Below are 52,458 nucleotides of genomic sequence, written 5' to 3'. Positions count from 1 at the left end.
GTCGAGCACTATTGCAGCAGCTCAGGCCTTTGGTGTTTACATTTCACAACTTTTGAGATACAATCGAGCATGCTCTTTCTACCAAGATGGCAAAGAGCGTCATGCAACTCGTGCTCAGAAGTTGTTTGATCAAGGTTACAACATTCAAGTCATCAGTAAAGCTTTCCAAAAGTTCCAAAGAAGACATTTTGAGGACATTTCCAAATTTTACGCATCAGTGACAACAATGATGACCGATGCAATTCTTTATTTTAACTTGTGCCAAATATCCCGGTGTTGTTTCAGGTGTAGAGTTAACTTGCCTCTGCATGTGTTTCTCTCGGTTGCAACTGAGGCAGGACACGCTGACCGTTTTGCGAACATCTGGTTTCATCACCACAGGACATTTATTAATAAACATATGATCATGATATTGTCCGAATCGTACAATCGACTCTGCTTTTTACAGATGTATCTTATGAATATGGATAGGGTTTTGTAGCGTTTATTTACACATGACAAATTGATTTTAAAATTCTTAAGACACAATAGTGTTTATGATGCTAATACGAATTTACAAAAATGTTGGGATTGGTGGACTTTGTGTTTTACAGAACAGAGAGAAATTATATTTTCATCTCATGTACCTTATTATCGTAAAACACTAACCACATACAATAACTTCATACAATATATATTATGCATAGCTGGTTTCATTGTTTTTGGTGTTGAATCTTCAAAGTCTATGCAAATAAGGATCTGTACCGAAACGTAGCTTTTCACAGTATTAAAGAAGTTGTTATCCATAAAATTGTGTCTATCGTGTTATCCGTCAACTTCTAAGTAATGCCTATCAAACAACTTCTGCCAATATTGTTTTACCTTGATAAAGGCAAGACACTGTGCGTCAATGTTATTTATTATGTAAACAAATCATACCTATATGAGGTTCAAATGTCACCAAGCTTAGGCATATACTTTGTTTAGTGTGGGATAGATGTTGGGTGTAAACTTCAGGTTTCCATATTCGCAGGAACAGTACCAGCTCCAAACAAAATTGACGTTATTCTCATATATCAATGTTTATATAAAACTTTTTGACTGATATAACCTGCTTCAAGATATGACATCAACAGACTTCAGTCGTTATGTCAGTCAAAAAATAACAAGATATTAGGATGTAAAAAGTAGGAATGCAAGCTTTATTGATCATTAATAGAAAACAAGATTCGGATCTGAGTATACTGAAATTGAAGGAAGTGAAGAGTATGTCGGCCCTCTAAATTTCAAGATGAAGGTTGGTACTTCAACGTTCGTAGTCCTGGAGCAAAATGGAGAAGAGGAAGACACCTTCTCAAGTAAAAATAAATGCCACATGTCAAAATCCACGATTTGTCTATTTGAGGGCGAACTGATATAATTCAAATGTGTTAGAGAATAGTTATCATGTTATGTATCAAGACCACAGCACTGACCAACAGACTGTCCATGGGACGCATTTCTAATGTCCATCTTAATTCAATTTACCATTGTATAATATGTAGTTTCACTGAGAGATCAACTTCAATTTACACGTATAAGTAACCAGAATACAAAGATAAAAAAGGAACAAAATATCAATTAGTACAACACATATATATCTAATAGTAGAAAATGACACACATAAAAAATATAATCAGTTTCAAAATATAGATATATGCACTGATTTTGTGCTCCACAAGATCACAGAGGCAAAATTCTGACAATGAAGCACCATATATTGGAGATGAACATGGAAGCGCCAGGTCTGAATAAGATGTGTTAAAAGCAACGTTACAGTAGATAACAAATACAAAAGTTCAGTGTGGTCACTTCAGTGCTGGAGTATTTCTATAAAATGGGAATCTTTTGCTTTTCGATTTACTTCAACTGGACTCAAATATCAAACTTCTGATTATTGTGAGAACATAAGATGAATTCATATTCTAATGAAGAATGATTCTAGTTTTTGCAAAGTTAAAGATATGGTATACACATATTCAAGATGAAAGTAACAATATTGCAATATTAAAGATCTATGCCAATATTCAAATGAAAATAACAACATGACTTATGTCATGGGAATAATATTAAAATATATAGAAATATACACATGCACAAAAGTTAAGCGCCAATGTATTCACAGTCTCTTGATTCAGAAATACGAAATATGATGATGTATGACTGAATTAGGTTTCCATAGTTTCATGAACCCAAATGTGTCCAGATACCACAAGGAAAGCATGCTTTACGTGTTGCTGCCGTTCCCCTACCCTATAAATAGTGAAATTCAAGTTTCAGACACGTGTTTGCATTTGCTCCTGTGTGATATTCCCCTTCCCATAGAGGTTGAAAATCAGCCATGGTTTGATTGTCAAACATGGTCAAACCAATGATGTCTGGTAGGCCAAGAAAGACCTCCAACAGAGAGGATAGACGTCTTTTCAGGATAGTCAGACGAAATCCTTTTGCCACTTCAACAGATTTATGACTGCAGTGGATTGCCCATCAGAGACTCAGAGCGGCTGGTTATAACGCCAGAAGACCAGTAAAACGTCCTCAACTGACTGAGAGGCACATGCGGAATCGTCTGATATGGTGTCGTGGCCGTAGTCGATGGAACTTGGCCAACAGGAGAAGGATCTATTGGTCTGACGAGTGTCGAATGCTGCTACGAACTGTTGATGGTCAAATACGTGTTTGAAGGCAACGTAACACTCGTTTTGCACCAGGAACATACAGAAGACCTTAGCATGTGGCGGGGTCTGTTATGATATGGGGTTGTGTTTCCTTTGGCTGCAAACCTCCGCTGGTGACAATTCGTGGAAACCTGAATGGCAAGAAAAATGCCACGATGCCGTTCTTCGTCCAGTGGTAGTCCCTCATTTTTGACAACCATCCTCTTCAGACAAGACCTGCTGACATGGACGACAATGCTAGACCACACAGATCTCGTGTAGTTTTGGCATATATGCGTCAAGAAGCTATTGCCACTCTTCCTTGGCCAGCCTGTAGTCCGGATCTTAATCCGATTGAGCATCTCTGGGACATTCTCGGCCGGAAAATCAGACATCGTGATCCCCCAGTTAAAAAAAATATGTGACACCTGATATGGTCTGCTGATATCATGACAGTTACATGACAAAAAAGTTGTTCAATGTTTTCTAATCCTTCAATTTCTGGTCTTCGTTAAAATTCCATTCTGCTCATACTCTTTTGGAACACAAGGTAAACTTGCTTTGGGATAAGTTTTGCATCTCATGAGGTTTACATATACGGCTTATAACAATCGTAATAATAGTCATCATTAAGTGTCAAAAGTAACAGCTCACAAATATGGTGGGTGCGCTTAACTTTTGTGCATGTGTATATAATAGTGCCTGCTTTAAAATAGCATTCTGAAATATCCCTCGGTATAGAATTCATTTTTCATAACCACTGCTTAGATGAACTATGTCAATTGCATGTGTTGAAGCCATACAATAAGGATGAAAGCGATAAACGACATACCAGTTTGGCGGTGAATCACAAGTATTTTCCTATTGGATATACAAAATATATAACTTTCAAATAAAAGTGATAAACATGTTGTACAGTCAAGAATGTAAAGACAAATTTGACATGACATTCCATTTCATGTTTTTATATTGTACCATTATGCATTATCTTATTTGTATTAAAAAAAAGGTCTTAATGTGTCAGTATTGATGGAAGGGTTTATTGTATATATACGTGACCAGGAGAACTGATTTATTGCATATGCATTCTGTGTCTCCAGATAAGAAGAGGCTAACAGTACTGATTGACAGGTTTACAGTGGAAATACGTTGGTAGTAGTGCTGGTCTGCCATCACGTGTTGGCGTAAACATTCTGTGTCTCCAGATAGGCAGAAGACAGGTCATAGCACAGGGAGACGTCAGACTGGAACGTAAGGTCAGTCATTCATAAGCAAACATGTAGGTATATTGTCATGAGATTATTGTCAGGCCTATTATATTAAGTCAAAGACGTTCGTCATAGAAGTGCACCTTAATGTCTGTTACATACAAGGATATATTTTGCGTCTTTGGATTTGAAATGGCGTTTACATATACGAGTATCTTTCAAACAGATGTTCTGAGTTTGTTCACTACCGCTTTGAACAGAATACAGTTACATCAAGGCGTGTCGGCTTTATGTGGGAGGAAAGCCTGAAGTGATGGAGATCTTTTACGTTTACGACTTTGGTGAAACCCACAAGCACATATTTTGGGTATGCCAAGAGGGCACAAACTGACAAAACACGAACATTACTCTTAACCTATTAGTAATCTGGAACTATTCTGATTCCTACCTGTGAGAGATCGTTGTCACACAGATGACCCAACTTTCGGATGTTGTTGTAGATCTCCACCTCGTTGTCGTGTTTCATGCCCTGCACGATGTTACTCAGGATGCAGAACAACGTGGCTGATCGTCGTTCATTTTCACTGGTAGAAAAAGAGTTCTATAAAAATGTAGCGCTTCTAGATATGCCTAAAACATACTTTTGAGCAAATTTAGGGAATTAATATTTTAGCTATAGATTAACACTGCATGTAATTTGGCAAATAATTGTTAACAATATATATTTTAATTTATTTAACCTGAATATAACTGTTATTGGCTGAGAGTTATTTCCCTCTATGTTGCGGTCAACTTGCTCCAGGAGGTCAATCAGACTGGAATTATCATCTTTCCGGAAGGTCTTCAGGAGATACACATGTACCAGCTGGGAAGAGGCACTGCCCTGCAAACACAAGGTTGTCTTCATACATGGTCTGTCATTTATGGGAAACAGTGTGTTAAAGTAGCCCTGAGTATCTCATGTTCCTTTCGCTGACATGTAACATAGAACTATACAAAGCAGCCTACCTCCATCTGTCTGTCGACTTTCCTAAGGATGAGGCCAGAGTTGAGTGGGTCTCAGTAGAACAACCAACGATCACAGTACTCAGGTCCAGCCTGTCTCCTGGAAGTGGCATGAAGCTGTCCAGACGCTGAAATATCGACATTTGCATACACACACAAACATATATATCTATATATATATACAGGTTTTTAGACGACTATTTTATCATATTAAAAACCAGTGAAAGTCAACTTACAGCTGTTCATGAAATTTTAAATTCACTTAAGGTGTCACTCAATTTCACTATGGAAAAAAGCGAGTCCAGTTTAACCTTTCTCGATGGAAGAATCAATTTAATATCTGGGAGATTTGTACAAACTGATATCTTTTATAATGATAGTGAAACGCACCAATATTTGGATTTTGGATCATGTCACCTGTATCATACAAAACGTTATATCCCTTACTGTCTCACAAGACGTACTTGAACCATTGTTTCCGGGAATGATGTGAAAACTACCCGCCTTGCTGAACTTAAAGTTTCCTACTGCATCAAAATTATCCCGCAAAGTTAATTGAAGATAGCATACAGAAGGTGCTAAGTATTGAGCAACAAAACTGAGAGAAAAGTCTGAAGAAAACAATATGGGGAATAATTTAACTCTAGTATCTACCTTCAACCTTTATCATGAAAAAACATTATCAATGGTTCAACGATACATGCCTTTTTTAATTAAAGTATTAGAATGGATAGAATATTGAGCAAATACAAAATTATCAACAGCCAAAGACAACCAAAAAATCTTAGAAAGATTTTGACAAGTTATAAATTTGATTCTGTTGCCATCACTCCACAGGTTTCTGAGTGCGAGGACAAACGATGCCTAACTTGCAGCAATATAATTGAAGGCTGTTCAGTCCAAATTACAAAGGACACTAAATTTACTGTAAAACAAAATATGACTTGTGATACTAGAAATGTTATTTACTTGATTGTTTGTAGTGGATGCAAGAAAAGACAGAGCTTAAATTAAAAAGAAGAATGAATCTTCACCGTTCATAAATAAAGCAGCCACACAACCGCACGAACATTTAGATACATTTAGTTTTCCCACTATATAAGCTAAAATTTGATCATGAACTTACTTTGTTTCAAAAAGAGCAACGTTTCATTAAAAAATACGTGCCTAAGTTAAATGTGAAGGCATAAGTAATTTGTCCTTAGTCACCTTGGTATTGTGACGACATAGTTCTCCTGAATGTTATGACGTCACGTAATTATATGTTACTACTTCATGTCCGTTATCATCAAGTCCTGATGAGACTCGTACGAGGTAGGAGTTGAAAGCACTTGCCAATTGAAACTGTGTTCAATCTTACTCCACTTATTTAATTAATACTATATATATTAATACTGAGTCAAATTAAAAACTGCACATTTTTAAAAGTAATCCCATATATGATATACAATGGACAAATGTATCAGAGAAGGTAATTTTTAATCATTAATGTCCAAAGGAGGATTTTGATTAACGGTGGAAACCATAATTTGTTCCAAGCACCTACGGTATTTGGTAATAACATCAACAATTTAAATCATAAGTCCCAAGCACGAGAATCTGATGGCACACAAGTTCAGTAGCGTGTATGGCCACCATGTGCGTTGACAACCGCCACACAACGCCTCTGCATAGATCTTGTGATGCTTGTGAACACATTATTGGGAATACGACGCCATTGTTGCTGCAAAATGGTGCCAAGATCTTGAAAATTCTGTGGTTGGTTCTGGCTCTTGCCAAGAGCATCCCGGACGTGTTCGATGGGAATGAGGTCGGGAGACCTTGACGGCCAGTCCATGACGTCGACTCATCGGAAATTCCTTGTCAAAATTACTGTGTGGGGTCTGGCATTGTCGTGTTGGAAGATCAAACCAGGTCGATGTGCTGGCATAAAAGGCAGAAGTTTTGGTCCAAGTACCTGGTCACGGTAAGCAGCAGCGTTGAGGTTGCCACGGATGACAAGAAGCCTGGAACATGCATTGCCACAGAAAGAACCCCACACCATGACACTTCCGCCTCGAAATCTGTCAACTTCCTGTACACAACATTGGGAGTAGCGTTCATGACGGCGCCCCCACACCCTCGCCCTACCATCAGCAAACCGAAGAATAAATCTTGAATCATCGCTGAAGACGACTTTATTCCATCGTAAGTGTCGCTGTGCCCACAATTGACGTTGACGTCTGTGTAATTGAGTCAGAATCGGCCCGCAGTATGGCCGTCGTGCTTGAATGTGAGCAGTTCTCATACGGTTTCGAACAGTTTGCGCACTCAGTCTACCCCTAAACAGTTCATTTCTGGTTGATGAAGCTGTCAAAAATCGGTTACGAAGGTGACGTAAGACAATCTGACGATCCTCTGCATGTGACGTCACACGTGGTCGACCTGGCCGAGGGCGATCAACGGTGGTACCCGTTTGCTGTGGACGCGTATGTAAATCATAAACAGTACGTCGACTACAACCCATCGTCCTTGCGACTTCAGCTACGGACGTTCCCGTATATATATATTCAATTAATTCGAACAGTGGTTTCTAAAATGTTCTCAAAATATTTTATCCCACCTACCTGATGCGAGTCTGGCAGGACAATGACAGTGGAAGACTCCTGTTCCTCTGTGAGTTTCCAGAACAGAGAAGCCGTGGTGACGGAGGGGGCCTCAGTTAACAGGTAGCCATTCACAGACAGGTGGGACTGAAGAAGACAAATACAAGACTCTGTCCAGGTGAAGAACAACCATATGTTACAACCCTAACCCTAAATGCAGTCAGTACTTATTCGGATCATAGTTTATCAAGAGGTTAGTAAATTGGATAAGGCTATCGATGTTGGTACGGCTATGGAAAATATCAGGTACCTATGGTACCTGTGCATGGCTCAGAATTGTGTCCATATACTTACAGGCATCATCACAGCTAGGATGTCTGTCCGTCCGTTCACCCAAACACGGCCCTTGATGCGACCAGCTATCAAAAAGAAACATACGATTGGACGAAGGGTGTGGTTTTCTAACAATGGTTGTTGACTACAGAACGGTGTGAATATGTAATTCAATTGTGGGGATGAGTCAAAAGTTCAGGAGGGGCACAGTTGGCTCAATCGAACATTCGCTGTGCTTTCTAGGCTTGCTGGAGACCTCATCGTGGATCCAAATGACTGATTCACATTGAATAGGTTGCTTGGATAGTCAGCACCATACACATGTCATGGGTTTCACCGATCTCAGTCACATGAGCAACTGAGTTGTTGATATCCATTAATAAAGCGCATGACTCATGGAGGAGAATGCTAAAACCCCTTGATATATTATGCTCTGAGCCCAGGGAAAATGTTCTTACCAGATTTAAGTTCTTCGATGCTGACTTTAACTTTCTGTAAAGAAGACAAATGGCACATATGATGTCTACGATGTACTGCATGCATTGCTGTGGAGGATCAATGTTACAACACTGTGTATATTGTGCGATGGCAGATAATTGGAACGAGACAATCTCAGTAGGCAGAACAGAAGCATGCACTTAACTTGAACTTTATTTCATAAACCCATGCTTATGATATAATCGGAATCGTACAATGGACTTTTAGTAGAGACTTCTTAAGATTATGGAATTATTTTTGTAGCGCTTATGTAGAGTTACCACCATATATGCAAGGATCAATATGTATCCTGACAAGGTAACACATATCAACAGCAAGAACATGTCTGTTTAAGGGATGTAGTTGTTCTGCTATTAACACTAAGGCTGACATTTGACACAAGTGTTGTAGCATCTAATACCGTATTCATACGGGAAAGTGTGAGAAGCAAGCACCTGCATCATCTGAGACACTGTCGTCGTCCCCATCTTGAACACCTTCTTTGCTCGTCTTTGTGTCCTGAATTCGGGTGAGGTCAAGGTCGTGTCACCCATCATCAGTGCCTCGTGTAGAGTCGTGTACACGCATGCGTACTGTTCCTACAATGTAAAACCATCATGCTTTATTGCTTGATGGAAAATGATGAAATATGGAGATATGTATATGACCGGGCAACATAAATAATATCGCTTGTCACATACCTTGGTCTGTATCATATTTCTCCGCTGCTGTCGCATCAGATTCACAAACCCGAACACGTCCACCTTCCGGTCAGTCAGAGCCTGGTCCAGCAGGTAGTCCACAGCGATGTACGTCCCTGTCCGACCAATCCCAGCACTGGAAAAGAAGCGTATTGTGGGATAACACAGACTGGCGTGCAGCTTCTGTGGTCATTGCTTTAAAATGCTCTTCAATTCAGGAGTAAAAACAAATGTAAGATTTATATTCACGCACAGAAAACAACGATAAAAACATGATTCTATTGAGGCGTAAATGATTCTACATTAGGTACCGTACAACACTTAGTGCCTGTCACATTTAGATATTGTCGTCACATACCTGCAGTGCACCATCAAGGGTGTATTGTGAGGGTTTGGTGTCTTTCTTATTCTCCAAAGAAACTCCATCAGTGCTGTTTCCTCCGGAGTTCCATGATCTGGCCATCTTGTGTAGTGGAAATGGTGAAACAGCCTACTCTCGCCGTTCTGTAGAAATACATGCAATTTACATATCTTGACAACATACATATTTATAATGTAATGTTTGATTCCTTTTCACTTTATTATCCAGTTACAGATTAAATGTTTTGCAACGACTCCCGATGTATTTCGATGTGATTCGCTTTCTCTCTTTATTTGTACCTCTTTCAAAGTGGCCTTAAGTTCTCTGATGACCCAGTGAGCTCTGTGACTGATGTTGGTGACGGAGATGGTGAAGACATCCACAACGAGATCAGACGTGTCTGACCAATAGGGGACACACTTCACCTGTTATTGAAAAGTACATTTTTTTATTTGTGGTATGATGATAAAACCGACTGAACCCGTACCATATTCCTGAGAAATCTCTTCTAAAAGCAGAGTCGATTGTACAACTTTGTACATGTGTTTATGTACACTATCAAATAGTAATGATACCAGGTGTTCGCAAAAGGTGAGGGCATCTCTGTCACAAACACATGCAAATACAAGCCAATTGTTATCGGAAAAAACACGGGAACTTATGATACAAGTCAAAATAGGGAATTGCATCGGACATCATTCTTGTCACTGATGCATCAAACTTTGAAATGTCCCCCACATGTCAACCATAAAACTTTTCAAAGTGTTACTGAAATGTGTAACCTTAATGACAAAACTTGACACTCCTTGAAGTCTTGGTACAAAGAGCATGTCCGATTGTATCCTAAAAGTTGTGAAATGAAAATGACAAAAGGCTGGAGCTGCTGGAATATTGCAGTCGACTATTGGAAAGTTGAAGTCATCATTCGTATACATCCTTTTGGAGAGTATTTTTTTTCTCTCCCTCTGAATCTTTATGCATAGATTTAGATATGAAACTGATGAGGCAGTCTCACTAATCTGCTATATTCCCAGTTCAGGTGGGTAAATCAGTGATAGGCAATTGGCTTTTTGGTGTTTGTTGAACTAGATCATCAATGTTTTCTTACATGAAGCATTAGATAAACTTCTTTGCCAAATTTACATGTTTTGATTTTGCTAATCCGAGCAGAAAGAAAGAGATCCGGGAGGATGGGAGCACAATTGGAGCACATGAGCATGCACACTTCTTGCCTAAATGTCTTACCCCCAAATTTTACACAGCTGTTATCAATGAGGAAGTCCAGCATGTCTTACTCAATACTGTATAGCTTTTCAGTAAGTGCTTTTAGCACCTGATAAGCTAAACAATCATCGTGTGCTGATGTACCTAGATAAAACGTGGTCACACATCTGTATCTACATGTACCTAAAAGGAACATAGGGCATGGGTATACCTTTCCTATCTCTGTCAGGTTTGTCAGCATGACGATCCTTGTCAGGTTCTTCCCATAGATCATTCTCCAGAAGTGCCCCACTGTTTTCCTGTTCGGTGCTGGCGAACACAGATGTACTATTCTGATTTGTGAGGTTGATGTTATCATAATTCATAATTTTTAGTACACAAGAATATAGTTTGTTTGTTGTTTAACGCCGCACTCAGCAATATTACAGCTATATGACGGCGGTCTGTAAATAATCGGGTCTGAACCAGACAATCCAGTGATTGACAGAATGAGCATCGATCCACGCAATTGGGATCGATGACATGTATCAACCAAGTCAGCGAGCCTGACCACCTGATCCCGTTAGTCGCCTTTTACGACAAGCATAGTCGCCTTTTACGGAAAGTATGGGTTGCTGAAGACCTATTCTACTCCGGAATCGTCACGGGTCACGAGAATATAGTGAGTGAGTGAGTTTGGTTTAACACCGCTTTTAACAGTATTCCAGTTACATCATGGCGTGTCAGCTGAATGTGGGAGGAAAGCCCGAGGTCTCAGACGTTTACCACTTCGGTGAAACCCACGAGCATGGGTATGGTGCTGACAAACCTAGGATCATAATCGGGACGAACCAGGATTCGAACACTCTTTCACAGGTTTCTGGCGTGACGAAGGGACGCAACTCTGCACAGCGAATCGCGGCGCCTTAGACGACTGGGCCACTCGTGACCCCCGAGAATATAGATTCGTGTTCGGTCAACACTGTAATAATACTGTACAAACAATTCTGAAGGTTTTCATATATTATCTGACCTTGTGCTGCAATATAGGCTTGATCCATTGAGTACCCCTGAAATATGAAAGACATGTCCACTTATATATACAAGTCATAATATCTTGCAACTGCAGCGTGCATATTTCACAGAATATGCATGTTAAGACACTGGATCTGCTATAAGCCCTCGACACATTCTCTCGTGGCTGTAGACTTTTTAGGACGTTTCTTTTTCGTTTGTTTTAGAATATCCAACAAACAGTATGAGATGACACAGTGTGTCAGCTGTATCGTCGGGTGTCAACTTTATGTGGGAGAAAATCCATGACTAAAACTGGTCCATTACTAATGAGTGACTCGACAGGATCATAGGATTCTGCAAGCGGTAGGGGTGAAACACCGAACAACAAATTCCGACGTCTTAGAAGACTGGTCCACCCTTGCCCCTGAACCAACAGATCAGGTCAGGTGGTCAGTCTCGCTGAGTCAGTTGATGCTTGGCATGATATCCCAATTGCGGAAAAACAAACCTCATGTCAATTACTGGATACTCTGGTTTAGGCTCAATTATTTGCGGCAGTAATTAACAAACAAAACTTACTTGATATGAAGTGCATTAGAGTATTATACTTTTGGTATTGAATAAATACAACAGAAAGTAAGTGGTCAGCTACTATGGAAACTACATGATTAGTAGTGAGTGAGTGAGTGAGTTGGGTTTAACGCCGCTTTTAACAGTATTCCAGTTATATCACGACGTGTCAGCTTAATGTAGAAGGAAAGCCCGAAGTGATGCAGGTCTCAGACGTTTACCACTTCGGTGAAACCCACGAGCACGGGTATGGTGCTGACAAACCTAGAAACATAATCGGGGTGAACCGGGATTCGAACCCTCAATCATAGGTTTCTTGCGTGCCCAAGGGACGCAACTCTGCACAGCGAATCGCGGCGCCATGGACGACTGGGCCACCTGTGCCCCCACATGATTAGTAACACTTTAGGTATCTTACATTGATATAGCTAGCGTTGATGTAGTCGGATGATTGATCCCCTGGAAGCTTCTCCAGGACAACTCGGTTGTAGTCATCTGTGGTTGGGAATAAGCAGAGGTTATCCATTTAGAGAATATGCTGACTCTCCATGATCTCATGGACATGTGAGCTATTTGTTCATATACATGTAGGACTTCTTGTTATCATTGTAATAGTCTACAATCAGTGATAAGATACTTACATGGGTAATACTCTCGGAATCTGTTCTTGCCGTTGTTCTCCTCTCGTTGAGAATCTTCATACAGGTGTGTGAACCCGGATATTAACCGCTGGAAAGCATAGTTTTACTTCAACGTTCACTTCCTTATAAACAAATTTATCCTGACCAAAGCCAATCAACCTTAAGCTTTGCGCTCTCAATAAATGTGCAAATGATGATGTTCTCAACAAGACATATTTAATCAGTAGAACAGAAAAAGATGCTCATAAATATATATACTACTCTACTACTGCCTACTTAGAGCAGGGGACCATTGTCCACATTGAGTGGCCAGCCCGGTCACCAGACCTCAACACTATCAAACACATGTGGAACGAGCTGCAGATCGCCCTCCCACGACGCCCTGTACTTCCAGCAACTCTACAGGAACACGACAATGCTTTTACTGAAGAGTAGAGCAATTTTCCCCCTTTGAAAATCCAAGCAGTTATTGGTGCCAGGCTGCGATCCCATCACGTGGACCACATAGGTGCTACTGAGAGATGTTGTTTTTTTTTACAATGAATTAGTTTTCGTGATTTTTTTACGTTTCCTTTAAGGTCAGATACTCTAATTATATTTCTGACTGATTATATTGACATATTGTTTGTTTGCAGTGTGGTACATGTGGTACAGTACTGTCTTTGGGTATTTCAGTAGATGTACATAATTTGACGTATGACCTTTTAAAGTGGAGATCCTTAGCAAACTTTGAGTAGCATATATCTTTGTTAGGGCTATGATATGATGTGTATTTTGCTATGGATACCGAATCGATACGAAGGTTTCAACATACATCACCCGACATGATGTTGAGACAATTATTTGTAAATAGTGGAAACATAAAATGAGGCTCTACCCCGTATTCACGTTCGAATCCTCCTTCACCAGCCTGCAGTTCTCTGATCCTCTCCCCTAGCTTGTCCACAGCCACCTCTGTCACTATGACAGGAGCCTTGATGTTGTAGTAAGAGCTTCTGTCAGCCTCCTCCTCCTTCATCTCAATGTCCTTCCCCTCGTCTCTGTTTACTCCCTGGGATGCTGCAGAACAACATGCGTTCCCTTTAGGGCTAAACAAGCCTGTCTTTGTTTACAGGCTTTCTTGTTTTAATTATCTATGAGCACCTGTTACCTGTCTCAAGGAGAACCAGAGACTACGTTCAGAAGACTACTTCAGGATGCCCTCACCTATTCACGAACACCTGGTATCATCACTGTTTCATGGTGATATCATAAACACATGCTTATGATATTGAGGGAATCATACAATAGACTCAGATTGATATCAGAGATTTCTTATGATTCTGGAAAGGGTTTTGTCACTTCTATTTACCTTGCACCTGGTGTCTGTCCGGTTCCATAGCTGATATGTCTTCATAGATGGAGTGCTCCTTGTTAATATTGCTGGCGTTGTTTTTTCTCCTTAATGTAAACATAAGAAGTATCAGAATGTGTCCACACAGATTTGATGACAATATGCTTTATACTTCTGAACTAGATCATTCAGTAACTGGATTGCTGAATTATGTGTATAAACTATGTTATTATTTATTGATATAATATCTAAGAATAAGGTGAGTGGAACAGTTATACTTATGATACAATAAACATGATATTCTGACTTAAAGAGGAAAAAGGCCAAGCATATATGTATGTGTCCATTTTCATAAAAACGCACCTACCTGTGAAACATAACACCTATCACAGCAAGTACAACCATGACCACTGCTAACACGCCACCAACGATACCACCAATCATAGCTCCGTTTGAGTCGTCGGATTGAGGAGCTGAAACAGTCACTAAAATAATAATGACCCTGAGTGCGTGCGTTAGTTCAGTTGTATCATGGCAGTGACAGATTATTGTGGAAGGAAAAATATAACCTTAATGCTGATGTGACAATTTGTTGATTGAAATAAGATGAATATAGTGCATGAATGCATGATTATTGATTTAAGTTGATTAATTACTTATTAATTCAATTTTGAAATAGTACTTGTGTAATTTCAAACTTGTTGATTAACATTATTGGAATATTTATTAAAATGAACGTTTCAGTAACACCCTCAACATTTTCTGCAAATTGAAGATCCCGTATGAAAAGCACAAAGTATCACGATACATACTTCGTGTGCAATGTCCACCTTTTACGTCTTGACATCACATACCACTCTGAGTACAATCATCTCCTGTCCATCCTGAGTGGCACCCATCACTACACAAGCCTGTGTCCCGGGGACAGGTGCCCGACCCTCCCTCACACATCCGGGCACTGCAGTTGCCTTTACATCCGGCACCATACTCCACATCTTGGACACAGCCTATTGGTAAATTTAATCAGCATATATTAATAACAAGTCAAATTTACCACCTACACAGAAGAAGGCAAAAACAATAAGTTGAATTGTATAAACCAAAAGGAAAATACAAGTCATATCATTTTCGCCGTAAGATCATTGTTGACTGAACCATCTGGGGTAGATATTCAATTTAAAAACACGGACTGTTTTATTGTTGTTTGATCAAGGTTACAAAATTCAAAGCATCGGTAAAGTTTAAAAACGTTTTGTGGTAGACACGTGGAGGACATTTCAAAATTTGACTCATCAGTGTCCGATGCAATTGTCAATTTTGACTTGTACCATATGTTCCCGTGTGTTTTACGGTGAACAAATGACTTTCCTTTGATTGTCTGCTGAACACCTGGTATCATCACCTTTTGATGGTGATTCATAAACACATTTTCATGATCTAGTTGGAAACGTACACTCGATTGTTAGAAGAGATTTCCTCTGAATATGGACAGGGTTTTGTTGTTTTTATTTAGACTGTTTCGTCTGTGATATCATGTAAGTTGTATTTCTGAATATACATTTGGCACTTTTTTTATTTTATTTAAGAAGTTACCATCAGATACAAACATTACTTCCCTGAGAACAAGGAGACACAGTTTGAAAATGTGGGTTAGAAATGAAACACAAAGACACAAAATTTTTGGAACCCAGGCGAGCTGACAAAAAAGAGTTGAGCGAGCATGCACGTTAACTGTTTCATTCCTTCTCGGTCTTCAGTCTCAAAGGGTAGTTTGGACAATGAATATGCATGCATTTCGCAAAGCGTCCTGTGCATGACGATACAGTGAGCAGAAAGGGAATTCCCCAGGCTATAATAATGGGATTCCCGACATTCCGCAGTAATAAAAGTAGTCAACTTTGGTGGGCGTGGCTTAATTTTATACATTCATTGGGAAATGAATGCATTAACACGTGACCAATTCAGCTAATCAGAATGCATGAATTACAATGAACACAACGAAAAATTTATTACTTATGAATAACATGATTCAAGGGATAAGATGTAAAAATGAAAGCTTGGACTATCAATAAATGTGTCATGAGTTTACATTCCATCATATTATATCCACAAAGAATGTTTCCTTTCCACACAGCTCTCACCTGTCATGCAATCAGCATCTTTCCATCCGCGACTGCAGCCTCCTTTACACCGTCCAGTCACGTGATCACATACAGATTGGGGCGAGCCTCTACAATGTCTGGCTGAGCAGCTTCTTGTGCAGTTCTCTCCATACGTATCGACGCATTCTTCAAAGAAACATATGTTGTGTCTGCATTTCTAATATGTTTCTGCTGTTGTTTTTGTTCAAATTGTTGAAGTTATTTTACAGAATACAGCTGTTTAAAATGATGGTCTACATACACAACATACACCCGTGTATCCTTACTCTGTGTGCAGTCCGGTGTTTGGTAGCCTGCCAGACATCCACCTGAACATTCACCAGTTGCATGGTTACAGCTGGAGGTGTTGTCCTTACACATTCTGCCTGTGCATCGCTTGGAGCAGCGTCGTCCGTATTCTCCCGTGAGACATGCTGAAACAGGAGATACAGAGACTATGAATTTAATTTCATGAAACTAAATTGTGTAAAATACGTTCAAAAAAGTTACAATTCCACTAATGATGAAAATTACGATATAGGCATTCATCCAAATTCTTTGTGAATGTAACGTAATGTCCAAAAGAAAGTATACCAAGAGTTTGAAAGACTATGATAGAAAACCAGTAGCATGTATCCTATCAATATGTATATATTTCATTAAAGTTGGGTTTTAACATAATGTGTAAAACTGCACATGTTATCCAAATAAAATCTTTACGACTGACTGAGACACAAGGACACACGGGGGTTAAAATCACTGTCACGAAATACCGAATATGTCCACCGTGTGCAATAATGCACGCCTGAACACGACGACGCACCAATGACGTCAAACGTCGAATAACGTTGGAGGTAATCCGCTGCTGTTCCCCAAGGAGACATTGTTCCAATTCTTGACGGTTGACTGGAGCTATTAGTCGTCTTTGGATCTATTGGTCAAGGTGATTTCATAATTGTTCGATGGGATAACATCAGGAGAACGTGCCAGCCAGGGTGAAAAGTGAATGTTCGCGTTGTTCAGAAAGTTTTGTGTTAGCCTTGTGGTATGCGGGCTCGCATTGTCTTGATGAAGACAATACCATGTGACTGTTGCTGAAGGAATATCCAAACTTCATCCCCATATCTCTTGGCATTCAGGTTACACTGATGATAACGGCATCGTTTTGACATCACCTCAGATACATTCCCAGACTATGATGCTACCGCCTCCAAATGGTTGAACTTGCTGAACACAATCTAGCGCGTGCACCTGGTCGTCTGAAAACTCGCTGCCGACGATAATTTCTGTACAGCAATATCTACTCTCATTGTAGAACATGACACATCCCCAGTCTAGCCCTTGCCAAAATCGAACTTGCCATGACAACCTGTCACGTCGACGGTGTTGACATCACTCTGTGGAAGAGTCAACATGTTCTGATACCACGTTTTCTTCATCTCCTATACACTGTCCCAGTGTCATCAGTGTAGTTACCGCCGCTGTAATGAAGGGGTTTCGGCGATGAATGGTCCGAGTGTGATGGTCTTCAGTGGGCGTGGTCTGCCGCTTCTTCTCCTGTCTGATGTCTGTCCTGTCTGTTGTAAACGTTGCAACAATCTGGTAATGTTGACACAGATGCATCTTGCATCTGTATAGTTGTTAAACGTGGCATATTTTCTTGGTGGATTTGGTTGATGTGTTCAGAACGGGCCGTGTCACAAGTTTTAGACATTACTTTCGTACGTGCATTTCGTTCTACGTAGTCCAAAGTCGTTGTGGCTAAATGCACGATTTTCAATAAATTGTAAGTTTTTCCTTTTTTTGTCACTGAAAGCATTTGATTGTATTCGTCCGACATATTTATGTCTTAATTTATATTGAACTATTAATTATCAAAATAGTGGAAAACATCTGAGTTGGTATACCTTCTTTTTGGAGATTAGTTCAGTTCAATTGTATTTATTTCTATTCTACTTAACGGTGGTTATTCACGTTTTCGTCTCGTGTATTTTTGTTTTGTTTAACTCACTGGTGTTGCAACTGTTGCCCCTCCAGCCTGACATACAAATTCCACTGGGACAGATTCCACTGACGTAGTTGCACACATCACCGTCACAGTGGCAGTAGTTGTCACAGTCAGCGCCGAAAGTACCAGGACTGCACACTGTCAAATGGATGTTTGACTCTTACATCACACTACATTGAGTTTTACATGTATTTTATGGGTTTCTATAACCACGAAGGCGAATACATGACACTTACGTTTAGATAGTTACACATGATAAGGACAAAATAACCTTATTTTCCACACAGATGTTCTTACCTTAACATAAAGTTACTTACTATTTGACTTAGAACATGTGGCACTGATGTAGAGAAACAAATGACAGAACGATATATTTGCAAAGATGCTTTACAACACTTTTTATTTCTTGTTGAGTTAATCTATGTGTGGTCATGATGCTTGCTTGCCTTAAATCGCTGCTTTTCAGTACTGTAAAATCATTGCACCTAATGTACTGTTACACAATATGACACAGAAGTGTTCGCTTACCATCTACTTCTACCTCACAAAAGTCAAGTAGAGGCAGACTGCTACTTGTGTCGCCAGCATTGTGCACAGTTGTGTAAAGCAAGATGTAGCGGCCCGTGCCAGAGCAAGGTGCCCGTGTGACGTCAGCAATGCCACTTCCATTGCTTCCTCCTGTCACGTTGTAGCAGTTGTCACCACTGGGGGCATCAGTCGAGTTGGTCACGTACACCTGTATGCCATTTCTCCTTGGTCTATCTGGAATCAATATATTCACAGGAAGGATGTCGCGCATAGATAACCACATGAACGTATTCAATCAACACTGTCTGGAAGAAAAAAGTATGGGTTTTTTAACCAAATGGACGCACGTTATATAAACATTACACAGCCTGCAATAGACAACCAATACTGAGACTACACTAACAGTCAAGTCTGAAGTAGATGGTGACCTCGCGTATCAGCACTGTGTCATTGAGATCCACACGCCACCAGTTGGGGTTGCTGGCATTTGTCTCTATACAGACTGTATACCCGTGTGCAGCAGTGCTTCCGTCTGTAGCTTGGGATGACGGCCAGAAACCCTCTCCACTGGATGATGCAACTTTCTCCCTCGCAACATTATCTAGAAAATACATCAACGAGATACTTCATTCAAATTATTCGATTTGTTTGTATTCGAAATTTTCAGTCAGCAGTTTTTCGTAGAATCTGATATTAACAAGATTTACACAAAACAAACATATTTCAAATTCTTTACATACAACACCAGGCTTATTATACTGTTTGTCATTTTTATATTTGAAAACATTGTGTACTGTCATTGTAATTGCTGTGCAGTAGTTTGTATTGATTTGTAATCCTAGTGAATTTTGTAACACATTTGTTGATTACATACCACTTGTTGGTTGTTTGTCTTTTACGTACAGATTTCTGGGTTAACATATTGTTTCAATTTGGGAATCGACACGTAACAAATGGGTATTTGCACAATTATGCAATATCATGTGATTGCAAGAGCATACAGGGATTCTGATTTTTTAAAAACAACACTTCACTGTTCTTATTTCTGCCACAACAAAACATCTGTCCAATCAAACTGGAAATACCTGATTCAAGATCCGCGACACCGAAAAGGTTACACTGATGACACAAGGGTTAGCTTTTAAATACATCATGTGACTGCCAAATTAAAGATGGTTGATGGTTGGTAAGCGATATGACCAACATGAATGTCATGGTATATCAGGTGAATCAGTTGTTGATAGCCGAGAAACGTGTTTCTGATTTACCACACCTCTATGTGGTCAGTGTGAAAAAGGCTTCCAGTGTCATTATGATGTCAGTAGTGGTTTGTGCTGCTGTAGTTACATACGTTTCTCACATGTCCGACCAGACCATCCTGGGTGACAAGCTGACGGACTGCAGCCGGAAGTAGAATTACAATTGTCTTCCTCACAGTTACATCTGTAACCACACTGGTATTCGTATGTTCCGTTATGACAGCTGCCTGTAACAGGAGTATTTTATCAGAGACAGACAGTGACACTGACAGCTGTATGTACCATCAGGACAGCTGCCTGAAACAGAAGTATTATATCAGAGATAGACAGTGATACTGGTAGCTGCATGTACCATCAGGACAGCTGCCTGTAACAAACGTATTGTATCAGAGAAAGACAGTGACAATGGTATCGGTATGTACCATCATGCGTTGATAAACTGAAACCCATATGGACAGACTAACATATGCAATTACCTATTATCTTGTGTCGTTAGAATCAGTGGTGGCTATATATAGTATATAGAAACAACACTAAGTAGATCATTTACGAAAATTATTTTATGTTTGAAATTATACCCTGAAGTTTATTTTTATTAACTGCTACATACTGCATCCCTTCGTTGTCATCTGGGTCAGACCAGGACAGTGGCTCGAAATGTAGTTCCTAGATGTATGTGAGGACCGATGATTTGATTCTATATAGAGATATATAAAGGTGAGAAATTCATTCAAAATCGTACAAGCTATAGTTTCAAAAAGCCATCTTATAAGAGTATATTTGTACCGTAGATAGATGTGCATATTGTGTAACACTGTGAGCATGGGCCACGTATGGCGTTTACTGCAGTATATACTCATTTATACTTCATTATTATTAGTAGTAGTATCATTATTTTTGAATAGTGAGAGCGAGGAAAAAGATTTATCCCCCTTGACGTGATAATGATTAATGAAACCATTTGATAACAACTATAATTGACACAAATCGGGAATCTCATCAGCCAGTTGCCTAAAGAGTTTTTTTCTGACCATAAACTTTCAAACAGAATATTCAATGAATGCGTGAGTGAGTGAGTGAGTAAGTGAGGATTATCTGAGCTATATATGTTACCGTGGTCTTTTATTTTTAAAACGTAGTCGCCACACGCTTAGGATACTGGGGTTACTAGGGTCCAAGTGTGCCCTATTCCTCGAAACGTGAACTCTTACACACAACAAAATGACACATCACACATTCAACGAACATGCAACAGAAGTCAAGGGTTCGAGTTACTATCACAGGACAGCAAGTTGTGTAACTCATGACTATTATAGAAGTTCCACCTACCTGAAGACTGCCAGAGAAGCGTGAGAAATACAACCACAGCCCCAAACTCCATTGTGTTACAGTCCTACCAGGAAGTGAGTTACTATAGTGCGTCAACTTCTCTACTGGATAACACAGTCGTAGGTAATACCCTTGACCCTCAATACATTACCGCACAGCATTGTGTTATTGATATCCTATATGTTAACAACAGGTGCGCTCCCTGACAAGCGACACATGCAATGTGATATCACTGTGTTTTCACCAAGGACACTTGCTATGGAAAATATACCCTTTACAAACCAACAACTTGTCAACTGAATGTATATATACATACACTTGTCTGCCCTTGTGTTGAGTGAGTGAGTTGGGTTTAACGCTGCTTTTAACAGTATTCCAGTTATATCACGGCGTGTCAGCTTAATGTGGGAAGAAAGCCCGTAGTGACGCATGTCTCAGACTTTTACGATTTCGGTGAAACCCACGAGCACGGTGGCACTGACAAACCTAGGTGCTGACAAACCTAGAAACATAATCGGGACGAAACGCGATTCGAACCCATAATCAGAGGTTTCTTGCATGGCCAAGGGACGCAACTCTGCACAGCGAATCGCGGCGCCTTAAACGACTGGGCCACCTATCCCGCCTCAATGTTATCGATGACGTAAATGCGGAGCTGTGATTTTTGTGTGGAGACTTTCTATTTTTTCAGCTTCATCAGCAAAACCAGATATGTTTTAATAAAAACTATGAGCCTAAATATTATTTCACAGAAAACAGTTTGCAACAATGTATTTTCAGTGAGTGGTGAGGTTGCTGCTCTGGAAAGTAAAGTTGACATATGAAGTCACATGCCACGCTCTTATCAATATCTATTTTAGGCAAGTGAGGACTGATATATGGGCACGCTCAAGTGCATTTTAAATCATGCGATACAGAACAAGTAGTAGGTTTGTTTCAAGATATAAAAATATGTCATGTTAAAATAAGCAAGGGCCTTATACCACACACCTTCCAACTGGAATACATTATGATAAACATAATTGTCAAAAGTATTTCAATAATTCAATGTTCTCCCAGTAAGCTTATGCGCTTGAGCCCAATAATATTTCGTCAAACCAAACTCTAGCCTGTTTAAAGCTGTAAAAAAAGATAACATATAAATAATATCAATGTAATGCATTCCACCAGGTAAAATGAGCAGAAGGTGACACACTATAGTAACTTAGGACTGTAACACAATAGAGTTAGGGGCTGTGGCTGTATTTCCATCACTGAGTACTTGACATGAAAGTAACTCACTTACTAGTCGGACTGTAACATTATGGAGTTAGGGGCTGTGGTTGTATTTCTCTGTCAGTCTGCAGGTAGGTGGAACTTATGTTATAGTCATGAGTTACTTTCCCCTTGTATTGAGCAATATTCTTGCAGCTCCAGCATTAGGTGTTTATATTTAACAACTTGAGATACAACCGAGCTGTCTCTTTCTACCAAGATTTCAAAGAGCGTCATCCGAGTCTTGCTCAGAAGCTGCTTGATCATGTTCACCACACTCAAAGCCTAAGTAAAGCTTTCAAAACGTTTTATGGTAGACATGCTGAGGATATTTCCAAATTTGACCCATCAGTGATAGAAATTATGTCTGATACAATTCCCTAATATGTCTTGTATGATATGTTCCCATGCTTTTTTTTCAGGTGAACAATTGACTTGCCTTTGCATGTGTTAATGATGGATGCCACGGGAGGGGCTGCTTTCTGCAGACATTTCTATTGATCAATGAAAGGGTGTTGTCGCTTTATTTAGATGATAAACATGACATTGGATAGATTAGTACAAAAGCAGTGTTTGTGATTCATATCTAATCTAAGCCAATTAATGACTACATATACATTACCAAATGTGTTTTTATGTCATTACATTACACTCTGATCACGGTCATGAGTTAGTGATTCATCGTTACTTCTCACTCAGTCAAATAAAGTCATTTGTACATAATCACTTTGTTGGAAAGAGATATTTTCGCACTGAGAAATTACCGAAAAGTCATTCACCCCCGTTTACGGGGAACTGTCATAAAAGGTAGATGAAGATACCTAAAACAACTGAATAAACACAATTTGGACTTTATCAAATTAAATCAATTAAGGCAATAACACCCCTGTAAACTCTGATCTGCCATCAAATAGACACGGCTTCACTGTAGAAAGGAATTTAACTTTGCACGACGTGTGACAGAAGGGGATTATAATGAATACTTCGTTTTTACTTTTCCCATGTGTTCTATGTAAGCAACAGTGGACAAAATGAAAACTTTTAACCTGTTTAGTGACAAACTGATGCAGAAACACAGAACAACAGATAAAACCTCCTAAAGATTACACCAGCCTTGCATCATCTTCACAATGTGAAAACCTTGCACAAACTGTTGTTCAGTTATTATTGCTTCTAAAACAGTTCATTATTGAAGTCAGTATGTCAGTATTTCATTTTGGTTGTTGTTAACTTCTCATGACTGGCTGCCAGGATCCTGTCACGGGTTCAAATCTTTGTTCTGCCAGCACAATACGACCGAAGTGGTAAACCCACATGACGAAAACAATAGTGATAAAACCAGGTACCCACAAGTGCTTACACGTAACGATAGTCATGATACCAGGTACCCACACGTAACAATAGTGATGATAGCAGGTACCCACAAGAAACAATAGTAATGAAATCAGGTACCCACACGTAACAATACACACACGTTTATGGTAAATCTGAAATCAATATCAACATGATGTATTTTTTGCTTAAATTGTGAAGGAAAGCTAGATGTGTAGTCAGCTCAGATGACACTACTTCAGGAGCCATGCGTAACTTTGCACATCTGTGCATGGTATGCAAAAAGAAACATCCATCCATGATTTGCAGTGTGTATGGAAAACACAAAAACTTTGTCGTAGCAATCAGATAAAGGCATTCATCTGCGAACAAGAAAGTCATATTTAAATCTGATAACCAGGCAGTGGTCACAGTGCTCAATAGGCTTACTTGGTGTCTTCTAGAGTAATGGTGTTGGTAAGATTATTGCTCATGCAGTGCCTCAAAATAAACCTGTTTATTAAGTGCTCGCATATTCCAGGGTATACATGTATGAATTCAGTGACAGACAGCTTATCGAGATCACAAATTCAGAGGTTCCAGGAATTGGCACCAGACGCCAACAACAGCGCCTCTCTGAATCAGCAGCACTGCTGGAGGCTATGGAATGAGTGAGTGAGTGAGTTGGGTTTAACGCCGTTTTTAACAGTATTCCAGTTATATCGCTGCATGTCAGCTTAATGTGGGAGGAAAGCCCAAAGTGATGCAGGTCTCAGACGTTTACCACTTCGGTGAAACCGACGAGCACGGGTATGCTGCTGACAAACCTAGAAACATAATCGGGGCGAACCAGGATTCAAACCCAGGAGGCTGTGGAAGATGAAGCTCCTGAGTTACTACATTCTTCACTGTCTTACAACACTAGAAAAGCATTTGGGGCATTTCAAGAAGAACTTCAGCTGAATCCAGACTGGCCATTCCCCCAAAAACTGTTTCAGTACATCGAGTGTATGACTTTAAAGGGAAGAGCTCCTTCATTGGTCGCCCAGCATCTTGCTGCCATAAGCAAGCAACATAAGCTTATGTTCCTCAGAGATAATTTCATCATAAAGAAAGTTATGGCTGGCATGAGAAATATTCACCTTAATACAGACACCAGAGCCCCCCATTACACTAGCTATTCTCAGCAAGCTGGTACTGCCATTAATTTACCACAAGCTGTGAAACTACTTTCTTTATAAGCATATTTATTTTTGGCATTCTTTACATTTATGCAGATTAGAGAACTCGTTGGTGGGCATAACCCGGGTATGGGACTCTGGTGCAGGACATATATGCTGCATGGAAAGCAACTTAAAGAATCAGGCATTCCAAAAGGGATCAAAAGGGTCTATTCTGTACATTGATCATCATCTTCCCGAGGCATGTGAGTTAACTGACCATAAAAGTCCAGTTTCAACCCTTGCCGAACTAGGCTGTTATTATGGAGTTACATTTTGGCTGGACTAACAAGTCTACGCCTAGTCCAATCAAAATCGCGCACCGAAATCGAAATCCGGTTCGTAAAGTGTCGTGCAGATTTCGGTCGACTGCAGGATTTGCAAAACATGTGCACCACTAACTCGTTGTCAACAGATAATTTCTAAATCTTTTCATGTTTTTAATCAAGGTGCTCACGTGATTTGATGTACTTCGCGATGAAAGACTCGTTTTATCACAATACAGATCAGATCTTCTTGACTGGGCGCCACCGTTTTGTTTGAAGCAAATGCAAGTGATGCGAGAGGTGGAATCTGATTGGTCAATAGGAGAAGCATAGAAGGGACATAACTCGTAATTGCCACTGGTGGCGCTAAGATCGAGCTCAGGATATCCAGCCTAGCTCGGCAAGGGTGGAAACTGGACTTTTTAGATAATTGATCATCAACTGGCATCAGGACGGAAGGGTGTGTCCCACCCATGTTGGAGTATTCATCCACCAGACGCAAAGCAGCATGCATATCTAAATTATTCATTCATGCAGATGGTTCACGTTTTACCAGAAGGTAGTTTACAGCACTCCTAAAGAAAGTCATTAACTTCATTGGTCTAAGCTCTGATGAGTATAATAAATCATATTTTGTATTCACAACCAGAAATAAACTGTCCCCAGATGTCTCCCACAATTCCGTTGTCTGTATTTATTTTATCACAGTATGCTTTCTTTGGTTAGTAAATGTTTCCAAAGTTAATCGGGTATGACATTCATGCCTTGTTGATCCTAAACAACATTTACAGTGTACAGCTTTCCTACTACGTGAAAGGCAAATGACTAGTCAAAGAGATTTCTGACAGTGTCGCTTAAAACATTCGCTCACTCCTCCATATACACTCCATCATGATCGTGTTGATGTCTCATGCTTTTGGAATTCGGAATTACCCAAAATACATCACTGGATACCGATAAACCCCTCGAGAAAGGTAACTATGGCTACACGTTGGAAAAATCCTCAAAATTATTATATCCAAAAACGAATCCGTAGTTTAAAGAAAATAGAGCTGATCCCTTATCACTGTATCAAATCCAGGAGAAACTAATAGATGTAGGCCAGCTTGGTTCTGACGAACCAGAATTGATTCTGTCAATCTCTAAATGGTAGGGACGAGCTGTATTACACAATTCGGTGTGTCGTGAAAAGGCAACTTTTATGTAGGGATACATCATAAATATCGAAGGCGGATTGGAATAATATTAAGAGATGTTTGAACTAAACGTTATTATGGGTAAAAAAGAATATAACTCGATTTATCAAGGTTTATATTTCCCAAAGGAAATAATGTCATTGATCTGTGACATTACGTACCAAGGGAAAGAAATGTAAAATTACTACGTAATACAAAAACCTGAATAATGCGTTTCTTCTATTAGTTATTAGAAACAAATATATTTTTAAAGTTATGAATACATAATCTACAGTTAGAGCAAGTTCACATTATGGTCAACTAATATTTCAGTGTTGTTGAAAGAATAATAATCGTCTCGGAAATAACGTGTACATGTAAATTGATGTGAAGCTTGCTTTACATAAGAAAAGGCAAGAAAGGGATAGATTTAACATACTTATGTATTTATAGTACCTTCCTGAATTAATTAGGCGGTATTATTTATAGGCAGTTTATGAAAGCAAATCATCCTAAGATATCTGCCATATATAATGGAACTATTCCATCACTTCCCATGTGTTGGGTAATGTTCAGTGTGGAATTGTCTGACTTTGGGCAAGTCTATATGTGTCATACCCAAGACGAATATATCCGATATACGACTCTAACTGAAAACATATCAAGGCGGGGTGTTGGGGAGAAGGTGACCCAACATTCCATGTCCACATACACTGCTGCTTTGAGAGATCGGATCACCATGTAGGTGAACGTTGTGTAAGAAGTTGTATCACAGGGAAAGATATCATGTTCGTTTATAAATAGTTTCACGCCTCTAGTGTGGATGACTAAACAATCAGGTTAAACATTTTGCATACATAACACTGTTATCTTCGATTTCAGGTGTTTGACATTGAAACAAATATTCCTTAAAAGAAAACAAACTGGATTTATTATTGAAATAATCAGGGTTTTTTGTGCGTAAAATTGAAATAAATGCACTGATGGTATTTAATATACAATGATACTGTTCATCTGCATTTGGGGGATGTTATTCATATATTCTTGCAATAACTGGGGTTGTACGTGCTTAGGTCATGGTTAATATTTTCCATTATGTCAAGTTTCTAAAGGTTCCATTTATCTGAAAAGTTTTTCAAGAAAACTGGAAGAATGGCAAATGGAAAAAGATGCTCTTTCCCAGTTTCCAACCTTCAAAAATAATAACATTTTGGGAGATTTCCACTCCCATTCTTTGGTGACATTCCATGTTCAGGATTTTCTGTCAGAACATACCTAGATGATGATACCTGGTTATTGCTGTCGAGTATATCTATTTAGTTGTATTTGTTGAAAATCACGCAATAAAAAAGTTGATATCCCAAACAAAACAGCACAGGATACTGATAAAACACGCTTAGTTTGTCGTTCAGACAGAATAGAAAATGTGATTGCTCGATCAATTCAATTCAATTCGAGTCCATTCAATGCTAAGATCTTGTGAAATAACGCCTAGCCTCTCACAAGTACATTCGTCCGAATGAATTAAGTCATGTTATCAGACTGCTTTTCAAACTGGTTTCACAACGGTTTATTTATTTTTTCCGGATACCCACACCCTTTGTCAATTAATATATAAATAGGAAATATGTTGGCATTTTCCTCCCACAGACACTTTCTACCTGTTTTTGAATAAATCCTCAAAGCTGTTTGTGGAACATTTGTCAGTTTAAAAAATGAACATAGCAATGACCTCATGTCTATTTTTAGTTCTAGGTCTAAAAGCGTTGTTTCGACACAATGGCACTGAGGCGGTGCATGGAGGTATTTAAAGTCTACTACACGTGTGGCAATGGATTCCTAATCACATCGATGTGACAGTGAGCCTGGGCGTGCAGTGATGATCGTGATGCCTGCATTTTATGTGCAATGCAATATGTTAGCAAGAAGTGCTTGTACACAGTACACAAAACTCTCAACAAACCTGCATTGTGGAGTCTTTAGTTATGTCTCCCTCAATCTCATTAAAATAAGATCTTAGTTCTCGCTATGCTAAACAAAGATCCGAAGACATCCAAATAAGGGTCACGTCAGAATGACCTTTCATCCAACCAATCAGAGCGTCCCTTACCAGATCATGAAAGTGACAGTCGGACCACGAAATATTTAACACGGGGTATTTCGAACGATAGTTACGGGTTTTATGATTATATCCATGTAATCCAGGCCATCTATAAACCATTCCAGAATGTTCTTCTTATCAGTTTTGATTTTTTAAATCAAGAATACATCAAAATATGTTTCGAAGCGTAGTCGCCAGTTTGAAACTAGTGTTGTAAAGCTCGAGAAAGCTGCCTTCTGATTAGCTAATGTCGATTTCTTGTCAGTCATTTCATTGGTCGGTCAAAATTCGCGAAAGGTCGTTCTGACGTGACTCTAATGGGATGTCCTCAGATCTTTGTTTAGCAGCAGCGAAAACTAAGATCTGATTTTATTCAGAACATGTCTGTTTCATCGTGCACTGCAGAACTATGATACGGAACCTAGTCAGGGCAATGAGATAGCATAGTGGTAAAGACATTACTTGCCAAAGCCAAAGACGCAGAGCCATTTCTGACATCGGATAATGTGTACAGAGAGTAGTTCGGTTGCTATGTGGGATAGTGTACCTATAAAATTAGTAAAGCCCAAGTTGCGGATTCCTTTCTGACATGGGATAACGTGTATAGAGAGTAGACTGACTTACTATGTTTAAGTTATGCTAACAATGCTCCATACAGGGTCACAAGGAGTGTAACTTGTTACAGTTATGGGGTTGTGGGTTTACAATCGGGTCACATTGTCCTCATACAAACGGAGTAGAGTCAGTGCTGAACAAACGAAGTTCTGCCTATTGTAATTAAATATAACCATTCATATTCTTTTGTATTTGACGAATGGCAACGCTTTTAAGAAAAGATGTAATAAAAGAAATCATTTCATAAAGATTTAAGACTTCAATGCCAGAAAGCAATCAATCTCGATTATCTGCCGAAACAGATTCCAGCAAGCGTAAAAGGCAAAATAGTGATAACAACTATATAAATAGATCACTAAAAATCAGCGATGACACCATGTGTTCGGGAAAAGTGTAAGTTTATCAATCTTTGTCGGTAGCACAGCCACTCACACAATTGTCATAAAATATTCCTGCCATGCAACGTCGACCAGTAAAAATTGACCAGCCACATTGTCGGTGCCCGACGCCATGTGTTGTATAAATGCAATATATTTCTGCCATCTGGTGTTGCATTTAACATGATTACAGTAGATGAAATGTCTGGTACCCCTTTAACTATAAGTGAAACTGAACAGCGTCCCGATACGAGTTTGAGAAGAAGACATGGCCTTGGAATAGAATATAGAAAAATAGCTGTAGTTATACAATGCAACTGAACAAATGGGCACTGTCAGCAAACAAAAAAAACGAAGAGCCCAGATGTATATGTATTATTAATGTAACTCTTCGTACCGTTCCTTGTACATTGTTGAGCACCTGCCTGCTACACCGTTCAGCACACAGACACAGATCCAAAGCAGGACACCGAGTCTGTGCCCCTCCATGACCAGTGAACATGTACACCAGGAAGTAGGTCGATGTGTCCTACAATGACGTTGTGTAATAGAATGTGTTTGAATAGTCGAATTACCCATGGGCATAACATATCTCTAACGCTGAATTGTGTGACCGTCTGCATTGGGATGTAAAGAGCAAGCAGGAGCTGACTGATATCTAAAAAATGTAAATGTTGTACATAAATTCATAGCAATTTTGCTCATATTTACTTTACAACTGAAACACCCTGCCATGATATTTTACCGTATCGGATATATTTGTTTTGGGCATTACCCATATAGACTTGCCAAATGTCAGACAATTCCACATTAAACTTTTCACAACACATGCGAAGTGATGATATATTTCTAGCATATATGGCATATATTTTCGGATGATTTGCTTCCATAAAATGCCAATGAATAACATTGCCTCATTAAATCGGATTAATTCAGGAAGATACACGTGTATGTTAAATCTATCCCTTTCATGCCTTTTCTTATGTAAAGCAAGCTTCACATCAATTTCCATGTAGAGGTTATTTCCGAGACGATTATGATTCTTTCAACAACACTGAAATATTAGTTGTCCATTATGTGAACTTGCTCTAACTGTATGTTATGTATTCATAACTTTAAAAATATATTTGTTTATAATAACTATTAGAAGAAACGCATTATTCAAGTCTTTGTATTACGTAGTACTTTTACATACCTTTCCCTTGGTACGTAATGTTTCAGATCAATGACATTATTTCCTCTGGGAAAGAAGATCCTTGATAAATCGAGTTATAGTCTTTTTTTACCCATAATCACATTTAGGATTTGATAATTTTGTGGAGCAAATTTGGGTGAATCCTTCAACGCGTGACCATAGTAACCTTTGTCGATGGCCCCATCAATGCTTGATCAGAATCCAGTGAGGTAATTCGGGTAATCACCAGCTTTCGCTTGAACTTTGGCAATTTAAGTCCCCTTATCTGACAGCATGGCTGAATTATTCAAACGTGAGATTCGGACAACGTTCAAGTTCCCAATAAATCATAAAATTGAGAGTACTCTTTCTTTGTGATGTAAGGTGTTTGAGAAATCGAAGATGAATAGTTTCTATGACATAACGTTTTTTTAAAATACCCAGTAGGAAATCAGCGGTCTGTCCAAGAGTGACCACACAGAGGATGTTTAAGACCTGATAAGACGTGACCCCACTGGATGTCCCTCCTCTTCAACCCTCACCTTGAAGTTGAATTAATGCATTTCCAAATACGTCACGTACACAAATACACTTCACAGTTTTGAATTCTATGGGAATTTCTCTGTTCATTACAAGGCAAAGCAGAACAACTGAAAAGGACCTATTACATTATGTACATTGAAACCTGGTCATTGTTTTAATGTTACTAAATCACCATTCGTGTTGTTACTTTGTAGGTTGATATGTATATATCGAATATTTAAAAATTAAATTGCTAAAACAGGACATCAGTGATTATGGGTATCTATTTTTATCAAATAAATAATCATCATTCTGGAACGTCACAAAGAAACGTGTAGAATATTTTGAAAATAAGCAAACACGAACTCAAAAGTAAACTCTCCGCCATACTGGATAGTGTTCACAAATAAAAGTGACAAAACTCCTGCCATATTAAAAGAGATATCTGCTAAAAGCAGAGTTTGCTGTACGATTCCTAACATATATTGAGTATGTGTGTAGGATAACACCCACGTGTACAGGTTTTGAGATGACTATTACATCGCGAATATTTCAAACTCAGCTGCGATACATACGTCCCTGAAATCCTCATACATTTTAGAGTCAAATGACAAATGGTCTTTGTTACAAATACAAATTGTCCAGATGAAATCAAGTAAACCAACTTAGGTGTGAATGTAACTGCAACATGTACGTCTTTCCTTTGTATAAATGTAATATTCAATAATGTAATTTCATTTAAAACTGAATATGTTACTTTAACAAAATGGTTGATATTTGTTTTAAATATACATGCCCACGTGTTTTAGTAGTTTTTGGTCGTTATATTGACAGAACATTGATCTCTTACGATTCACCAAACGCGTGTTTAGTTACAAATGATAGACGAATTACTGTTTTCGTTTTGTAGAAAATAAACACTTGTTTCATACCTTTCTGAAATATTGTATTCGCATCTTCAGGTGTATAATCCTGGGACAAAATGACGACAAACAACCACATGAACATGAACAAATATATGTCCCATATTACAAATATATATGTTTGTTTTGAAGTATTCTTTTAAGTATTTGATTTATGAAAACTGATGCCAAACAGGTGTGCGTCTTGTCCAATTAAGATACACGGTCATACTCACTAATTTGTCATCTATTCAAGAAATTACAAAGTAAAACCATGTTGCGTTTGATAAGAGTCAAATTCGAGTTTTTGATCTGAGCCACAAAATATAATATGACGTCAAGACACATTCAAGATAGTGTCACAGACACGCGTCCTAAAAGAGGATACTGCAGCCTGGACGCTATTATCAAGAGTCCACTCAACCAGAACATTGTGTGTGGCCTTCCTACCACCTTTAAGAGATTTAAGTGACACTTCCTACAATAAAAGAATACATTTCAATTTGAAAGCAAACAATTTATTCATGAAATTCCAATAAACTGAGGTTATTAAAGAGTATTCTCATTTATTCGAAGCTGTAGGCTCTCAGAGGTATAACCCAGCTCCCATACTCGATGTTGACATCACTATTCTAGTAATAAAATGCAGGCTGTAACGCCTCATAATGTCCAGTGTGGATCCTGTCCGGCTAGATGCGGACATCACTGTTCTTGTAATCAACTGCAGGCCGTAACGCCTCATAATTTTCTGTGTGGACCCTGTCTGGCTAGATGTGGACATCACTACATTGTATTCTGGTAGTCAACTGTAGGCTGTAACGTCTCATAATGTTCCGTGTGGATCCTGTCCAGCTTGGTGTAGTCTTGATCAGGCAGGACATCATACGTGGGGTGTTCAACGGGAGAGGCGGGGCTTGTCTCGGGTGTGCTAGAATTCTGTCTTGGTGCCTCCTTGTTCATCCTGAATTGTACATTTACAATAAAATCAAAATGTCCTTCGTTAACATTTCTACAGAATCATGTACACATCAGTAAGTGTTCTGTGGGTTTCGACAGCACACGCGTGGGTACATTCGACATTTACCTTTTATTTGTGGAATCAGTATCTACTGGGAAGCTTTTGTATTCAATCTCCTAACGATCCCAAGGAGGAATCTGAAAATTTTGGCCAGGGATCTGGAATGAACTCCCTCTAGAAATTACACTTGAAAGAACTTCCAGCTAGTGAATGTTTCACAGTTGCTCCGATCACTACAATAACTATTATTGCCCCTCACAATTTTCTGCAACTTGAAGTTTGTTTACAATCTGTTGTAATTTTAATCTCCTTTTGCATGTAAATAATGTACCTATTGATGCATGGAACTAAGCACATTAGAAGTACTTCTGCTTCGTCATCATATAACATATATAACTACCAACTGCCCACCTGTTAACGCACTGAAGTCTCCCTTCCTCCACAAACAGACCACGCCTACAGCCACAACCAAGACCATCAGCATAGTGAGAGACCCAATGATGCCAGCTACTGCTGGGGATACACTTGTGACTGGTGACAAACTGCTCACAACTTGAAAGTAAGAAAGGATAAAGGGTTAGAGAAAATCTTTTACGCTGGCAAACTGCTCACACCTACTGAGTAAAATGATTCCTATGCTAAAGAAACTTCTACGCCGGCATACATTCTTATAAATAACTCCAATGCACAAGTGGTCAACAGGTAAATTCTGAGTGTACTGAATTGCTGATGGTGAATTGTGCTAAAGACGTACGCATGTGTGCTTATTTTGAGGGTTTACAGGTCACAAAAAGGATTTGCTTGTCTTTTTTCAACCTCAGAAAAGAACCAAGTTCTATTCTATCAAAACATTCGATTTTTTAGAGATGCCTTCAAATGTCCAATGGTCAAATTTCCTTTTATGTCGAGTATTATTCCAGCAGCTCCAGCCTTTGGTGTTTACATTTTAAACATTTGAGATACAATCGAGCATGCTCTTAAACAAAGATTTCAAAGAGCGTCAGAAGTTGTTACAACATTCAAGGCCTCCGTAAAGCTTTCAGAAAGTTTTATGGTGGACATGGTAGAGGACATTTTCCATATGTAACGCATCAGTGACAAAAATTATGTCTGATACAATTCGCTATTTGGACTTGTACTAATATTTCTGTGGGGTTTTTTTTCACGTGAACAATTGCCTTTCCTTTTGCATGTGTTTGTGGCGGGTGCCACCAGTGCGGCATGATAGGCCCACCTTTTCGCGAAAACTTGGTATCATTACTATGTCATTGTGAGTCATTAACACATGCTTATGATATTCGGAATCGTACAAACGACTCTGCTTTATGCAAAGCTTTCTTTTGGATACAGAAAGGTTTTTTTTGTTTATTTACAAAGGATGATAACTGATATTAGGCTTACCCGTCTCCCTCGCTCGCGTGCACGCACGCACCCACACAATGCATATAGATATTTAGGTATACAGTGTATGAATGCTTGTTGATTATTGATATATGATTCAATTGAACCTTTGTAAATTCAGACCTGTTCTTCAACATTACGTGAACATAGATTAAAATTAGCGTTTGGTTAGACCATCAACACATTTGCAAATCGAAAGATTTTCATATGAAATGCATGTAGTATCACATATACCGTTCGTCACATACATCGTGCGCAGTGTCCACCTTTAACATCTTGACATCACATACCACTCTGAGTACAATCATCTCCTGTCCATCCTGACTGGCACCCATCACTACACAAGCCTGTGTCCCGGGGACAGGTGCCCGACCCTCCCTCACACATCCGGGCACTGCAGCAGCCTTTACATCCGGCACCATACTCCACATCTTGGATACAGCCTATTGATATTAATGTTAATAACAAGTCAAACCTACCACGTACACAGAAGAAGGCAAAAAACTGAGTTGAATTGAATAAACCACAAACATTAACCAAAATCATTTTGGACTTTGTTGATTTTATTTAAGAATAACTTGATTCGAGGGGTAAGATGTGAGATAAGAATGAAAGATTGTGTGTCCAGCGAGGCGATACATGGATCATCAATTGATGTGCCATGAGATTTAATCCGATCATATTGTTTCCAAACAGAATATTTCCACATCTCTAACCTGTTGTGCAATCGACATCTTTCCATCCAGGACTGCAGCCTCCTTTACACCATCCAGTCACGTGATCACATACAGATTGGGGCGTGTCTCTACAATGTCTGGCTGAGCAGCTTCTTGTGCAATCGTCTCCATACGTATCGACGCATTCTTCATAGAAATATACATTGTTTACTGTGTCTGAATTTCAAATATATGTTGTTATTTTTCAAATTGTTAAAACTATTTTACAGAATACATCTGTTCAAAATGCTGGTCTATATACTAGATGTATCCTTACCTTGTGTGCAGTCTGGTGTTTGGTAGCCTGCCAGACATCCACCTGAACATTCACCAGTTGCATGGTTACAGCTGGAGGTGTTGCCCTCACACATTCTGTCTGTGCATCGCTTGGAGCAGCGTTGTCCGTAATTTCCCATGAGACACGCTGAAACAGCAAATACAGAGGATATGGTAATTTCCATGAAACAAATAAATTGTGTAAAATACGTTTATAAAAGAAACAATTCCACCAATGTTGAACATTAAGACATAAGAATTCATCCAAATCCTTGTGTGAATGTAAGCTAAAGTCCAAAAGAACGTATACCAAGAGTTTGAAGACTATGAAAGAAAAACAAGAGCATGTTGAAAATCAATACGTAAATATTTCATAAGAGTTGTGTTTTAGTATATTGGTTGGTTTGTTGTTTAACGCCGCACTCCAGTTATATAACAGCAGTCTGTAAATAGTTGAGTCTGGACCAGACAATCCAGTGATGAATATCATGAGCATCGATCCACGCAATTGGGATCAATGACATGCATCAACCAAGTCAGCGAGTCTGACCACCCGACCCGGTTAGTCGCCTTTTACGACAAGCATAGTCACCTTTTACGGCAAGCATGGGTTGCAGAAGACCTATTCCTCCCCGGAATCTTCCCGGGTCTTTGGTATATTGGGCACAACTGTTCATGTTATACAAACATAATCTTCATGACGGACTGGGACACAAAGACACACGTGGGTAAAAATCACTGTCACGACATACCAAATATGTCCACCATGTGCAATCATGCACGCCTGAACACGACGATGCACCGATGACGTCAAACGTCGAATAACGTTTGGGGTAACTGCTGCAATTCCTCAACGAGACATTGTTCCAATTCTTGACAGCTGACTGGATTCACTAGTGTTCTTCTGATCTGTCGGTGATCCAATAAATGTTCGATGAGGTTCATATTAGGTAAAAATGCTGAAAGTTCTGTGTGAGCCATGCCGTATGCGGTCACTCATGATCATTGTCTTGCTGGAAGACAATACCAAGTGATTGTTGCTGAATGTATGGTTTCACAACGGATGTCCAAACTTCATCCCCATATCTCTGGGCATTCAGGTTACACAGATGATAACGAGCCTCGTTTTGACATCACCTCAGATACCTCCCGAGACCATGATGCTACCGCCTCCAAATGGTTGAACTTCCTGAACACATTCTAGCGCGTTCACCTACTCGTCTGAAAACTCGCTGCCGACCATCATTTCTGTACAAGCAACATCTACTCTCATTGTAGAACATGACGCATCTTCAGTCTAGCACTTGCCAAAATCGAACTTGCCATGACAACCTGTTACGTTGGTGTTGACATGTTAACCGCGGTAGGGTCAACTTGCTCTGATACCACATTCTCTCCATCTCCTCTATTCTGTCTGTAGACGGACCCCAGTGCCATCGATGCAGTTACCCAAGCTGTAATGAAGCGGTTTGGGAGGTGAATGGTCGGGACGTAGCAGGTCTTCCACTTCCGTGCCTGTCTGATGTCTGCCCTGTCTGATGTAAACGTTGCATCCGTCTGGTCATGGTGACACGGGTGCAACAAAAGGTTCTTGTGTGGCCCTTGTTGCACCATAACAAAGGTTCTCTATCTCTGTATAGCTGTTAAATGTGGCATTCTTTCTTGGTGCTTTTGGTTGATGTGTTCATAACGTGCCGTGTCACTAGTTTTAAACAGGTACCTTTACAGATGCACTTCGTTTTACCTTGTCCAAAGTCGTTGTGGCAAAATTGTAAATTTCTCTTGCTTTTTGGTACCGAATACATTTGATTGTATTCGTGAAACATATTTAAGTCATTATTCATAATTGAATTATTAAGTTATGAAAATAGTGGGAAACGGTTCAGTTGGCATACCTTCTTTTTGGAGATTGGTTTAGTTTGATTTTTTGTATTTCTATTCTACTGAATGGTGATTATTTACGCTTTAGTCGCAGGCAGTTTCTATTGTTTTTAACTCACTGGTGTTGCAACTGTTGCCAAGCCAGCCTGACGTACAAATTCCACTTGGACAGATACCACTCACGTAGTTGCACACATCACCGTCACAGTGGCAGTAGTTGTCACAGTCGGAACCGAAAGTACCGGGATCACACACTGTCAAATGGATGTTTGACTCTTACATCACACAACATAGAGCTTTACATGTATTATACGTGTTTCTATAAACATTTGTAAGAATTAATCTGTTTGCAAAGGTAGTCACATGGAAAGGTCGTGAAGCAGAATTATTACACAACATCAGTATTTTAAATAAATATTTATATGATTCTAGACCTAAGAAAACACTGCTACTCAAGAGATCAAAAACATTTGTTTTTTACTGATTGTTCACGAAAGCGAAGGCATGACACTTATATATAGGTAATTATACATGAAGAGGACAAACTAACCTATCTGGCGCACAGATGCTCTTACCTTAACATAATTTGACCGAGAATTTTATATAAACATGTGGCACTGACCAAGCGAGATGCAGCATAGATCATGGTTGACCGAGACTTATTCGAAAACATCTATTAAAGGGACAAATTACCAAACGAAGAAATTTTTCAAAGTTCGTTTACAACTCTTTATATTTCTTGTTGAGTTAGTGTATGCGTGGTCATGATGTTTGCTTTCCTCAAGTAACTGCTTTTCATTTCTGTGAAATCATTGCATCCGAACTTAGAGCACCGATAGTACTATTACAAACTATGACACAGTAGTTTTAGCTTACCGTCTACTTCTACCTCACAAAAGTCAAGCACAGGCAGACTGGTACTGGTATCTCCATCATTGTGCACAGTTGTGTAAAGTAAAATGTAGCGCCCGATGCCAGAGCAAGGTGCCCGTGTGACGTCAGCGATGCCACTTCCATCACTTCCTCCTGTCACGTCGTAGCAGTTGTGACCACTCGGGGCATTAGTGGAGTTGGTCACGTACACCTGGATGCCATTTCTCCTTGGTCTATCTGGAATAATTGCTTCAATAAAGTCAAAGGAAGGGAATCGCACACATATATCCACATGAACGTATTCAAAGACGCAGGTTGTATAAACGTTAAACAGCTAACAATAGATTCTCACAAACTAACAATTAACCCAGCATTATCGATTGCAGATGACAATAAACTCACAGTCAAGTCTGAAGTAGATGGTGACCTCACGTATCAGCACTGTGTCATTGAGATCCACACGCCACCAGTTGGGGTTGCTGGCATTTGTCTCTATACAGACTGTATACCCGTGTGCAGCAGTGCTTCCGTCTGTAGCTTGGGATGACGGCCAGTGACCCTCTCCACTGGATGATGTAACTTTCTTCCTTGCAACATTATCTAGAAAATGCATCAACGAGATATTTCTTTCAAATTATTCGCTTTGTTTGTATTCGATCTTCAGTCAGCGGTGTTTTGCAGGATCTGGTCTCTTACATCGCCTTACATTAGGACTTCTGCCCACTAACAAGACTTACATACATCACACATGTTTCACATTCTTTAATACAATACCAGACTTGACATCGGGGGATTGCTGGCCGTTTCGCATTACAGGGATTTGAGTTCTTTTGTTAGAGACTGGCTTTTTAGTTTTTCTGTGAAAACTAATATTTATTTTACATCCATCATTTTCAGCAACGTTTCAAGTTAGAAACATAGCGCCAAGGCGTAAAATGAGACGAAAACAACATTTTGGCGAAATGGCAGGTTGCCGCAATGTTGTTTTTTCTTAGAATATGGAAAACATGCAGTAAAGAACACGCTACGTCGCGCTACCGTCTACTTCACAAATTTGAACAGAGCATCAATGTACCCCGGGTTCGAAGTCACAACAACGCGCATACATTTGAAAGCAAACTCTGTGGGTTAAAGGATCGTTGTTTGTCTGGTTAAGGTTTTAGGTTCGTACAGACATCGCACACATACTATTGTTTGGTATGTCCTGCATTTATTCACCTAAGCTTCCTTTTCTTACAAGGGACATCATCGATTTGAGTGAGGGAGCGTGTATACCGTATCTCTTACACATTTCAGTACATCAAGACCAGTTTTCTTGTGAATCATCCCAGATTCCCAGCTGAGGCCATCTCTGCAGCGTTGCCACTGTCGCCGCTTGGTGAATATACTATTATCACTTTTGCTCTCACCGGGGTATTTTTGTATTTGATACTGACCACTGCCATCATATCATATACTGCCATTCAGTATTGTACTACTACTAGTGTGTACTGTCATTGTAATTGCTTTGCAGTAATTTGTATTGATTTGTAATCCTAGTAATCCACTTGTTGGTTGGGTTCACACTAAAGTCTTTTACTACAGATTTCTGGGTTAACATATTGTTTCAAGTTGGGAATCAAAACGTAACAATGGGTATTTGCACAATTATTCAATATCGAGTGATTGTAAGGGCATACTTGGCTTTTGGTTAAAAAAACAACGCTTCACTGTTATCCATATTCGTTTTTCGGCTACAACAAAATATATGTCCAATCAAACAGGAAGCACCGAGGCTCATTGGACACCGAAACGGTTGCATTAATGACACATACATTCTGTGACTGCCAAATTAATGATTGTTGATGAATGTGACCCGTTAGCGATATGACTTCTGAATGAGTGTTGGGTTATGACATCTGAATCAGTTGTTGCAAGCCAATAAATTTCTTAGTGATTTGACACCCGTGTGTATGAGCAAGGCTTACAGTCTCAGTACGATGTCGGTAGTTGTGCTGCTGTAGTTACATACGTTTCTGACATAACGGACCAGACCATCCTGGGTGACAGGCTGGCGGACTGCAGCCGGAAGTAGAATCACACGTGTCTTGGTGACAGTTACATCTGTAACCACACTGAAAACCGTATGTACCGTTAGGACAGCTGCCTGTAACAGAAGTATTATATCAGAGATAGACAGTGACACTGGTAGCCGTATGTACCATCAGGACAGCTGCATGTAACAGAAATATTGTATCAGAGATATATAGTGACATCAGGACAGCTGTCGTAACAGAAGTATTATAACAGAGATAGACAGTGACACTTGTAGACGTAAGTACAATCAGGACAGCTGCCTGTAACAGAAGTATTATAACAGAGATAAACAGTGACACTGTTAGCTGTATGTAACATCAGGACAGCTGCCTGTAACAGAAGTATCATATCAGAGTTAGAAAGTGACACTGGTAGCCGTGTGTACCATCAGGACAGCTGCCTGTAACAGAAGTATTATATCAAACATAAACAGTGACACTTATAGCCGTATGTACCATCAGGACAGCTGTCTGTAACTATGGTATTGTATCAGAAATAGACAGTAACACTTGTGCTCGTATGTACCATCAGGACAGCTGCCTGTAACAGAAGTATTATATCAGAGATAGACAGTGACACTGGTAGCCGTATGTACAATCAGGACAGCTGCCTGTAACAGAAGTATTATATCAGAGATAGACAGTGACACTGGTAGCTGTATGTACCATCAGGACAGCTGCCTCTAACAGAAGTATTATATCAGACATAAACAGTGACACTTGTAGCCGTATGTTACCATCAGGGCAGCTGTCTGTAACTATGGTATTGTATCAGAAATAGACAGTAACACTTGTACTCGTATGTACCATCAGGACAGCTGCCTGTAACAGAAGTATTATATCAGAGATAGACAGTGACACTGGTAGACGTGTGTACCATCAGGACAGCTGCCTGTAACAGACGTATTTTTTCAGAGATAGACAGTTACACTGGCAGACGTTTGTACCATCAGGACAGCTGTCTGTAACTGAAATATTGTATCAGAAATAGACAGTAACACTTGTACTCGTATGTACCATCAGGACAACTGCCTCTAACAGAAGTATTATATCAGACATAAACAGTGACACTTGTAGCCGTATGTTACCATCAGGGCAGCTGTCTGTAACTATGGTATTGTATCAGAAATAGACAGTAACACTTGTACTCGTATGTACCATCAGGACAGCTGCCTGTAACAGAAGTATTATATCAGAGATAGACAGTGACACTGGTAGACGTGTGTACCATCAGGACAGCTGCCTGTAACAGACGTACTTTTTCAGAGATAGACAGTTACACTGGCAGACGTTTGTACCATCAGGACAGCTGTCTGTAACTGAAATATTGTATCAGAAATAGACAGTAACACTTGTACTCGTATGTACCATCAGGACAACTGCCTGTAACAGAAGTATTATATCAGAGATAGACAGTGACACTGGTAGACGTGTGTACCATCAGGACAGCTGCCTGTAACAGAAGTATTTTTTCAGAGATAGACAGTTACACTGGCAGACGTTTGTACCATCAGGACCGCTGTCTGTAACTGAAATATTGTATCAGAAATAGACAGTAATACTTGTACTCGTATGTACCATCAGGACAGCTGCCTGTAACAGAAGTATTATATCAGAGATAGACAGTGACACTGCTAGCAGTATTTACCATCAGAACAGCTGCCTGTAACAGAAGTATTATATCAGAGATAGACAGTGACACTGGTATCTGTATGTACCATCAGGACAGCTGCCTGTAACAGAAGTATTATATCAGAGATAGACAGTGACACTGGCAGCCGTATGTACCATCAGGTCTGCTGTCTGTAACAGAAGTAGTGTTTCAGAGATAGACAGTGACACTGGTAGCCGTACGTACAATCAGGACAGCTGTCTGTAACTGAAATATTGTATCAGAAATAGACAGTAACACTTGTACTCGTATGTACCATCAGGACAGCTGCCTGTAACAGAAGTATTATATCAGAGATAGACAGTGACACATGCAGTCGTTTGTACCATCAGGACAGTTTTCTGTAACAGAAGTATTATATCCGAAATAGACAGTGACACTGGTAGCCAGCCGTATGTACCATCAGGACAGCTGCCTGTAACAGAAATATTATATCAGAGATAGACGGAACACTGGTAGCTGTATGTACCATCAGGACAGCTGCCTGTAACAGAAGTATTATATCAGAGATAGACAGTGACACTGGTAGCAGTATGTACCATCAGAACAGCTGCCTGTAACAGAAGTATTATATCAGAGATAGACAGTGACACTGGTATCTGTATGTACAATCAGGACAGCTGCCTGTAACAGAAGTATTATATCAGAGATAGACAGTGACACTGGCAGCCGTATGTACCATCAGGTCTGCTGTCTGTAACAGAAGTAGTGTTTCAGAGATAGACAGTGACACTGGTAGCCGTACGTACAATCAGGAGAGCTTTCTGTAACAGAAGTATCATATCAGAGATAGACAGTGACACATGCAGTCGTATGTACCATCAGGACAGCTGCCTGTAACAGAAGTATTACATCAGAGATAGACGGAACACTGGTAGCTCTATGTACCATCAGGACAGCTGCCTGTAAAAGGAGTATTATATCAGATATTAGACAGTGACATTGGTAGCCTTATGTACCATCAGGACAGCTGTCTGTAACTGAAGTATTATATCAGAGGTAGACAGTGACACTGATAGCTGTATGTACCATCAGGACAGCTGTCTGTAACAGAAGTATTGTATCAGGGATGTCAATATTCACAGAAACCATTCTTTGTATTGAAGAAGCAGATACTTACCAACAGTTGAGGGCCAAGCAGAAAGATATACAATAGATACAAAAATCACTGCGCGAGACGCCATACCTGGATCTGTAATATCTACCCGGAAGTTATACGACAGGCGCCAATCTGGGTGACACACACACAAGGGCACCCGTGTAGTTCACTCGTGTAGAAACATACCACGACCATACACACTACCAGCGTTAACATGTTCCCTCGGCAGACATCTGGTTGTACATTATACTATCACTGAGTGTGCGGACATTACTACACGAAAGCTATACACGGTATCCTATGTCAAGAAGAGGGGCACGGGTGGCTCAGTCGTCTAAGGCGTCTTGTGCACGCCAGAAACCTATGATTCGGTTCACGGTTCGCCCCAATTATGTTTTTAGGTTTGTCAGCACCATACCCTTGATCGTGGGTTTCACCGAAGTGGTGAACGTCTGAGACCTGCATCACCTGGGGCTTTCCTCCCACATTAAGCTGACATGCCGCGATATAACTGGAATACTGTTAAAAGCGGCGTTAAACCCAACTCACTCATTCACCCTTTTAGTGACTCTGAAAAGGTTTGCTGAAATGCCATAGGCGCATTATTTAAGCCGAAAGAGAGGCGATTTAATTCAAAAACACCATCGGGTGTAATGAATGTCGCCTTGTGTTTTGTATCTGAATAGAGTGTTGTTTGCCCAAAGCCCCCAGCACAACCAAGGACACTAAAACATTTGGAATGGCTGTCGGTTAAGGTATCAATCGCATCTTCAAAATGTAGAGGGAAAAATATAGGCTTGGTAACTGCACTGAAGAAATGGGCTGAATGCCATTTGATTGCACATTTCTTACACCCGTCTGGAACATGGAACATTCTGCCTATAAAAAGGGAGTCAATGGGTCTGGCGTCACATGTTTCTATTTTGTGACGATGTAAGTGATTGTGTCCTAATTTTGACCAATCTGTGGCAAAATTTGATCTTTGTGATTGAAATGCATTTTACTGTACACTTGTACTTTCAATATGAAAATGTATATTACTTGAACCCCATGGGTCCATGTGTTTGCTAGTGGACTGAAGTCCCCGAGTTTCATCATAAACTCTGTAGCATTTCTGTATGAGGAGTCACCTACAAAAGTAGTGTTTGGGCCGAGACTTTAAAACTGAGCCACACTGTGTTGCAAACCGAATAGATTTCTTTAAGTTTTTCTATACTTATAAGCAGCAGAATCTCTGTACTTGTACACAACAGACGTAATTCAAAATTTACATTTTTTATTAGTTTCAACAAAATCAGTAATTGTACTCTCGTGTCACTGGATTTTCTGATTCATCGATCAATTGATTGTCTTGGGGTTTTTTACAAAGTGACGTCGCATGGCAGGAATATTGCTGGCTGCGTCAAGAAATAAATACTTTTTATGCAAATTGTATGAATGGCGGGTGCTACCGGTAGGGCAGGCTTGGCCTTTTCGCGAACACCTAGTGTCATCACATCAGTGGTCCATTCATATCATTTCCACAGCTATTCAAGTGGAATCTGTCTTAGCAGGAAATCTAGCCTGGTTATTCTCTTGCATTGACAATATATATATTATATTTCATTATGCTGATAAAAGGTGTCATTTGCGTCATCATTTGAACTGATACAATTATTTCTAAAACTAAAAGTAGTGAATATATTTCCTATACAAAATAGACTCTAATAAATAGCCAGGCTGTTGATGTTGTTAACAGACAGCAAACACAGTTGTCAGTTTTTATAAGCAATACAAGGATGCAGTGCGAACAACATGTGCCCACAATGTGTAAACATGCCGGGGTATGTGGATAGAGGACAGAGAAGTCAATTGTCCTAATCTATCATGATCAGGAAACATTTTCTACAGGCACAATTGAAGTCGATAGAGGACAGAGAATCGATTGTCCTTATCTATCATGATCAGGAAACATTTTCCACAGGCACAACTGATTACATATTACTCGTAAACGTGCTCTCAAATGTTGACCAATTGTCCTTAAATATCTACACGTTAGTTCTTGCAGCAGACAACAAATATTGTGAAGGGTCATAGAGGATGTAAATACATTTGTACTGACACCATCCTAATAAATAAATATCCTCAAACACATAAAAAAAACGTGTTCAATTGTTGGTGAAATGCAGGACCCCAGAAGGAAGCAGTCACCGCTGACCTTGTGCTCAGTTTGCAGATTTTCTTTTCATGTTTGGTCTCCTGGTTGTAAGGCAGGAAGAGAAAAAACAGACATGTTACTGTTAATATGTACATTTGCATTCCAGTTTTTCAGGGAGGGGTGGGGGTGGGGGTGGTAATATTTTTATGACAAATCTGGTTTATTTTTAATTTTGTACAGAACCTCTGAAAATCAGTGGTTGTCAACAATCCAGTCAGCAATATTCTAGCTGTACCAACATCTAATCACCGGGATATTTCAATTGTAATGGACACTAGGGTTACAGGAGGCCCCATCATCAAAGGCACACGCCGCAATTCGCTGTGCATATCATGGCGTGTCACCTTAATGTGGGAGGAAAGCCCGAAGTGATGCAGGTCTCAGACGTTTACCACTTCGGTGAAACCCACGATCAAGGGTATGGTGCTGAAAAACCGAACCGTCATTCGAACCCACAATCATAGGTTCCTAGCGTGCACAAGGGACGCAACTCTGCACAGCGAATCGCGCCGCTTTGGACGGCTGGGCCACCCGTATCCCGTTTCCGACATAGGTTACCGTGTATAGCGAGTAGACCGACTCGCTATATTTAGGTATTGCTAACAATGCTCTATACAGGTTCACAAGAGGGTGTAACTGGTTACGGTGTTGTGGATTTACATTCGGGTCACGTCGTCCTCGTTCAAATGGAGTAGAATCTAACACCAGGTAGAAAGAAACAAAGTTCAGCCTACATTGATTATATATCACCATGCGTATTGTTCGGGATTTGACGAATGGCAACGAAATGAAATATAGAATTCATTACATATAGATTAAAAACGTCAACGCCAGAGACTAATCCGTCTCGACTATATGCCGAAACAGAAAGGCAAAATAGTGATGAAAACTATATGAATGGATCACTGAAAATCGGTGATGACTCCAGGTGTTCGGGAAAAGGGTGAGCATGTCCTGCTTTCTCGGTAGCACCAGCCATTCACACGTGGTGTAGCATAAAAAATGAATATAGCATATGAAATGTCTGGTCTCGTACCTCTTTAACTATATGTGAAACTAAACAGTGCCCTGCTACGAGTCCTTGGAATAGAATATAGAACGTATACAATAGTTGTACTATGCCACTGAATAAATGTGCACTGTATATGTATTATTAATGTTAATCTCCGTACTTTATAAAGAGACATATCGTGTGCATTGTTCAGCAACTACCTGCTACACCGTCCAGCACACAGACACAGCAGGACACCGAGTCTGTGCCCCTCCATGCTGACGAGTGAACATTTACACCAGGAAGTATTTCGCAGTGTCCTACATTGACGTTGTGTAGTTGTATTTGTTCAGTGAATACATTATCCACCAGACTATGCATGCCAGTGGGCACAACATACCTCTAATGATGAATTGTATGACCTCTACTGTACATCTGTATATGGGTGTAAAATGCAGTAAGCAGCTGACTCATATCTAACTATTGTGAATGTTAGTATATACACACAGCCGTTTTACACATATTTCCTTCACATCAGATATATTTTATCAGTAACAGTCGTATGTTGTATATATTCGTATTGGGTATGGCACATATAGACTTGCCAACTGTCAGACAATTCCACATTGAACATATCACAACAGATGAAAAGTGATGGAATAGTTCTAGCAGATATGGCATATATCTTAGGATGATTTGCTTCCAGAAAATGCCTATAATAATACCGCCTTATTAATTCCGGAAGGTACTGTAAATACATATGTATGTTAAATCTTTCCCCTTTTTGCCCTTTTCAAACAAAGCAAGCCACTCATCAAATTACATGTTCAGATTATTTCCGAGACGATTATGATTCTTTCAACAACACTGAAATATTAGTTGTCCATTATGTGAACTTTCTCTAACTATATGTTATATATTCATAACTTGATATATATATTTATATTTATATTACATGAAACGCATTATTCAAATATATAAAGCGACAACGCCCTTTCCATGTCCAATAGAATTCTCTGCATGAAGCAGAGTCGAGTGTATGATTCCGACTATATCATGAGCATGTGTTTATAAATCACTATCAAACAGTAATGATTCCAGGGTTTCGCGAAAAGGGGAGCGTATCCCGACCCACTGGTGGCACCCGTCACAAACACATGCAAAGGCAGGCCAATTGTTATTCTGAAAAACCACGTGAACATATGGTACAAGTTTGCATCGGACATCACTGATACGTCAAATTTGAAAATGTGTCATCAGAGCAATAAAACATTACATGCAATGTATCAAACACAAAGATATCAAATTTTCTGTAAATAATTACATTTGATTATAAGATGAGCTCTCCGTTAATAATTGGGCAACATAAGTCAAATTGCACTCACACAGTCAGTTGAATTTAGGGATCTGAGAACCAATTTAAGTCTTCCATGGAGTCATCTATATATCTATTACATATTTCCTTCATGTAATACGGTTTCATAATATGTTATGATTTGTCATGAAACGTGTACGGTTTCCATATCGATGTTTGTGTTTGTACAGTTTGGTTACTCATGAAAATAAGAATACGAAAAGATATTGTCGTGATCCATAGCAAATTCTAGCCAGGAGAGCTGAGTTACAATGGCTTAGTTTGACGTATAACAGAGCTGTGTCCCCTTTTCCTTTATGCGCGTATATACCTATCTGTCTGTGAATTTATGAGAAGCTATGACAGTAGTAGTTGGGGACGAAAAGTGGAGTAAGAATCAAGCCTTAAACAATTAATGCTGGGTTGTCTTGGAAACAACATTTCTACATCCAAGATGTTGTCACAGCTGCGTGTGCAGCTTTGCCTCTTTTATCAACTCCACCAGGACATCGTGTGCAGCTTTGCCTCTATTATCAACTCCACCAGGACATCGTGTGCAGCTTTGCCTCTATTATCTACTCCACCAGGACATCGTGTGCAGCTTTGCCTCTATTATCAACTCCACCAGAACATCGTGTGCAGCTTTGCCTCTATTATCAACTCCACCAGGAAATCGTGTGCAGCTTTGCCTCTATTATCAACTCCTCAAGGACACCGAGTGCAGCTTTGCCTCTATTATCAACTCGACCAGGACATCGTGTGCAGCTTTGCCTCTATTATCAACTCCTCAAGGACACCGAGTGCAGCTTTGCCTCTATTATCAACTCGACCAGGACATCGTGTGCAGCTTTGCCTCTATTATCAACTCCTCAAGGATATCGTGTGCAGCTTTGCCTCTATTATCAACTGCAACAGGAAATCGTGTGCAGCTTTGCCTCTATTATCAACTCCTCCAGGACATCGTGTGTAGCTCTGCCTCTATTATCAACTCCACCAGGACATCGTGTGCAGCTTTGCCTCTATTATCAACTCCACCAGGACATCGTGTGCAGCTTTGCCTCTATCATCAACTCCACCCGGACATCGTGTGCAGCTTTGCCTCTATCATCAACTCCACCAGGACATCGTGTGCAGCTTTGCCTCTATTATCTACTCCACCAGGACATCGTGTACAGCTCTGCCTCTATTATCAACTCCACCAGGACATCGTGTGCAGCTTTGCCTCTATTATCAACTCCTCAAGGATATCGTGTGCAGCTTTGCCTCTATTATCAACTCCACCAGGACATCGTGTGCAGCTTTGCCTCTATTATCAACTCCTCAAGGACATCGTGTGCAGCTCTGCCTCTATTATCAACTCCACCAGGAAATCGTGTGCAGCCTTGCCTCTATTATCAACTCCACCAGGACATCGTGTGCAGCTTTGCCTCTATTATCAACTCCACCAGGACATCGTGTGTAGCTCTACCTCTATTATCAACTCGACCAGGACATCGTGTGCAGCTTTGCCTCTATTATCAACTCGACCAGGATATCGTGTGCAGCTTTGCCTCTATTATCAACTCCACCAGGACATCGTGTGCAGCTTTGCCTCTATCATCAACTCCACCCGGACATCGTGTGCAGCTTTGCCTCTATCATCAACTCGACGAGGACATCGTGTGCAGCTTTGCCTCTATTATCAACTCCTCCAGGACATCGTGTGCAGCTTTGCCTCTATTATCAACTCGACCAGGACATCGTGTGTAGCTCTGCCTCTATTTTTTCAACTCGACCAGGACACCGTGTGCAGCTTTGCCCTTTATCATCAACTCCACCAGGACATCGTGTGCAGCTTTGCCTCTATTATCTACTCGACCAGGACATCGTGTACAGCTTTGCCTCTATTATCTACTCCACCAGGACATCGTGTGCAGCTTTGCCTCTATTATCAACTCCTCCAGGACATCGTGTGTAGCTTTGCCTCTATTATCAACTCCACCAGGACATCGCGTGCAGCTTTGCCTCTATCATCAACTCCTCCAGGACATCGTGTGCAGCTCTGCCTCTATTATCAACTCCACCAGGAAATCGTGTGCCGCTTTGCCTCTATTATCAACTCCTCCAGGACATCGTGTGCAGCTTTGCCTTTATTATCAACTCCACCAGGACATCGTGTGTAGCTTTGCCTCTATTATAAACTCCTCCAGGACACCGTGTGCAGCTTTGCCTCTATTATCTACTCCACCAGGACATCGTGTGCAACTTTGCCTCTATTATCAACTCCACCAGGACATCGTGTGCAGCTCTGCCTCTATTATCAACTCGACCAGGACATTGTGTGTAGCTCTGCCTCTATTATCAACTCCACTAGGAAATCGTGTGCCGCTTTGCCTCTATTATCAACTCCTCCAGGACACCGTGTGCAGCTTTGCCTCTACTATCAACTCCACCAGGACATCGTGAACGCGTTAGATACGTTGAGAAACGTTAGATTTGTAAGATTTGTAAGATTAATGGTATATACGAGGCACGAGTCCAGTAATCTTTCTTCTTACATCCCCCCAAAAACGAACAGTCTATGCTTATGATCGCAGCGACGCATTAATACATACATTATGACACAACGGTCATGAGTGACGTCATCCAGCTAACTGCCTACTACCCATACCTAGTGTGACCCTCCACAAAAATAGTTTCAGTCATATCTGTGTCAAGAGAAGGTGATAATAATGTAATCTAGATGAGATTAATTCTCCAGACTTGTTTGAAATATTATTATTATTGTTTGCCGATGATGTTATTCTTGTCTCTGAAACAGTTACAGGTTTACAGAACCAACTTAATATTCTTGAAAAGTTTGCAGATTCACACGGATTAACGGTAAATTTAGATAAAACGAGTGTTGTTGTATTTAGATGAGGAGGGCGGTTATCTGTTCATGAGAAATGGTTCTATAAAGGCAAACGTGTTTCAACCGCCAACTCCTATAGATATCTTGGGTTTGTATTCTCATATACATCAAAGATGAATCAGTGTGTTTCAGATCTAGCATCAAGGGGTAAACGAGCTTCAATGGAAATATTTCGCAATCTACGGAAAATTGGTTCTGTTGACACTTCAGTTTTCGTTAAAATAATTGATACTCAGATTCAACCTTTTCTTTTATATGGTGCGGAAATATGGGGTGTAGACAGATTTGAAAAAATAGAACAATTGCATATTATGACTTGTAAGACGTTTCTTAACGTTGGTTTGCAAACTCCAAATGCTATTGTGTATTGGGAATGCGGTCGGTACGCACTACATGTGTCGTTCTGTAAAGTATTGGCTAAAACTGATTAAAATGGACGCAGATAGGATACCAAGGAAATCTTATAATCTAATTGTATAAAACGACAAGTGTGGTCATCATAACTATGCTTCTTCTATTCGTTCCATATTATTTTCTCACGGATTTGGAGTAGTTTGGCTAAGTCAAGCTGTTGGCGACAAACCATCATTCATAAATAGTTTTAAAAACGTTTTGATAAATATGTTCTACCAATCATGGAATAGTACTATAAGGCTAGTTCTAGGTACATTCTGTATAAAGTGTTTAAAGGTCTCCTGGAACCAGAAAAATACCTTTCCATTATTACTGAAATAAGTATCGAAATATTATGATAAGGCTTAGAGCCGGGCTACTGAGACTTAAGGTAAACGAAGGTAGATGGGCTGATATTGATTTACGTTTACGGCTCTGCCCCATATGTGAAACTGGTATAGAGAATAAATATCATTTTACTTGAGAATGTGAATTTTACAACGATATTAGACAACTGTATTTACCAACAACTTTTTGCCATAATCCAAATATGCATAAATTTAAAACGCTGCTGTCATCTTCATGTAAACAATTACTTGGAAAACTATGTAAATACCTGTATTACAGCTATGAAAGAAGACGTAATTATGAAAAGCCTGTAAACCTGTAAATTTGTACCTGACATTACCTTTTCTCATGTACCACACTATTTCAAATGTATGTATTGTATATGGTCCAGTGGCCTTAGTACAAATAAAAGACTTCTTCTTCTTCTAAGTAACATTTATTAACACTCTATAACCGAAAAGGTTCGACACAGACGGAGGTGAATTCGACTGAGGCAAGAGTCACTTATCAATTACTTACAAAGAGGAAAGTAGTCCGTCAAAATCTGATCTTAGGTCATCACCAATAACCATGCTACCATAACTGAATGCTACACTGGAGAAAACAGGTGAAGCAGGTCTTAGACGTTTATCATTTTGGTGAAACCCACGAACACCAGTATGGTGTTGACAAGCCCAGAAATATAATCAGGCTGCTTCGAACCCATGATCAAAGGTCCCTGTACGCCTAAGGGACGCAGCTCTGCACAGTGAACTTCAGCAACTTACAGGCCTAGGTCTCCCGTGCCCTCTGCTGACATATACACTGTGACTCTGTATCACATCATTTACCCAACCTCAACAGCGTAAATAGACCTAAAAATGCAATAGTGTTTGAAGAAGGATCATTTTACAATCAGTTATTGTGAATAACTATGCGATATGTGTGAGTGATAAATATATATCGACACTTTGTACACCATCATTCCCTGTGGTGAACTC

At 39.8% G+C, this 52,458-nt stretch overlaps 1 protein-coding gene and 1 pseudogene across 1 annotated transcript; both read right to left on the bottom strand.

Annotated features, from left to right (window-relative positions):
• Window positions 1-3,805: 3,805 nt before the first annotated feature.
• LOC139478831 (receptor-type tyrosine-protein phosphatase epsilon-like) lies at window positions 3,806-21,426 on the bottom strand (annotated as a pseudogene).
• An 11,648-nt stretch (window positions 21,427-33,074) lies between these two features.
• On the bottom strand, window positions 33,075-43,387 carry LOC139478348 (multiple epidermal growth factor-like domains protein 11). Its single transcript, XM_071260786.1, has 10 exons — window positions 43,324-43,387; window positions 40,468-40,602; window positions 38,859-39,056; window positions 38,460-38,693; window positions 37,703-37,837; window positions 35,704-35,850; window positions 35,427-35,573; window positions 35,001-35,153; window positions 33,729-33,861; window positions 33,075-33,252 (listed from the first exon to the last, which is right to left on the bottom strand). The coding sequence occupies exons 1-10, from the start codon at window positions 43,385-43,387 to the stop codon at window positions 33,075-33,077; spliced, it is 1,524 nt and encodes a 507-aa protein (XP_071116887.1).
• Window positions 43,388-52,458: the final 9,071 nt, after the last annotated feature.

This window comes from Haliotis cracherodii, unplaced genomic scaffold, assembly GCF_022045235.1.
Source record: "Haliotis cracherodii isolate W230 unplaced genomic scaffold, xgHalCrac1.p SCAF_4, whole genome shotgun sequence".
Classification (NCBI taxonomy): domain Eukaryota; kingdom Metazoa; phylum Mollusca; class Gastropoda; order Lepetellida; family Haliotidae; genus Haliotis; species Haliotis cracherodii.
The sequence above is the reverse complement of the archived record's forward strand: the minus strand, read 5'-3'. Positions and strand labels throughout refer to the sequence as shown.

What these genes read in the sequence shown, in the direction of transcription:
- LOC139478348 (XM_071260786.1), bottom strand. Translation starts at nt 43,387, where the DNA reads ATGGCGTCTCGCGCAGTGATTTTTGTATCTATTGTATATCTTTCTGCT. An exon ending in TGGCAACAGTTGCAACACCA is followed by an intron (nt 35,851 to 37,702) that starts GTGAGTTAAAAA and finishes TTGCTGTTTCAG; the next exon opens with CGTGTCTCATGGGAAATTAC. An exon ending in AGATGATTGTACTCAGAGTG is followed by an intron (nt 33,862 to 35,000) that starts GTATGTGATGTC and finishes CTTACTTTCAAG; the next exon opens with TTGTGAGCAGTTTGTCACCA.